Consider the following 72089-nt stretch of genomic DNA (forward strand, 5'->3'; position numbering starts at 1 on the left):
CTCTATAATGAGCAACATGGAGACCAGGAGCAAAACTACTCTGGCCACGGTAGGACCCGTCGCGGCTGGACCCGCCCAAGGTAAAATTGACAGTTACTTTGCCAAGGCGGGATCTCTTTTGATCGAAGATATCACAGTCCTAGAGAGACGTATCTCCCAGGAAATCGAGTGGGTCAGGAGATCATCTATGGGTATACTAGCGTTAGCTAAGACTCCTGAGGGAAGGTTGGATGAAAACGGATCACCGGCTGGGGCGTGTGGGGGTGACCAGTTACCCGCCAACCTGGACCTCTTAGAGGATACCTTAAGTGACCTGGAAGATATGAGCCTATTGAACCTCCCACTGACCCAAATAACACAACCCCCAAACTTATTTAGGGAGGAAGCCCCGCTGGTACTGTATACCCCTGACACAGTAGATTCACCAAGTAGAGCAAGGGGAGCAAGGGAAGGGGCTATACGAAAAAGGAAGAAGGGAGGACCATGCAATAAAGAGAGGAAGCCCAAAACACCGATATTAGGTACCATACAAGATAAGGGTGGGCCTGACAACACTAGAGTGGGGACTCCTGTACAAGACAGAACAGAGCTTGCTCCACCTGTTAATGTTCCCACTGAACCTCCACCCCACATAATGGATGACACCCTGGAGTCAGTTGGAGAGGATATCACATTTGCAGATATAGGTACACTGCTTAGATCCCTGCTTAGTCCCATAGAAGCTCGCCTGATTAGGATAGAAGCAAGGCTGACCAACATTGAGAAATCCACTACCCAGTTTGTGGATAGCTGGAAAGTCGAGAAGAACGGTCCAATAGCAAGCGCGGATCCAAAGACTAAAAAGGGCCTGGACCCCCAGACCCTGATCAAGAAAAAGGGTATAGAAACCGCCAAACTCATGAACCCTAATCCCAAGCAAAAACCCACTATTCAGCAGGCGGCTAGTGCAAAAACAAGTAATCCCCCCTCACGCCCACAGTCATTGGCAACATCCTCTGATATAGTACATTCACAGCCAACAGCCACTCCACTTCCTAACCCTTTACAAATCAACTCCCAACACCCAAACACCACACTACACAAACCACAAAAAACTGTAACAGTCAATCTACCACCAGAGGCAGGAACATACACTGTAATTCTGGCCGGGGTACCGGAACTAAAACCAGCAGCCATCGAAACAGGGGCATCGTTAAAAAACAAGGTTATAAACTGGCTATCTACATACAGGCCGCTTCCTAGAGGCATGACTAGTGACATTCTTATGGCGAGAAGAGTCTCTTGGGTGGGGAAGAGGCCCAAAACAATCAGTGGCGACTGCATACTGGTCAGTTTTAAAGAACCAGGAACAGTCTCCTATATCTGTGGTTGGATTCCGGGTGACGAGGGGAACAACATCCAGCCGCTCCCTCTCTCATTCTTTTATCCATCAAACACGCATACAGCTAATGACCAGAGATGGGGCTCCCCCCAGGAGTTACTGGGGAATTGGGAGTACAATCAAGGAGGGAGGAGGGACCCATACCACCAGAGACGAATGGTACCGGGGCACGCTATGAGACATGGCGAGGCAGAGGGCTGGGAAACGGTCATTAGGAGGGGGGTGGGATGGGGTGGACGAGAGCGAGAAGCACCCTGGCCCCCTAGATATTACCAGCCCCCTCATTTCCCAACTTTCAACAGGTTTGATTGCCTTGAAATGGTGGATTGACAGTTTGAGTCCAAAGGCAGGGCATACTCCCATGGGTAAGTTACTCCCAATATTACAGAGGGCGGAGGGGACAATTTGCCCGTTATACTATGTAACACTAACCAAGGGAAAGTGCATGTCATCCGTACAAAGCTAGGAGACCCCCAATATAGAGTAATAACGGCACCCGAATCACCGGATGACCACAGGGGCCAAGGGCCCACACAGGGGGTATCCCTAAAACTCCATAATAACCCACTGATAAATCCAGGTACACTTGAGAGCACCCAGCATGACACCCAATTAAGAGAGTATCACACTCTAAATTTGCTGTCATGGAATGTAGCCGGATTGGCTAACAAAATAGACTCCCAATCGTGGGCTGCCCTAACTGATTCCAAAAGTGTATGCCTGTTTCAAGAGACCTGGCAAGGGAGGAGCACACTTTTCGGGGCTTTGAGGTATTTGCGATACCGGCAAAATGGGGAGGCAGGGGTCGCCCATCGGGAGGACTCGCAATCTGGGTGGCATCTCACTTGGATTGCCTAGCCACACGTCAAGCTGTGGACTCAGAAGACATACTGGCCGTCCTTTTGGAATGGCCCAGATCGCTCAAACTACTCATAATAAATATTTATTCTAGACCAGTCCCTATATCTCATGTTTCAAAGACCATAGAAGAACTGTCGTCTTTCCTGGATGCTATTACTGGGGGTACGCCCTATGTGGTGGGGGGTGATTTTAATTCGCACTTCGAGCCACTACCAGGCCTACTTGATGGACCCTCCCTAGAGGAGGATTCAAGTTGGCAGGTTCCTCCCTCAGAGGCCCCCCCGCCGAGAGCATGGACACCACTAGCCGTGCAGATAAATACACTTACCCTTACCCACGGCTTGCAATGGCCGCGTCAAATCTGACATCCCGAGCAAATGCACATATAATAAAACAGGGAGATAATCAAGATTAGACTATCTCCTTGTACAGCTATCTGCCTGGAAACGGGTGATAGACTTCAGAGTGATAGACAGAGAAGACAGTGACCATAACGCCCTGGAACTGGAATATGTCATCCCAGGAATCGAGGACAGGGTACAGGACGATCAGAGGGTCACGGCAGGACATCTCCTAGAAAATAATAGAAGGAGAATAAGATGGGAGAAGCTGTCTGCTAGGGACGACAAGATAGCGATCCTCTATGCTAGGATTATACCGATTTTGGAAGAGGCATTTGCCTCGTGGGGGCCATCGAGTACCCCGGAAAACAGAGACCACCTCTGGAGTATACACGAACACTTAATTAAAACTCTAGAGGTGGATCTTTTTAGCAGTGGACCTTCTAGGACCAGGGGAAGATACAAAGAAACCTGGTTTAATACTGCATGCCGCAACTCCAAACGTGACCTTGTGCTTACAATTAAAGCGGGGGGAACTGGGGAGGAGATTCGTGCCAGAAGGCGGGCGTACAAGACACTCATGGCAAATGCCAAGGTGGAATGGGATCTCCAATACTGGGAGAAGCTCTCTGAGTCATTAGCAACTAGGGATTCCCGCAAATTTTGGCGTGTGGTCAACCACGCTTCCGAAAACCTTCCGTCAGCAATTGAACCAAACATTGCCCCGAGTGTATGGCAAAACCACTACCAGTCCCTACACGCTCCGGAGCCCGAATCCTTGGAATCCCCACTCCAAATCCCACAAAGTAACCAGGTCCCGGAGCCCTTTACTGAAAAAGAGGTAAGGCCAGTGATTGCAGGGTTATCCTCCGGTAAGGCCCCGGGGCTGGACGGGGTCCCAGGAGATTTATTTAAACAGGAACCAGGTATCTGGGCCCCTTACCTTCTGTTGTTATTCAATGCAGTCCTTGAGGGGATGGAATTACCTGATACTTGGCTGGGGGCGGAGGTGGTCCCGATATTTAAAAAGGGATCTCCCCTGCTTACTATCGCCCAATAAGTCTAATTGATGTATCACAGAAGTTATTTGGCAGGCTAATACTCAATAGGCTACAGACCTGGTTGGACGAGACAGATACCCTGAGTCCACTCCAAGCAGGATTTAGAAGAGGAGTTTCCACAGTCGACCAATTATTTCGACTAAATATCATCTACTGGAAGACAGCACTGATCGAGGGCGGCACTTTGTATGCGGTCTTTGTGGACCTGGTGCCGAGGGCAAAACTGTGGGAGGTAATGGCCGAGTTGGGCGTCCCGGTAGACATCCTTGAAATTCTAATCAGACTCCACAAAGAAAATTATGCACGAGTCAGGTGTGGGAAAGGTGGTAAGCTGACTGATAGGTTCCTCGTTCGTAGAGGGGTGAGGCAGGGTTGTGTGCTAGCCCCGACCCTGTTTTGCCTCTTCGTCAACGGGGTGATAGAACACCTGAGGAGGATTGGTAACATCGATGCACCAAAATTGAACGGCAGCAGGGTGCCCGCAATCATGTTTGCGGATGACACCCTGCTGCTGTCCAAATCACCAATGGGGCTACAGCGGGTGCTGGATGGATTTCTAGGTTTTTGCACAGAAAGGGGGCTTGAAATCAATTCTGCAAAGACTAAATTCATGATTCTCAATCCAAAGGCCAGCAATCCCCCAAACCCCCGCCTGGGCTCAGCTTGTTTGGAAAGGGTGCACACAATAGAATACCTTGGGATAACTCTAAACCAAAAATTAACATGGTCGACCCACATAACAAAAGCTACTATGAAACTATCACAGAGGGCGGGAGGCATTACGAGAATTGCTAGTAAATCCCCACTCCGCCCGTTGGCACCTGCCATTCACATTTACAAAGCCCAGGCTCGGGGGGGAATTACCTACGGAGCTGAGCTGTGGGGCCACACTTTGACACACACCATTCAAAGCATAGAAAACAAATTCATTAGACAATTGGTGGCTCTCCCCCAAGTACTCCACTTCTCCCATTGAGACTAGACCGGGGTTTGAGACCTATTACGGAAGAACTGGGCCTCAAACCTCTGATCTACTGGCGCCGCCTTTGGAGCAGCCAGGACCTCATCATCTATAGATCGGAGCTGCAGGAATTTCTCACGCTACCCAATGCCACCAAAATCCCTTGGCTAAAGTATATAAGGAGAATGTGCGAGACTCTTGGAGTGCCTGACCTATGGTCGGATCCCGAAAGCGCGTGCACGAGGATGCCCAGAAAAACACTCTCTAGTCTGTTTTACAATTACATGCTTCAAAAAACACTGGATACCACCCGGGAGGGGTCCTTAACAGATCGCTTCATTAAAATCAAAGACTCGTATAGCCATGAATGTGTCCTGGATGGCATGACTCCGGTGCTCACAAGGAAGCTCTTCCTGCAATGGAGGTATGGGTCTCTCCCTCTAAGGTCATTTACAAAGGCTTGGGTAGGTGGATCGGAAACAGGGGCGTGTCCGGCATGTGCCTATAAATTGGAGAATGACTTACACGTGGTTCTGTTCTGTGGAGCCTATACTAGAATTAGGAGACATTGGTTGGTCCCTCATCTAAAAAACTTGGGCTTTAGAACATATGCTCCGGCTTACAGAGTATTAAAGTCGGATTTATCTCCACCAACAGTGTTTGCTATGGCAAAATTCCTGACTGCAATGTGGTTGGCACGCACTCGAACAATCAAGGGCACCACAACATCGTGAATACCTTTTCTTCCTCCCTTGCATTTGGGCTCATTCATTTAAGACTTGTAGTGTATCAGTACATTATTTACTGTTTTTATTGGGTTTTTTACCGGAATTTTAATAATTATTGTATTCTGTGTATATCTTTTATGATCTTTTTATGATCGAAATAAAGATTTGAAATTGTTTAAAAAAAAAAAAAAGGTGATGCAGTCCGAGGTCTAAGTACTAACATTTTTGTTTCATTGAGACCTTGCAGTTTATTTACAAACGCATGTTGGAGTACGGGAAGTAGTATTACAGGAGTACTCTTTTACATACTCTTACATGCCTACATTGGCCCGAAACTCCAAAGTAAGCACATCCCTTTCTATTTGCACTAATTGCATATGACTAGACCCCGAATAGTCCCATTTTATTCCAATTATATATTTTCTTTGGGATAATTCCAACTCCAAATTGCCATCGTGAATAGGCCCTATAGTGCCACGAAGACAATTGGCGCATGTGAACTACTTCGTGACACCTCTGCTCTTGGCCTGGCTCCTCAGTACTATGTGGCCTCTGGTCTGCTACTATCACGTCCTGCATATTTTCAGATCCCACCCACGCCATGGTAATAATATGCCGCGTTTTCTTCTGGTTGAGGGTCTGAGCGACAAGTACATCGATAGAGCCAGAATCATTGTCCTGCAGGCATGTGCGCGCGAGCGCTATCTGATTGGGCTTCAGATAGAGACGAACATTTCAGAATATCTGTTTCAAATGATTAGTCTCGAGAGGATATGACAATTGTAGTGGAAAGCAGCAGGGTTGTATAGCTAAGGCACGTGAGAGAAAAGAGATAAAGGACTCCCTTCTGGGACAGCCCGTTCATTCTTTCTCGCTATCGGGCTCCGCAGGCTGTATTGAGTCACGAAGATAGTTATCGAATCAGGCTACAGATGAAATCCAAGTTACCATGGTCACTATATCTTTGATTGATATTCATTTTTTTTTAGTGAAGTGGGGTCAACATTTTCGCGACTGGTATTCTTTGGTGGAATGTGTGTGTGGGCTCTACTGTTCTTTTTCGAATTCAGTGGGCATTTAACGCACACACACAGGCCGACACAAACTTTCGGCTAGGCCCTGAGCTAGCGCGAGTCACGCAGAAATTAATTTGTGCCGGTGGGTGCAGGTGCTGGGCACCGGTACTCGTTAAGGAAGACCATGACGTCTTTTGTTCATCAAAGCAAAAAGTAGAAAGGCAGAACATGGAGGAAGAAACATTAAAAACGTCAAAAAAGGAGGTCAGCAAACAGAACCTGCAAGTCAAAACAGACTGAGTTAAAAGAGTAGGGTGGTGGAAGAAATAGACATGAATTGTACTCGGTACTAACAACAGACAAACTATTGACAATGGTCTTTGAGGTACTGGGGCTTGTGCTATGAGTTCTAACTGGTAACATTTTCCTCACCATGGATAAAATCTGACATTTTCCCTTGGTTCGAAGGTTCTTTTGGTTCTTATCACTTCACCACACTGCTGTAAAACCAGCCACCCGTTGTGAGTTGTTGGCACCTCTCTGGGCCTTCGCTTGTCAATATTGCAGAGTTTTTATTAGTTTATTCTGGATGAGGGAGGCTCACGGAAAGTGGCATCTCGGCCACTGGTTCTGACTTGGTGCCCAGCTGTGTCACAGTAACCGCCAAAGCAGAGAGCTTTAGAGAAGGAATCCTCGCAGGATTAGTTGAGAACGCCGAGTAATAATTAGAAGAGTCAGGTTAACAAAACACTAGATAAAGAGGCAAAGGATCTTCTCTCCATACAAATGTCTGCCCCGTCTGGGAAGGACGCTTATTGTCCATGCAGGCCTTCCAGAGTTTATATCCGTGCACGGGTCAGAAACATCATGTAGCCCCCTCGGGGGTGCTTTATCCGAGAGAGAGTCTCAACCAGGGCATCGTCAGCGCTAATGCAATGAAGGAAAATGGCGCCCCTGCAATTGGTGAGGCAGACAGTAAAACACAATCTCGATTTTGGGGGACTCTCATGCATGTGTGTCCCAGTACAGCTAAGCCTCTGGCACTATTGATGGCTACATACTTGGTTCTAGTTTTTAAAAATGGGGAAAGGAGAAAAGTAGGCAGCACCGGCACCCTGTATCATCTAGTGCTGGGCCATGTTAACTGCCATTTCGTTAATGAACAGTGCAGACTTGACTGCAATCTATTTAACAAATGAAGGTGCACCAGAAAAGAAGTCCATATCCAATAAATTATTCCAAAGCATTCTTTTCTACTTATATATATGTTAAAGTCCAGCCAACGTGTTTCGTTCCATTAAATAGAGGAATTTTATCAGGGCTCCCAAGTGGTGTTGTGAAGGAATCGTATGCATGCTTTTTTATGCATGTAAAACTGCTGAGTGTTACTGTTAGATCACTATTTGTTCTTCAGATTTGCCATCATATTTTGATTGCATATCTTTGATGCCTTTTTGTCTACTTTGAAAGTCATGTGCTACAGCCTGTCTAGATACCACATAACAGTATTGTCTTTTTTCTGTTATCCCACATTGTATGTCACAGATAGATATTTAAACCTGGTTCTGTATTGTGATGTTTTATTTTGTATTCTTTACACATACATTTCTGCTAGAAAATACATAATCAATGCAAGACTATGACCATGAACGGGGGGAAAAATGTAGCTTGGACATGAATTTGCCTTAAATAAATGAAAAGACAAGAGGCGTTTGGCAAAACGGGAACAAGTTGGTTTAATTAAACGCTTCGGCCGGGAGAGTCTTGACAGAGTGCGTCTGCTCTAAGTCTCTCAGTGCACAAAGTTTTGGCCCTGGTTATATGCAGTTCATGAGGTACAATAAAGACATTTCTATATTCCCAAAAAATCATCTCAGTCATAAATCAACAAGTGTGGGCATCTGATGGATGTCGAAGACAGCGAAGATAGCAAAAGATCGAAAGATGATGCATCGCGAACACTTTACTACATTGACCAGAGTCCTTAGGGGCGACACCGCCAGTGTGTGAGTAGTGTGCGACCCCACCCCCATTTGTAACTTTAAAGCTCCCGTGAGCAGTGGGCTGATGAGCCTGGGATCCCGCACCTACGCGCCTGAGTGGTACTATACCTGGCAGATATTGGCAGCCATCGGCAACCCCAGTACACAGCCTATCCCTGCTGACGAGGGGTGATACCCCGAAACACGTGTCCAGGGATGGCGAAGACAGCGAAGATAGCAGAAGATCGAAAGATGATGCATCGCGAACACTTTACTACATTGACCAGAGTCCTTAGGGGCGACACCGCCTGTGTGTGTGAGTAGTGTGTGACCCCACCCCCATTTGTAACTTTAAAGCTCCCGTGAGCAGTGGGCTGACGAGCCTGGGATCCCGCACCTACGCGCCTGAGTGGTACTATACCTGGCAGATATTGGCAGCCATCAGCAACCCCAGTACACGGCCTATCCCTGCTGACGAGGGGTGATACCCCGAAACACGTGTCCAGGGATGGCGAAGACAGCGAAGATAGCAGAAGATCGAAAGATGATGCATCGAGAACACTTTACTACAGTGACCAGAGTCCTTAGGGGCGGCACCGCCAGTGTGTGAGTAGTGTGCGACCCCACCCCCATTTGTAACTTTAAAGCTCCCGTGAGCAGTGGGCTGACGAGCCTGGGATCCCGCACCTACGCGCCTGAGTGGTACTATAGCTGGCAGATATTGGCAGCCATCGGCAACCCCAGTACACAGCCTATCCCTGCTGACGAGGGGTGATACCCCGAAACACGTGTCCAGGGATGGCGAAGACAGCGAAGATAGCAGAAGATCGAAAGATGATGCATCGCGAACACTTTACTACATTGACCAGAGGCCTTAGGGGCGACACCGCCGGTGTGTGAGTAGTGTGCGACCCCACCCCCATTTGTAACTTTAAAGCTCCCGTGAGCAGTGGGCTGACGAGCCTGGGATCCCGCACCTACGCGCCTGAGTGGTACTATACCTGGCAGATATTGGCAGCCATCGGCAACCCCAGTACACGGCCTATCCCTGCTGATGAGGGGTGATACCCCGAAACACGTGTCCAGGGATGGCAAAGACAGCGAAGATAGCACAAGATCGAAAGATGATGCATCGCGAACACTTTACTACATTGACCAGAGTCCTTAGGGGCGACACCACCGGTGTGTGAGTAGTGTGCGACCCCACCCCCATTTGTAACTTTAAAGCTCCCGTGAGCAGTGGGCTGACGAGCCTGGGAACCCGCACCTACGCGCCTGAGTGGTACTATACCTGGCAGATATTGGCAGCCATCGGCAACCCCAGTACACGGCCTATCCCTGCTGACGAGGGGTGATACCCCGAAACACGTGTCCAGGGATGGCGAAGACAGCGAAGATAGCAGAAGATCGAAAGATGATGCATCGCGAACACTTTACTACATTGACCAGAGTCCTTAGGGGCGACACCGCCGGTGTGTGAGTAGTGTGCGACCCCACCCCCATTTGTAACTTTAAAGCTCCCGTGAGCAGTAGGCTGACAAGCCTGGGATCCCGCACCTACGCGCCTGAGTGGTACTATACCTCGGCAACCCCAGTACACGGCCTATCCCTGCTGACGAGGTGTGATACCCCGAAACACGTGTCCAGGGATGGCGAAGATAGCAGAAGATCGAAAGATGATGCATCGCGAACACTTTACTACATTGACCAGAGTCCTTAGGGGCGACACCGCCGGTGTGTGAGTAGTGTGCGACCCCACCCCCATTGGTTATTAACATTTAACTTAATACCCACCACTGCACACTTACAACTGCTCTTTGTCAGATCAAGCTGCATTCAACTTTACACTGCCCTAGAAAAAGAAACATTGATTCATACTTGGATCAAGTAGTTTCCATCATATTTCGAGCACCAAAATGACCAGGTCAAAATGTTCTTCAAAATATGTGTCCCTACCCATTAAATATTGATTCTCGAAACTCTGGCGATCCAATAAGCCCATGATACTCCTCTCCACCTACAACTACACAAAGGCTCAGAGGAATATCCTAAAATAAGCCTTGATTGTTGGGCATCTTAGAGTTGATGTAGCATACCAAACTATGCCTCAAAGTGTTCTAGATGGCTATCTTGCACATGGGTGTCCCATGTGTCCGCCTCCTTTCTGTTCTGCTGGCTATCATCAGTGGTTCATACTTCCGCAAACTACTCAAAAAATGTGCATCCTTTGAATAACATTCAACTCTTGGCTAAACTTAGAAGCACAAGACAACAAAGTCTCTGGAACTGATTTCTACCATATTCGAGAACTTCAGGTACCCTTCCTATTCTAGCCCTAACCAGCAGGATCGCACTACTCCTTGCAGTCATATTGACATGCTTAGACTACTGCAACAGCATCTGCATGGTATTCCCAGCCATGACCATCAGACATCCTTAGATTGTGTAATTCCTCAGATCAGATTGCCTGTCATGGCCCTGCACTAACTGTAAATCAAAGAAAAATTAATTTGCAAGATGTTATATATTGTCAATTTGTCACTTCATGGAATAGGTGTGGACTACCTCACCAAGGTAATCACCCTGATCAAACACCAGACGTCCACATCCCTGATTGAACTAACCATCCACAGTTAGATACAAAGGGGTCAGCTCTACATTCTTCCACATTTACGACGAAGACCATCTGTGAGCGGCTTGGGTGATTTCAATCCTTTTGCAAAACCTTGATCCTACTGCAATTGGAAATGCAGGTTGTATTGCACCTCTGTGTTAATGGGTGCGATATAGTCTGCCTCCTCTTTTAAAAAAAGGAAAAATGCTCGGCAATTACCAGGACATGCGGATGTTGGTGCCATAAATTCGAAAATCCACCTTATTGCCCATTATTGTGGAAAATCTTGCAACAGGTGCTCTTTTTCTCACCCGTGAATTCCTACCCTTGCAGGCAGCGCTTGATTTCATTGGTTGTGATAAATGTCACTCCCTCTGGTGCCACTCACAATGAGGACCTACACACTCCATCTGCATCTCAAATTCGGAGAAACAAACTTGCTGAGGTTTCACCGAGGACGGAGAATGTCTCTGTTCCTCGCTTATGACCTGCAGCTTACCAGAATGGTCCAAAGAAGAGACACCAACTGATTGGTCACATTACCTCCACCTACCACCTCATCTAAAAGCTTGGATATCAGCGATAGGAGTGCTATATAGAATGCCAAAAAAAATGCATAACAATAAATGCAAAAAATGTCAGACCAGAATTCCCTCTGCAAAACAACAACACACAATCGGGAAGTTCAACAGTGTAGACACAGGGTCACCAAACATCGATCCAAAAAAATTTAAAAAAATGTTTTGGAAACTAAATAGGCCACTGCTTTGCAGAAGACAAGGCAGAAACTGAGACAGGAACCCAATTTGGCAAAAAGATGACCTGCCAGCAGAAGAAACCATGCCCTGTGGAACACACACCTTTGTGACCGCGATGTGCCCGTCTGCAGGATGTTTCTTTTTCTTAGATGGCAGAACACTACACACTGTTATTGCCTTTGTTGCCAGACCTACTTAACCATGAAGCTCTAGTGACAGAGGCGTTGCCAAACCAGCATATGAATGAAGGGGAGAAACAGACAAAGTGTGTAATCTACGCAGATGCTGCTAAACAATGATAGGCCTGTTCCTCCCCTAAAATGCACCATTCTGTCTGGCGAGTACTTCCTGAGCACTAGATTTTGTTCCCGTGGGTTTAGGAAGGCTGTGGTAAGAGAAGACTGCGTTTTAAATTGTTCCTTGTTGCAGACAATGTCGACTTTGTTTCCCGTCTGGTTCTTACACAGATTTCATCTTCAGCAGAATTATAGTTGTTGGCAAAGCCACTGTAGTTTTTGAGTTGTAACATTTCCTATTTGTGGGCATGTTGTAATTTCTGCCACGTTTGGCGTTGTGCTTGACATCTTGCTGGCATTGTTTTTACTGTTATTGTATCGTTTTCGAAAAAGAAACCATTTACAACATTCTCATTCAAAGTCAACCAGTGTTCTTAATTTAAAATCCCATCGTGAAAGAAAATCCTTTCCTCATATTACTGTGACTTCTAAACAGTCCCCACGGTGCTAGATTTGTAAAACAAAAACAAAAAGCTATAAAAATAAGTGCAGTGTCCCAAAGTTTTCCATTGGAGTCTACCACTGACTCTGCAGACTACTGAGGTTTCCGAATACCATGGCAGTCTAGTCTTGACTCTTTCTTCCATCATCCTAAACTTCCTGTCTCTTTATCGCACCCGTAATTATTCCTTGCCTTCTCCCCAATGGTGCAGCAAGGGTGCAGGGGGCCTACTACAGGAAACTGCCCCCTGACCTTTGATTGGATACTGAAATAGAGAAATAATCAGAGTTCAGTGGGTCCCTAAGAACCCTTGTCCCTGTGCCCCTGCACCTACTGCACCACTGATAGCTACCCCAACTTCTCCTTGTTATGTTATGTTAGTAGTAGGAATTTGTTATAGTGCTTATCCTCCTGAAGGGGCATCTCGGCACTGAGATAGCAGAGAACCAGGAGCTGCAAATTAAAACAGCCAGGTTTAAGCTGTTTCTTGAAGCCAGGAAAATCCGTGCAAGCCCTATTGGCCACTGTTTTGTTTTTCCCTGTGCCACAGTTTTCGTATCTCTATCGCCATCCTTCTTTTTAACCTTTTCAGACTTTCTCTAAAACCACTAGATGAACAATAAGACCCCATCCCCAAAATTTTATTTTGGTGTCAGCGGCAACCATGGATACAAACTTAGCACAGAGTTCACCACTATTAAATATCTTGCATTTGAGGTGGATGAAGTCATTAGTATCAGCTTAATTTAGGTAGAGCAAATCATTGGATGGACTTGCATCCAATAGTCTTCTTAAGTGCCGCCCACTTTACTTTTCTATACAACAAACACTTCCCTATTATCCATTCTCTATGATAAATTCTATGCAAATGACATTTCTGATTTCTCTGGTTTGTTGCTAATCTAATCTTAGGAAGTTTTACCAAACCTTAAACACACATTTCCGTACATCCTATATCACAAGGGCGTTGTTTTTTTCACGACATAGAGTAGACATCAGAGCACTGCAAGGCGTGGTTTAACTTGTGAGTTAGTGATCACCTCAGACAGTTACGTTTCTGAATATTGGCAAACTGCTCTCTGGCTCGTTCCCACCCTGGAAATGGATGGAGGTGATCTTCTGAAAAGGACTGGAGTTACCTCTTTTCCAGGGTGTTAGAGAAATGGAACTCACCCAGACTTCTTAAAGAGGCACGAGTCTGTCCATGAGATAAAAAATGTGCAAGTGCCCATAGGCACTGGCTTCCCCAAGTGAAATTGTACTTTACTTAAGATATTTGGACACAAGACTAAATAGTCTACCTCTCCAGGCGCAGAAATTATAGGAATCCCTTCCGGGTTGGAAATATCACCGGAAGTAAGGTGGGGGATCCTTCATGGTTACCAAGTACACCATATTAGAATGTACCGATTGCCATTCTTTAGCTTATGTGCCATTTTCTCTGTTATTTAGAGACTACTTGAAACTGACCTCAGTTATCGTATTTCAACAAAATACATCCGATGCACATGTATACATAATATAGTCAGCATGTATTTACTATTGAGTGACAGCATGAAGGAGCATTACTTCACCACGAATATAATTAATAGAATTATTAAATAAACTCAGGATTATAAAATCAAATGGGTTGATTGCATGCCCGCACCTTGCCAACCACAGGATTACTCATATAATGGAGTCTCGAATACCAACTGTACTTGTACATCTTATAACGATAACATAAACAACAGGGGGCCTTTTTTTGTTCTTTGTTTCCCCCATTGATAAATTGATACACAAAGGGGAAAAGCACATACAACACCAGTTTCACATGGATTTCCACACAGTAATATTCACTATTTTATTATTCACACAAGTCACCGATGTCACTTTGTCAATAATTTGAAAGATAAAGTTTCCTTACTACCATTGCATACATGAAAAAGTACTTGTTTATATATTCTCTGAGCCCTGAAGAAGTCGCGTGTAATCACCTGTAACAGCGACGAAACACGTGTTGGCTAAGAAGGCTTAAGATGGTGGTGGTTTTTCCCTACCTTATGCACTGTGCTAGATTACCTGCCATAACTGATTTGTACTTGTGATAGGCCTTAGAGCGTCATTTTGCCTATTGCTGACCACCGACTGTATACCTGATGGACAGATATAGAAGCTTGCAAATACAGACAGCTAGTGAAGTTTGCAAAGACAGACAGATTTAGATAGATAGATTTGCAAAGAGAAAATAAGTGTTGCAAAGAAAGATAAAGAGAGATAGGGTTGCTATACTAGATATAGATGGATAGGGTTGCTAAGGTCAATATATAAATAGGTTACCTAGGATAGACAAATAGGGTTGCAAAGACACATCGTTCAAATTTACAAGGAGTTAACTCTGCCTAGCTTCGATTTTTTTGACGTTACGGTGACTTTTTTTATTGCCAAATTTAGACGTTTCAACAAACTCCAGTTAGCTAAATTTTTTCAGCGTTACCGTGAATATTTCACAGCGCCACTTTGTTTAGAGTGACTCACTAAAAATGAGATGCAAGGAAGGCGTTCACGTGAAATAATTCCAGCAAAACAACAACACGATGTTTACAAGGATTTCCTTGTACATCGCAAAAAACATAAAAACTGCCACTAAGTTACATTGGAGGCAGTCAGAGGCAGTTTCTTACAGCTAATAATTACCTGGTCTTAAAAATGATGCTAATGCACTTTTATATTAGGGGCCTTCTTTATGAGGTTTTGGCAAAGGGCAGCGCTGCAAGGAATCTTGCAGCGCAGCCATGCGTCAAAAGAAAAGGGCTGGGATGCTCAGATATGCCATAAGATATGGTGCATTCCTGCCCTTTTCCCCCACACTGGGACACAATGGGCTGCCTTGCGCCAACACAGGCACCCTAGCATTATGGTGCAAGGATGCCTGCGTTGCGGGGCTGATCAAGTTTTTTGCAGGAATCAATCAATTTAGCAGGGTTTATATAGTGTGGCTACCCACCCGTGAGAGTCTCCAGGTGCTGGGGGTGGGGGGGGCTGCTGATCAATCAGGATATGGAGGTTTCAGTCTAACAGGCATCTTGAGGTCCTTCCTGAATTGGGTCAACGACGTGGATTGCCTGAGGTGGATGGGAAGGTTGGTCCAGGTATTGGCGGTGAGGTAGAAGAAGGATCTTCCTCCGGTTCTGGTCTTGTGGATCCGTGGGACTGAGGCCAGGGTGAGTTGGGCGGGGCGGAGTTGTCTGGCGGGTGTGTGAAAAGTGAGCCGGTGGTTCTGATCTACTGGTTCTACGTCATGGAGAGCCTTGTAGTCGTGTGCGAGGAGCTTGAAGGTGATTCTCGTGTTGATTGGGAGCCAGTGGAGTTGTCAGAGGTGTTGTGTTATGTGGCTGTAGGGTGGGGGATGTCGAGAACCAGTCTGGCTGCGGCGTTTTGGACATTCTGTATTTTCCTGAGCTGTTTCTGAGTGACGCCGAAGTAGAGTGTGTTGCCATAGTTGAGTCTGCTGGGGATGAGTACATGATACATCTTAATTTATTTCGAAGCAGGCGGAGCATGTGGAAGTAGGATGAGGATACTGCATTGATTTGGTTGCTCAATATGAGCTTGGAGTCCAGTATGATGTAGAGGTTGCATGCGTAGACCATTAGGGTGGAATGTGTTAAAAGTGCTATTTAAAAGAAGGGAACCCCTACAAAACAATGTACTTGCTGTACGTAGCGATAATAAACCTTTTTTTATGAAAAACGACAACTAGCAAGCTATTTTTTAGCCAAAAATCTAGGTGTACATACATAGTAGCCATGATAAATTATAGTCTGAAGCATATGGATGACCATATTCCTTTTTTGAGAAAAATATATTTTTGATTTATTTTTATCTTTTATAAAAAAAATCGATCAATCATATAGATAAACATTTTTTTGTTCCAAACATAGGCCCTTATTAGGATAGCGGTTTTTCCGCATCCTCCGGGCCTGCGGAAGAGTCCGCCGGACCGGAGGATGCGGAAAAACTGCTGCGGAGCCTTCACAGACCCCCGGCCAGATTAGGATGGCTGGGGGGTCAGGAAGACCGTCCGCAGCTTTTCCGCCGCGGTCGCTTTCCGACCGCGGCGGAAAAGCTCTAACATGTCTGGCGGTGTCTATCAGACACCGCCAGGCATATTAGGATGTCAGCATTTCTATGCCTTTCCACGGCGGCATTTCCGCCGTGAAAAGGCATATGGACTTTTGTTTGGGGGCCCGGTTGCGGGCCCCCAGGGGTGAAGGGGGGTGGGGGGTGCACATGGGGGGTACCTATGGTACCCCCCTGCATTTGCGTGCACGAAGCGGCAGACACCTCGAGGTGCCTGCCGCTTTGTGCATGCAAATGCACTGCTTTCATTTTTAACATTGCGGCGGGTGCTGCTTGAAGCAGCACCCGCCGCAATGTTAAAAATACAGGATGTGACCGCCAGGGTGGCGGTCACATCCTAATTGCACAGGAGGGACCGCCGCTGCCCCTGCGGACGGTCCCTCCTACTCTGGGGTGGCGGACGGACGCAGGTCTGTCCGCCATCCTAATCGACCCCTTAGTCCGCAATCATTAAATAATATTGTATATATTTGTCAACAACAATTCATACACAACACCATTATCAATTGATTCTTTCCATAATCTTGTGCAATAATTCACAATTGATTAAAATAAGGCACGTAGAAGATGTTCTCTTGATGAGGGCAAGCAGTAGATGAGAACACTACGCGCGTTTCGGCACTACTGCCTTCATCAGGGGACCGTCCATTGCCAACAAACTACAAATTAAAAATATAAAACAATAACATGGGGTTACTATCTATTATTCTGTACAAACACCTAGACTATTTATTCTACAATATTACTTCAATGTATTGAAAAGATATTTAATTAAATTCACGGCATATACATTCATTATAGTTGATATCATTAATCAAAAATATGTAATTTATTATTCAATAATTCACTTATTTTATAAAAACATATGTGTGCAATGAACAACTCCTGCAGTTCATACATTATTACATTTGACCTAACAAATAAACATGCCTAAATAATAATCTATGTACATTAGCAAAAAAACATTAAAGCAGCATGATATTAAATCAAAAAGCTTATGATAGAATATACAAAGTGGATAAAGCACGGGGCAGGGTGAGGAGGGGGGAAGGGCGGAAGGGCGGGGGGAAAAGGGGGAAGGGGACGGGAGGAAAGGGGGAGGGAAAGGAAAGGGAAACCAATATATATATTTTGCAAAAGATCTAACATATCCAGTGGGTAGAGGGGATTGGCTGATGGCACGTGACGTCACAGCTCTCTACACGAGCATAAAACATATGGACGGTTTGTCAGCTGTCAAACATTACCTGTCCCGACGTTCTGAACTGTTCAGGGACCATAACGACATGCTATTACAAATGTTGGAATTCTGCTTGTACAACAATGTTTTTATGTATAACAACCTCCTGTACCGGCAACTGCAGGGTGTGGCAATAGGGGCCAGTTTCTCCCCTAGCTTCGCGTGTTTGCACATGGAAGCATGGGAGGACCTGGTCCTCAAAACCACACATAAAGAGGTCTTTGAAACCAATGTGATTGGATGGTTTCGATTGATGATTTATTTGTTATCTGGAGAGGTAGTGAATCACAAGCCAACAAAATCATCAGTGATATCAACATGAACAATCTAAACCTAGCATTTACAGCCACACTCAGCCAAGAATCTGTCACCTTTTTAGACACTGAGGTGTATGTCAAAGAAGGCAAACTTGAGACTAAACTCTACCGCAAGAGCACAGCTGGCAATAGTATCCTGCATGCCAGCAGTGCCCATCCATCCCATTTGATTGCCAGTATCCCGTATGGGGAGATGTTGTGCTTGAGGAGGATTTGCAGCAACTCTTCTGATTTAGAGGCAGCCCAACTAGCCAGTAAAACAAGATTTTTACAGCGAGGATATTCTGAAAAATTAATTGAGACAGTTAGATCTATGGGACTTAACAGACAGGATCTTCTAGCCAATTATGGCCAGGACATCAACCCCATGGAGAGTATGATGAACAAGGAAGGAGAATCTAAGATCAGTGAAAGTAAGACCTTTAGAATTATCACTGGTTACAGCAAACAACATAAGGCAATTTTTAATATAATCAATAAAAATTGGCCTATTGTGATTAATGATCCTGTAATTGGGCCAACTCTATCTAGCAGAGCATCCCTAACATTCAGCAGGGCACCCTCCCTCAGAGACCAGCTGGTTGATACCTGCCCTGAAACTTTGGAGAGAACGACCTGTCTGCACAACAATAGCGGCTTCTTCAGGTGTAAAACCTGTAAATCCTGCACACACGGGATTAACAAAAAGACATTCAGGGACGGCTTCAGTGGGCGAGAGCACCCAATCACCCAGGTCTTGACATGTAAAACGGAATTTGCCATATACGTCTTAGAATGCCCCTGTTCCTTGAGGTATGTTGGGAGTACTAAATTAGCGGTACATAAACGCATACTCCAACATTTAAGAGCAATTACCAATCAGGGTAATACTTACCCGGTGGATCGGCACTTCCGCGAGCAACATCACAGCGATAACACTAGCTTAAAATATTTTGTCATAGACTCCATCAAAGCCAGTAGATGGGGTGGTGATAGGGAGACCAAACTGCGGAAACTGGAGACCCGGTACATTTTATTATTAGATACCTTGGTACCAGGGGGCCTTAATACAACTGAGGACATGTACACGTGTCTACCATAATAACAGGGGACCTAGGTTAGTTAAAATGGCAATTTTGACTTCTAACCAGTTGGTCTTGCACACAATGTACCAGTAATGAATTGACATAGCATAATGACTTTTTTTACATATACCATCGGTCTAGGATGAATTAGTAAACTGATAAATGTATATATTCTTTCGCAAGGTTATCGTGCAACTGTAACTTTCAATGATTTTTTTATATAATCAATGTAGAACATGATTTTAATATCAGAGTACTTTATATTTGGACACCCTTTTTTGACAATTAACTTTATATAATGTTTTCACTATTGTTACATGGACACAGGAAAGTTTCATGACAAAGCCATACATAGTATATGCATCTATTCTTTTTCCAGGTTGTGAGAGGATCTGGAAGAGTAGGGATTTTAGCACTCTGGGAACATCAATTTGTTTATATTTGATATATGCCTGATGCAATATATTGACCCCTGCACTGTTATACTAGGTCTCCGTTGTGCTATTTCAATGGGGACTCATATGGATCCGCATGATATATAGTGTATGTTTACGCATTGCGAGTTTTGCACATATAGATAAATTGTACTAATGGCGATTTTGCACTTCATGCGATTTTGCACATCAATATATGCATTTGCACTTTATCTGAACAAGCACAATACTTAATTGTGGTTATTGGTTTACATTGCATATTTGCACTTCATAGCGTATTTTGCACATTATGCGTTGATCCTTCAGTGTGACAGTTTTAGCTGAATAAGCCGTATTTATCTAAGTAGTTGTTTACTATTGGTGTCAAAACAACATGAATATTGTATAATTGGGCATATTATGAATGTCTCAGAACACAAATGTTTATTCATATGTTGAAATTTTGTAGCCATAATTATTTTAACAACCCAGTGGATTTACTGATTCCACAGCATGTGGTGTAGGTATTTTACCGATATTACAAATACTAATTACCAGTGCTTTTAATTCAACGCTACTATTTTTTCATTGTTAAATCCATTAGCCTGTATTTTACGGTCAAATGGGAGCATATAGTGAAGCTTTCTTCCATGATTATGTGTAATCACGTGGTGTTAATTTGATTGGTCACTTGCACTTTAAAAATGAGCTTTTGCATTATGGACGTTGTCATGTGAGCAAGGCTCTACGGAGCCGAAACATCATGCGATTTACTCTGCCTAAATAAATAATTCAGCACTTAACTGGTCCGTGTCCGTGAGTTGTTTGGAAGCTACCTGAATCCAGATTGCGGTAAATCAGGATATATATATATATATATATATATATATATATATATATATATATATATATATATATATATATATATATATATATATATATATATATATATATATATATATATATATATATATGTATACACATATATATATTCACTGAAAAAACCATAGGTTATAGACCATATATAGTTAGGAATTAGCATTTAAAAAACCTTATTTTACTCACACAAAACCATTGAAATTCCATATATAGTTAGTTGCACTAACTATATATTGCGCACCCGCAATCCACTGCTGATGATGTCACATATTACATCATTCATGACATGGTCAGTGACATCACTGATGACAACATCCAGTGACTATGTTTCTGTAAAGTTAAAATATGTCTTACATATTGAAGAATGAGTGGATGTATAAGTGTCTGGACGAAGGATTTAGTAGGTGCATGACTGAATGTATGAGTGAGTGATTAAATGTGTCTCACTGAGTGCATGGGTTAGTGACTAAACTGTCTTAATTTGTGCATCATTATGTCTGTTGTTCTGTAAACTGCTGCATGTGTTGATCAGTAGCTATATGAGTAACTATATGGGTTATTGATTGATTGCCCAAGTATTTGCATGGGAGACTGAGTGTGTGTGTGGCTGGATGGGAGGTGTGTGACTCTGTACAGATCAATGTGTACTTGTATCAATGATTGTATAAGAGAGTAAGTATGTGTTAGTATATGGTTGAAAACGTAAGGTGCTCTATGTTTAACTGTATAGAGTAGAAAATGGAAGTGTGATTGATTCTTTACAGGACTGACTAGGTGTGTGAGTAACTCCATGGATGAGTGGCAGAGTGTGAGTGTCTGTATAGGTGTATGAGTGCATATGATTGTGTTGTAAACATGAGTGATTGTATGTATGAATGATTGTATGGGTGAATGAGTGAATGTGTGTGTAGACGTAGGAATCAGTGAGTACGTATGTAGTAACTAGTATTGGTGTGTCAATGGTTTCAAAAATTATACTCTGTTTTTAACACTGGGTGAAACAGAGGTTATATTAAAATGTGAGGAGATGCATTGTATTGTCACATGAATGATATCATCAGTGATGTGGTCATTGATGTCAAATGAGATGTCATCAGTGATGTCATTTGAGATGTCATCAGTGATGTCATCAGTGATGTCACTGACCATGTCATGAATGATGTAATATGTGACATCATCAGCAGTGGATTGCGGGTGCGCAATATATAGTTAGTGCAACTAACTATATATGGAATTTCAATGGTTTTGTGTGAGTAAAATAAGGTTTTTTAAATGCTAATTCCTAACTATATATGGTCTATAACCTATGGTTTTTTCAGTGAATTTTCAAGGTTTTGTAAATGCTAATTCCTAACTATATATGGTCTATAACCTATGGTTTTTTCAGTGAATTTCAATGGTTTTTTAATAGCAAATATCATAAGCTGTCGAATGTCAAGTACGTGGTAAGAATTTTTTTTTTCGTGTTTATGCACACTGATCTGCTTTGATTGCTGCCCCCCACCCCTCATTTCTATTAGGAGTACTCTCTCTTTGCAGATAGTGAAGGGTAGTTAACGCAGCCCTTTCCCCCTTTGTAATCCGTCGTGCCTGCTTCTCTCTCCATTTGATTGATTGTTCTCTTTGGTTCATTCTCTATTTACAAACAAGCACAGAGTCGCAATACTCTGTTTAGTCTTTGCAGATAGCGAAAAATCGTGTAAAAAAACAAAAGGAATCGAGCAAAATCAGTAGGCCACTAATGGGATCTCTTTTTGACCTCGCTAAAATAGAAACATTAGGAACAACCTGTTGAAAATAGCAATGCGTATGTACATAAGCGGCGTTCATTTGTGTTCACAGTACCCCTTGTTGATTGTTTCAATCGAGCATTGAATTGTTCGATGTTAATTCTCTTAAGGATCTTCTCTACCTGCAAACGAGGAAGAATAGGAATATTCTCTCTCCCTTTGCAGATAGTGAAGGGTAGGTAACGCAAGCCTTTAACACGTCGTACCTATTTCATTCCTCATTGATTGATTGATTGTCCGAACATTGACTGTTTGGGAATTAGTTCTTTTTGGAGGTATTCCCTGTTTGCAAATAAACGTAGGAAAATCTTTGCAAGTAGTGAAAGGGTACGTAATGCGGACCTTTCTCCCCCGTTGTAATCTGTCATGCCTATCTACTCCCCACTGATTGATGCACCTGTTTCACCCGGACCATTTACTAGACATACGTCATCTGGCCCGACCAGAGAGCACCCCTAGTGAAAAGGACATATGCAATAATAACGAAGTGATCACTGTATCCTGTTAACAGAAACTTTAGCATGAAACAACCTGGAAAGAAAAGAATAGGAAAACGAAAATCAGTAGGCCACTGATGAACATGAACTTTTATTAAACAACGAACAAAGAAACGATAACATAACGTAATGATAAAACCTATTAATGTCCTAGAAACAAGAAAACGTTAAAATATGCCAGTGGTGAGAGACCAGAAAAACAGTAAGAGAAACCAAATCACCCCTCGCTGTCCCACCGCCTGCCACGCCAAAAAAATCGATAGACTAGGGAAAATGCAAGTCAGTAGAACATCCGCCCCCACTCTGGAAACTTCCAAGGTGGGGCAGGGTTCCGGCTACGCCCAGCCGGGAGCAGCCCATATAAGGCAGGTCCTGCTGCCACGCCTCGGCCAGGAGATCCTAACGTAGGGTGTAGCCGGAGGAGAGGCCGAGACCAACGGGACCCGGCCAGGGGATTGCCTTTACAACGCTGAACAGTTGCAGGGGGGGGGAATGTCTCCTCGACCCTCCCCTCTCTCTCCCAGTCCGGCCGCGGTGGCCCTTGAGAGTTGCAGGTAGTCCCGCCACATGCTCTTCCGGTCCGGCCACCAACGGTCGGGGGGCCGAGGCCGACGGAATCCGGCTGCAGCCGATAAACCAAGAAACCCGTTCATGGGGCCAGAGCCAGGGGCGTCCGGCCGACATCCACCGGAAGCCCGGCCCGAAGACGGACGGGACACTTCTTTCTTTTATAATGGCTGCGACAACACTGGGGGGGGATGTCTTGCACATGCCTCCGACCCCCCCCTCGTCCTCATCGCCTGGTCCGGCCATAACAAATCTCAAGCGAGACGCCGTGGGGTGCACTGGGAGGGAGAGACGGTGCGAACAGGCCTCTCCCGCCTCCCCAGTGGAGGCTTCCCAGCTGCACCCTCAGCGGTCCAGGCGCCCGGAAAAGAGTTCTTCCACTGTGGCCATGCTGCAACGTCTCGCCCGGCAGGGTGGAGCCCGTCCGCTCATTTGACCCCGCGATCGCCAGTAGCTACCGAACTCTCAAAATGGCGGTCGACCTGGCAAGAGCGGGCCCAGCATAAAGAAATGGCCCGGTCACTGGTTGACTCCACCACCGTAGTCCTCCACAACCTTGAAGATTCTAGAGGAGCCGCGGGAGTCTCCCACCCCCGATGGGGAATGACTGCCATGATCACCCGTGGAGTGACGAAACTGTATCCGCGGGACGTCGGCGCCAGCCTCACTTTGAATTACTAGAATCCTGCAGACCTCACTTCCGGTGAAAGCACAGTGTGACCCGGTAGGAAAAATTGTTGCACCCCCTCCCCTTTTTGACTGATAGTTCAAACCACCGATCCTTTCCTTTGCCCTTTTAACGGAACTTTGGACTGCCTCCCCCTCTTTTACATTTTCTAGAGAAAACAAAACATTAACCACTACATTAGCATAGCAGTTGACACCAGAACTGTTTTCAAATTGAAAACCAACAACATCTTCAACAGAATCCTTTTTGTTTCTGCTGTGACCCTGCTCCAGCACAGGCATTGTCCCCAGCAGTAATTCTGCAATGCCGGTAAGAATAGCTGTGGTGCCTACTGGACTCACTCACCCCCGCGGCGCCCCACGCCGTTATTTGCTGGGCGGCAACTTGCTAGACATCACCTTCGTGACATCCAGATTTCAGCGCGTTCTGCTGCCTTGGAACTATTCGCACAACAGACCGCTACTGACAAGAATATTTCATTATTGGTGCTGTCAATTTCAATAAATCTATTGGATAATTCAAAAGAAATTGCCACGGTCTCTTCGTTGTTTAAATGTTTTTACTGTTTTTGTTTTGTTGTATATATTTATATGTTATTAAAGTTTTATATTCCTACTACTTTGTTGGAGTGCTATATATTTTTTATGTGACACATAATTGTAAAAACTTTGATGTACAAAGAGTCATTCCTGGAATCTTCCGCTTCAGGCTCGGTCCCCTCCCCAATCACAATACAGGATAGTTTTCAGATAGTAGGAACACGTGTGGTGTGACGGATCTCATCGGGTGTGGGCCTTGATCTACTATAACTCCTTTGAAGAGGGGTGATTCTTTACAGCTGGGGCCATAAACTACATCTGCAGGGCTAGCTGATAGCCTGGACAATCGGACACAGAGGAAGAGGAGTGTCACAGGGTGCGGTAGTGAATAGGGCGAAAGGGAGGTGTCGGGCGGGCACAGTGTGATTCTCAGGGAAGAGCAGCGCAGATGGGGGGAGGTTTATTGCCCATGCATAAGACAGAGAGCGGGGGTGACCAGTGCCTGGGGAAGATGCTTGCGAGGGTGAGGAGCCATGCTACGAATCGACAGCGTGCAGAGAGTGGGTCTGGTCAAGACATCTAAAATGGCTGCCGTGCACGACAAAAGTGTGGCATTTCAAAAAAGGCAAGATGGCGCAGACAATGTTTTTCAACACTTCCTCATTTCCTTCGAATCGAACGTTAACAGACGTTGGGGCATATTACCAAAGTTAAGCGATATTTATCGCTAACGATGCTTACCAACCAATTTTTTACCACTAAGCATCGTCAGAAATTATCGAAGATAAACCTTACTATTATCAAGGTTTATCGCAAATGCGATAATAAACGGCCGCAATGCATGAATATCGCTAAAAACTCAGCGATATTCATGCATTACCGAGCTAATACTCTTAGCCATGTTATCCACCTCCCATTGGATAACATGGCTAAGAACTGCTCAGGGCAGGTGTTACTTTTTGGAGATATTCGCGCTTAGCGCGAATATCTCCTAAAGTTGGTAATAGGAGATAGATATCTTGCATGTTGTAATGCAAGTTATTGTGGTATATGGAACTCATACCATAATCTCTCAGGAAAGCAGAAACTGATCCTTTTGGGACCGCCTAAAAAGGCCTAGGGGGTGAGGAGTACTCTACTTTGCCCCCTTTTCACGTTCCGAACTATTTTATTTTACTCTCTTCTGTAATTACACAAAATACCAGCGATAAGATGCATCGGAGACACACAGTGAGAGAAAGGAGGCCGGAGATGAAGAAGACATGTCAAATACACATTGGAGATAATATAGTGGCAGAAGGGAAGTAAATATGAGTAAACTTACCATGTAACATAAAAATGTTGCACTCTATACTATAAGTCTCATTTTATACTACAATCACTTCGCTACAACCTCATAAATTAAAAATAAAAATAAATAATGTCTCAAACAATTTTTGATTTCTAAATATAAATTTATTCTTCAGAATTTTCTAAATTTGAAACAACTAGTAACATGTCCTCATCAGTAATTTCCTCTTCAATCATCTCATCTGGAATCTCCTCATTAAAAGTCTGCAATGATGATTCTTGTAACTCTATGGTCTCCAAACACTCGATAAATTCGCCATCAAGAGATTGATCAAAAAAATCATTCAAGTCATCTCCTCCTTCTGACAATATTTCATTATTGGTGCTGTCCATTTCAATCAATGTAGTGGAATCATTCAAGTCATCTCCTCGTGACAATATTTCATTATTGGTGCTCTCAATTTCAATCAATGTAGTGGAATCATTCAAGTCATCTCCTCCTTGTGACAATATTTCATTATTGGTCCTGTCCATTTCAATCAATCTAATGGAATCATACAAGCCATCTCCTCCTTGTGACAATATTTCATTACTGGTGCTCTCAATTTCAATCAATGTAGTGGAATCATTCAAGTCATCTCCTTGTGACAATATTTCATTCTTGGTGCTGTCCATTTCAATCAATCTAATGGAATCATACAAGTCATGTCCTCCTTGTGACAATATTTCATTATTGGTGCTCTCAATTTCAATCAATGTAGTGGACAATTCAAAAGAAATTGCCACGGTCTCTTCATTGTGAGCCATTTTATTTTGAAATTGCTTGCTGTAAATTGCAGAAAAAAATAATCACTTTCATTTATCGTTTTTAGTAATACATAATATAAAACTAACTTCATCAAGTATTTAGTATAACAGAAGGACTGCAAATAAATAACAGAAAACATTTTTCAAATTATCTTCAAGTGTACAACATAGTTCCCCTTACAAATTAACAACTCACCTTTTTAAAAGTAGCAGAAGTGTTAGTACTGTGTAAATCAAACACCAGAAATTCACCACCAAAAATTCCTCACAAATGTACCTCAGACAGTAGTATCACAAAATGGCTGTGGTTTCCTCTCATTTGACATATATACATAACCAATTAACTTTCATCACACACAAATACAAAACCAAAGTAACATTTTAATTGGTTCTAAATTTCAACACTTTCAAATGTGTTTTCCCCATGCAATTTTCCATAGGACATTTACATACGTCTACAGCCTGAATGGCTGAACGGAATTACACCAAACTTGGCAAAATGGTACATCAAACCTAAGAGGTCAGGAAGGATCTACTATGCCCCCTTATGGTCATTTCCCCCTTCGCTTTGGCCTCCTCTTGTCTCTCAATCCTACCGAGAGACAAGATGGCGGCCGCTACGGACTGTTTGGAATGTTGACAGACGCCGGAGAACCAATCAGCTTCGCAAAGCTCCGTAACGCGAAAAGTACGCGAAGCGGAGCGCTGTTACAGATATATATCTTTTTTTGAACGTTAATTTCTCAAAATCCACTGGAGCACATATATTGAGACCTAGCAAAGGCACATCGGGCTACCAGTCCCTAATATTTTACCAAGTTTCGTGCAAATCCATTCAGCCGTTCGATTATTATTATTATTATTTTTTTTTGCCCCGCGGGGCCCTTTTAAAACCTCCACATCAAACCTAGGGGGTCAGCGAGGATCTACTATTCCCCCTTATGGTCATTTGCCCCTTCGCTTTCGCCTCCTCTTGTCTCTCGATCCTACCGAGAGACAAGATGGCGGCCGCTACGGACTGTTTGGAATGTTGACAGACGCCGGAGAACCAATCAGCTTCGCTTCACAAAGCTCCGTTGCGCGAAAAGTACGCGTCCTGGGACGCTGCCCGGTCCGCTGTTACAGATATATATCTTTTTTTAAACGTTAATTTCTCAAAATCCACTGGAGCACATATATTGAGACCTACAAAAGGCACATCGGGCTACCAGTCCCTACAATTTTGCCAAGTTTCGTGCAAATCCATTCAGCCGTTCGGGCTAAAAGTGAGGCCAACCGCCCTATGGAAAACTCAATGTTAAAAACACGTTTTGGGACCCCCCTTTTTTCTCGGCCCCCCCTTGACGAACCCCCCCCAAATTTTCAAGGGCTGCTCAGAAACAAAATGTGCCATTTTCCTGAAAATTTCAGCCAATTCCGTCCACAAACGCCAAAGTTATTAGACATAGAATTTTCAAAAAACCCATAGAGAAAAAATCCTAACTATATATACCTACTGGCGACCGCCAGTAGGTAATATATATGTATACATATATATATATGTATACATATATATATATATATGTATATATATATATATATATATATATATATTACCTACTGGCGGTCGCCAGTAGGTATATATAGTTAGGATTTTTTCTCTATGGGATTTTTGAAAATTCTATGTCTAATAACTTTGGCGTTTGTGGACGGAATTGGCTGAAATTTTCAGGAAAATGGAACATTTTGTTTCTGAGGAGCCACTGAAAATTTGGGGGGGTTTGTCAAGGGGGGGCTGAGAAAAAAGGGGGGTCCCAAAACGTGTTTTTAACATTGAGTTTTCCATAGGGCGGTTGGCAGAGCAATCTTCGGAGAAGAACCAGACTTTGTCATTCACTCGGATGCGAGACTGGAGGGTTGGGGCGCGACCTGCGGCGACTCCTCGACCGGGGGACATTGGACCCCATAGCAGAAGGATCTACATATCAACTGCCTGGAACTTCTGGCGGGATCCTTTGCTATCCAGAGTTTTACCAAGGATCTGATGAAATGCTCGGTCATGCTTCGCATGGACAACGTATCCGCTGTGAGATACGTGAACAAAATGGGCGGCCCTCATTCCAAGGGCCTCTCAGACCTAGCCAAGAACTTTTGGGCCAACTGCCTCAACAAGGGTATTTCGGTCGTTGCCGAACATATTCCGGGGTTGAACAATGGGGTAGCAGACTGGTTCTCCAGGAACTATGTAGATTCGAGCAACTGGAGACTAGACAGGAACATTTTTCTTGCGATTCAATCTCGGTGGGGTCCCTTCGGAATAGACCTTTTTGCGGACCGCCTCAATACTCAGTTGCCCAAATTTTTCAGCTGGAGACCGGACCCTCTGGCCTTGGGAATAGACGCCTTTTTTCAGAACTGGCTTGGTCTGAGACCCTATGCATTCCCACCTTTTGCCATGCTTCATCGCCTCCTCATTCAAGTCCGGAGGAACAAAGAATCCATAGTAGTAATAACTCCTCTCTGGAGTTCCCAAGCGTGGCTCCCCATCCTGCTGGAAATGAGTGTGGATTTTCCAATCCTCATCCCCGTTTTCGAAGACCTACTGGTAGGACCTCATGGAGAATGCCATCCACTTCTTCTTCAGGGCATCCTGTGTCTGATGGCCTGAAAGATTTCAGGAGACAGTGGCATATCCCTGGACTTTCGGAAGGCGCTTTCAGGCTCATGTCAGAATCATGGGCCGCCGTTACCAGAAAAGCCTATAGATTGGCTTGGCACAAATGGGTTTGCTGGTGCCTTCGAGGGGTTACGATCCCGTTTCAGCTGATATAGTTCAAGTACTTAATTTCTTAACTGAAATCTTCGCTTCGGTCTGGCTTATCGGATCGTTAACGTTTATAGATCGGCTATTGCTGCAGGTCACTGCTTGCTAATTGGTTCTTCAGTAGGCCAGAATCTTCTGACCAAAAAACTTATGAGGAGAATGCGCGTTTTGAATCCTCCTCTACCAAAATACTCCGCCCTCTGGGACGTGAGAGATGTCCTCAGACTACTTTCCCCTTGGGGCGACAACTCCTCTCTCTCTTTAAAGAAATTGTCTTTTAAATTAACTGTTTTACTGTGCCTTGTCTCCTTCAGACGTACTTCAGATGTTAAGGCCTTAGATGTCTCTAATAGAGCTTTTCAACCTGAGGGTGTTTGCTTTTTCATTAAAAGACAGACTAAAACTATGTCAACCTCTGTTTTCTATCCCTTTTTCCCTCAAAATGAGATCTTGTGTGTAGTACGATGCCTTTTGGAATACGAGAAAAGGACCTTAAGTCTAAGGGGTTCTGTAGATCAATTAATCATTTCCCACAGGTTCCCTCATAGAGCTGTTTCCTCTCCCACCTTGGCTAGATGGGTTAAAGATGTCATGAAAGAAGCTGGAATTGATATTTCAATTTTCGGAGCTCACTCCCTTAGAGGTGCTTCAGCTTCAAAAGCTTTTATTTTGGGTGGCGGCCTTCAGGATATCCTTAGGGCTGCAGATTGGTCGAATGAATGTATCTTCAACAGATGTTACTTTAAACCTGTTTCAAATGTCATTGATAATGTTTTGAACACACTTTGAACTTGCATAATATTGGCCTCCGTTCATGCCATAAAATTTAGATTTTTCACAGCCTGCTGGGCAGAAAATCTGGATTTTATTAAGGACACGGAGGCTAAGATTATCCCACCTCTTTTTATTCCCACCCTGGGAATGTTTATTACCTTTTTGCTCTTCTTCTTTTTCAGATTAATTTCTTCAAAAGAAGACGCGGATAAATTCTTTATGGTTTTACGTTGGATTCAGAGTCTTCTAAGTTATTCCTGAAGTTATCTTGTTCGCTTACAAAGAAGGAAGTCTACTGTGTGTTCACGGACTATATCCTCTCTATTGGAATGTTCATTCAAGTTCTAGATCTCTCATTGTTGCTGCTGTGAGCTACGCAATAAAGGAGATTTGCATAATCTTAGCCTCCGTGTCCTTAATAAAATCCAGATTTTCTGCCCAGCAGGCTGTGAAAAATCTAAATTTTCCATAGGGCGGTTGGCCTCACTTTTAGCCCGAACGGCTGAATGGATTTGCACGAAACTTGGCAAAATTGTAGGGACTGGTAGCCCGATGTGCCTTTGCTAGGTCTCAATATATGTGCTGCAGTGGATTTTGAGAAATTAACGTTCAAAAAAAGATATATATCTGTAACAGCGGACCGGGCAGCGCTCCAGTTCGCGTACTTTTCGCGTTACGGAGCTTTGTGAAGCGAAGCTGATTGGTTCTCCGGCGTCTGTAAACATTCCAAACAGTCCGTAGCGGCCGCCATCTTGTCTCTCGGTAGGATCGAGAGACAAGAGGAGGCCAAAGCGAAGGGGCAAATGACCATAAGGGGGCTTAGTAGATCCTCCCTGACCCCCTAGGTTTGATGTGGAGGTTTTAAAAGGGCCCCGCGGGGCAAAAAAAAAAATAATAATAATAATCGAACGGCTGAATGGATTTGCACGAAACTTGGCAAAATATTAGGAACTGGTAGCCCGATGTGCCTTTGCTAGGTCTCAATATATGTGCTCCAGTGGATTTTGAGAAATTAACGTTCAAAAAAAGATATATATCTGTAACAGCGCTCCGCTTCGCGTACTTTTCGCGTTACGGAGCTTTGCGAAGCTGATTGGTTCTCCGGCGTCTGTAAACATTCCAAACAGTCCGTAGCGGCCGCCATCTTGTCTCTCGGTAGGATCGAGAGACAAGAGGAGGCCAAAGCGAAGGGGCAAATGACCATAAGGGGGCATAGTAGATCCTCCCTGACCTCTTAGGTTTGATGTACCATTTTGCCAAGTTTGGTGTAATTTCGTTCAGCCATTCAGGCTGTAGACGTATCTAAATGTCCTATGGAAAATTGCATGGGGAAAACACATTTGAAAGTGTTGAAATTTAGAACCAATTAAAATGTTACTTTGGTTTTGTATTTGTGTGTGATGAAAGTTAATTGGTTATGTATATATCTAAAATGAGAGGAAACCACAGCTATTTTGTGATACTACTGTCTGAGGTATATTTGTGAGGAATTTTTGGTGCTCAATTTCTGGTGTTTGATTTACACAGTACTAACACTTCTCCTACTTTTAAAAAGGTGAGTTGTTAATTTGTAAGGGGAACTATGTTGTACACTTTAAGATAATTTGAAAAATGTTTTCTGTTATTTATTTACAGTCCTTCTGTTATACTAAATACTTGATAAAGTTAGTTTTATATTATGTATTACTAAAAACGATAAATGAAAGTGATTATTTTTTTCTGCAATTTACAGCAAGCAATTTCAAAATAAAATGGCTCACAATGAAGAGACCGTGGCAATTTCTTTTGAATTATCCACTACATTTATTGAAATTGACAGCACCAATAATGAAATATTCTCACAAGGAGGAGATGACTTGATTGATTTTTTTGATCAATCTCTTGATGGCGAATTTATCGAATGTTTGGAGACCATAGAGTTACAAGAATCATCATTGCAGACTTTTCATGAGGAGATTCCTGATGAGATGATTGAAGAGGAAATTCCTGATGAGGACATGTTACTAGTTCTTTCAAATTTTGAAAATTCAGAAGAATAAATTTATATTTAGAAATCAAAAATTGTTTGAGACATTATTCATTTTTATTTTTAATTTATGAGGTTGTAGCGAAGTGATTGTAGTATAAAATGAGACTTATAGTATAGAGTGCAACATTTTTATGTTACATGGTAAGTTTACTCATATTTACTTTCCTTCTCCCACTATATTATCTCCAATGTGTATTTGACATCTCTTCTTCATCTCCGGCCTCCTTTCTCTCACTGTCTGTGTCTGATGCATCTTATCGCTGCCATTTTGTGTAATTACAGAAGAGAGTAAAATAAAATAGTTCGGAACGTGAAAAGGGGGCAAAGTAGAGTACCCCTCACCCCCTAGGCCTTCTCAGGCGGTCCCAAAAGGATCAGTTTCTGTTTTCCTGAGAGATTATGGTATGAGTTCCATATACCACAATAACTTGCATTACAACATGCAAGATATCTATCTCCTATTACCAACTTTTGGAGATATTCGCGCTAAGCGCGAATATCTCCAAAAACTAACACCTGCCCTGAGCAGTTCTTAGCCATGTTATCCAATGGGAGGTGGATAACATGGCTAAGAGCATTAGCTCGGTAATGCATGAATATCGCTGACTTTTTAGCGATATTCATGCATTGCGGCCGTTTTTTATCGCATTTGCGATAAACCTTGATAATAGCAAGGTTTATCTGCGATAATTTCTGACGATGCTTAGCGGTAAAAAATTCGTTGCTAAGCATCGTTAGCGATAAATATCGCTTAACTTTGGTAATATGCACCAACGTCTGTTAACGTTCGATTCGAAGGAAATGAGGAAGTGTTGAAAAACATTGTCTGCGCCATCTTGCCTTTTTTGAAATGCCACACTTTTGTCGTGCACGGCAGCCATTTTAGATGCCTTGACCAGACCCACTCTCTGCACGCTGTTGATCCGTAGCATGGCTCCCCACCCTCGCAAGCATCTTCCCCAGGCACTGGTCACCCCCGCTCTCTGTCTTATGCATCGGCAATAAACCTCCCCCCATCTGCGCTGCTCTTCCCTGAGAATCACACTCTGTGCCCGCCCGACACCTCCCTTTCGCCCTATTCACTACCGCACCCTCTGACACTCCTCTTCCTCTGTGTCCGATTGTCCAGGCTATCAGCTAGCCCTGCAGATGTAGTTTATGGCCCCAGCTGTAAAGAATCACCCCTCTTCAAAGGAGTTATAGTAGATCAAGGCCCACACCCGATGAGATCCGTCAAACCACACGCGTTCCTACTATCTGAAAACCATCCTGTATTGTGATTGGGGAGGGGACCGAGCCTGAAGCGGAAGATTCCAGGGATGACTCTTTGTACATCAAAGTTTTTACAATTATGTGTCACATTAAAAATATATAGCACTCCAACAAAGTAGTAGGAATATAAAACTTTAATAACTTATAAATATATACAACAAAACAAAAACAGTAAAAACATTTAAACAATGAAGAGACCGTGGCAATTTCTTTTGAATTATCCACTACATTTAATGAAATTGACAGCACCAATAATGAAATATTCTCACAAGGAGGAGATGACTTGAATGATTTTTTTGATCAATGTCTTGATGGCGAATTTATCGAATGTTTGGAGACCATAGAGTTACAAGAATCATCATTGCAGACTTTTCATGAGGAGATTCCTGATGAGATGATTGAAGAGGAAATTCCTGATGAGGACATGTTAGTAGTTCTTTCAAATTATGAAAATTCAGAAGATGTTGCCTGGGTGCCGCACTGATTTGGGTATCCGGCGTGGGGCGTCCCGGGGGGTGGGTTGTCAGTAGCGGTCTGTTGTGCAAATAGTTCCAAGGCAGCAGAACGCGCTGAAATCTGGATGGCACGAAGGTGATGTCTAGTAAGTTGCCGCCCAGCAAATAACGGCGTGGGGCGCCGCGGGGGGGAGGGGGGAGGCAGTCCAAAGTTCCGTTAAAAGGGCAAAGGAAAGGATCGGTGGTTTGAACCATCAGTCAAAAAGGGGAGGGGGTGCAACAATTTTTCCTACCGGGTCACACTGTGCTTTCACCGGAACTGAGGTCTGCAGGTTTCTAGTCATTCAAACTGAGGCTGGCGCCAGCATGGGAGCGCCGACGTCCCGCGGCTACAGTTTTGTCACTCCACGGGCGATCATGGCAGTCATTCCCCATCGGGGGTGTCTGCGGGGGTCGGGGACTCCCGCGGCTCCTCTAGAATCTTCAAGGTCGTGGAGGACTACGGTGGTGGAGTCAACCAGTGACCGGGCCATTTCTTCATGCTGGGCCCGCTCTTGCCAGGTCGACCGCCATTTTGAGAGTTCGGTAGCTACTGGCGATCGCGGGGTCAAATGAGCGGACGGGCTCCACCCTGCCGGGCGAGACGTTGCAGCATCGCCACAGTGGAAGAACCCTTTTCCGGGCGCCTGGAGCGCTGAGGGTGCAGCTGGGAAGCCTCCACCTGGGGAGGCGGGAGAGGCCTGTTCGCACCGTCTCTCACACCCAGTGCACCCCACGGCGTCTCGCTTGACATTTGTTATGGCCGGACCAGGCGATGAGGACGAGGGGGGGGGGGGTCGGAGGCATGTGCAAGACATCCCCCCCCCAGTGTTGTCGCAGCCATTATAAAAGAAAGAAGAAATGTCCCGTTCGTCTTTGGGCCGGACCTCCGGTGGATGGCGGCCGGACGCCCTTTGCTCTGGCCCCATGAACGGGTTCCTTGGCTCATCCGGTGGGGCAGGCCTTGGCGTGTGGTGCCTCTCCTGGGCCTTTCGTGCAGTGGCCTCTCCACTCCCAGGCCCTCCATGGATGCTGGCCCAGACTGGGAGAGAGAGGGTCTAACCTGCAATTCTCCAAGGTTACCGCCACCGCGGCCGGATCCCGTCGGCCTCGGCCTCTGGTTGATGGTGGCCGGACTGGGAGAGGGGAGGGTCGAGGACACAGACATTCCCCCCTTGCAACTCTCCAGGGTTGTCGTAGCAATCCCCCTGACCGGGTCCCGCTGGCCTCGGCCTCTCCTCCGGCTACACCCTACGTGATGATCTCCTGGCCGATGGTTGGCAGCAGGACCCGCCTTATATGTGTTGCTTCCGGCTGGGCGTAGCCGGAAACCTGTTTCTCAAACAAAGGATATTGAGGCAAATGTGGCGCATACTCTCTTCTTAACCTATTGTATTCCTTAACACAATCTAGATCCGCTCAAATGTTTGTGACATCACACTCAATCAAGTACAATCCCGATAAAGTTTCCAGAATGGGGCGGATGTCTGCTGACTTGTATCTTTCCCAGTTTGCCGTTATTTGGGCATGGCAGGCGGTGGGATAGACACGTTTTGGGGCAGTGAGGGGCGATGAAGCCTCGTTGCCTTGTGGCCGTTGCAATGTCACACTTGGTTTCTCTTACTGTTTTCAGGTTTCTTATTACGGGCTTACTTCTAACGTTTCTTGTTTCTAGGACAATAATAGGTTTTATCATTACGTATTGTTATCGTTTCTTTGTTTGTTATTTAATAAAAAGTTCATCAGTGGCCTACTGATTTTCGTTTTCCTATTCCTTTCTTTCCAGGTTGTTTCATGCTAAAGTTTCTGTTAACAGGATACAGTGATCACTTCGTTATTATTGCATATGTCCTTTTCACTAGGGGTGCTCTCTGGTTGGGCCAGATGACCTATCTCTAGTAAATGGTCCGGGTGAAACAGGTGCATCAATCAGTGGGGAGTAGATAGGCATGACAGATTACAACGGGGGACAAAGGTCCGCATTACCTACCCTTTCACTACTTGCAAAGATTTTCCTACGTTTATTTCCAAACAGGGAATACCTCCAAAAAGAACCAATTCCCAAACAGTCAATGTTCGGGCAAACAATCAATCAATGAGGAACGAAATAGGCACGACGTGTTAAAGGTTTGCGTTACCTACCTTTCACTATCTGCAAAGGGAGAGAGAATATTCCTATTCTTCCTCGTTTGCAGGCAGAGAAGATCCTTAAGAGAACCAACTTCGAACAATTCAATGCTCAATTCAAACAATCAACAAGGGGTACTGTGAACACAAATGAACGCCGCTTATGTACATACACATTGCTATTTTCAACAGGTTGTTCCTAATGTTTCTATTTTAGCCAGGTCAAAAAGAGATCCCATTAGTGGCCTACTGATTTTGCTCGATTCCTTTTGTTTTTTTACACAATTTTTCGCTATCTGCAAAGACTAAACAGAGTATTGCGACTCTGTGCTTGTTTGTAAATAGAGAATGAACCAAAGAGAACAATCAATGAAATGGAGAGAGAAGCAGGCACGACGGATTACAACGGGGGCAAAGGCCTGCGTTAACTACCCTTCACTATCTGCAAAGAGAGAGTACTCCTAATAGAAATGAGGGGGGGGGGGGCAGCATTCAAAGCAGATCAGTGTGCATAAACACGAAAATGTTTTTACTTACCATGTACTTGACATTCGACAGCTTATGATATTTGCTATTAAAAAACCATTGAAATTCACTGAAAAAACCATAGGTTATAGACCATATATAGTTAGGAATTAGCATTTACAAAACCTTGAAAATTCACTGAAAAAACCATAGGTTATAGACCATATATAGTTAGGAATTAGCATTTAAAAAACCTTATTTTACTCACACAAAACCATTGAAATTCCATATATAGTTAGTTGCACTAACTATATATCGCGCACCCGCAATCCACTGCTGATCATGTCACATATTACATCATTCATGACATGGTCAGTGACATCACTGATGACATCACTGATGACATCTCAAATGACATCACTGATGACATCATCTAGTGTCTGTGTGTTTTTGTAAAGTTTAAATATGTTTTACATATTGAAGAATGAGTGGATGTATGGAAGACTGAGTGTGTGTGTGGCTGGCTGGGAGGTGTGTGACTGTGCATATCAATGTGTACTTGTATCAGTGATTGTATAAAAGAGTAAGTATGTGTTAGTATATGTGTGAAAAGTATGGTGTTCTGTGTTTAACTGTATAGATGAGGAAATCGAAGTGTGATTGATTCTTCACAGGACTGACTAGGTGTATGAGTGCATATGATAGTGTTGTAATAATGAGTGACTGTATGTATGAGTGATTGTATGGGTGAATGAGTGAATGTGTGTGTAGACATAGGAATCAGTGAGTGCGTATGTAGTAACTGGTATTGGTGTGTCATGATGTCATCAGTGATGTCATTTGAGATGTCATCAGTGATGTCATTTGAGATGTCATCAGTGATGTCATCAGTGATGTCACTGAAGTATGGTGTTCTGTGTTTAACTGTATAGATGAGGAAATGGAAGTGTGATTGATTCTTTACAGGACTGACTAGGTGTGTGAGTAACTCCATGGATGAGTGGCAGTGTGTGAGTGTCTGCATAGGTGTATGAGTGCATATGATAGTGTTGTAATAATGAGTGACTGTATGTATGAGTGATTGTATGGGTGAATGAGTGAATGTGTGTGTAGACGTAGGAATCAGTGAGTGCGTATGTAGTAACTGGTATTGGTGTGTCATGATGTCATCAGTGATGTCATTCATTTGAGATGTCATCAGTGATGTCATCAGTGATGTCATTTGAGATGTCATCAGTGATGTCATCAGTGATGTCACTGACCATGTCATGAATGATGTAATATGTGACATGATCAGCAGTGGATTGCGGGTGCGCGATATATAGTTAGTGCAACTAACTATATATGGAATTTCAATGGTTTTGTGTGAGTAAAATAAGGTTTTTTAAATGCTAATTCCTAACTATATATGGTCTATAACCTATGGTTTTTTCAGTGAATTTTCAAGGTTTTGTAAATGCTAATTCCTAACTATATATGGTCTATAACCTATGGTTTTTTCAGTGAATATATATATATATATATATATATATATATATATGCAAATGGACCATATTTCTTTATTGGAATCCTATTTTTGTGGCTTTATTTGGTAGTTATTTTGGAGATAAGCCACATTATGGCCTTGATGACAGTGTACCTTAATGTGGGATCCTGATTTATTGTCATATATATAGAGCCTTCTATTTTCTTCCACATTTATTTAAGGCTCCTACCGGTAACAAATGTTATATATATGTTCAAAGAGAGATTACATTTCAACAAGCAATATATAGTAATCCTCTAGTTTTATTTTGAGGCAAAGCACCGTTGAATAGATATAAACCAATTATATGTGACACTGACATACTTGGGAATCAATTGCAATGATCCTGCGAGTAGCGATATGTATAGGTCCTTGAGGGAGGAATACATTTCAAACATCGATATCCTTAAGACCTCTAATTCTGTATTGAGGAAAGGAGGTGTTTATTAGTTGTTAGCTTGATTTAGTTAAGACGTATATACTGCGTATAGCACTTGGAGAAACCTGTAGGTCTATCTAAGGGTTTTACCTTATACTTGTTAGTGTGGATGGCATTCAATTTAGGTTCTGAGTCTGGTCAGGGTTCTTACTTCAATGTAGAACGGCATGTAGTAAATCTAAAATTGAGAATAATATTTACGATATTTATACCGACCAAAACCGCCATTAGAGTGTAAACTATATTTCACATTATTTTACAACCAATGAAGATAGGTGTAGGTATAAGTTGCTTACTTATGATCATTGGCAAGGATGCGTCTGTATATAGAATCAAGTTTCCATGTTGGTTTACAAAGGCACGGTAGTTATCATCAAACACCGGGAAAATCTGATTACGCTGAAAGTAGAGTTAAAAGGTTTCAGCGTTATTATTAAATACACTTAAGTTTAAGTTCCAGAAAATCCAAAGATTCCCTCGCATATCGCGGTTACCTTTATGTGTTCAAGTGGATTTCATCTAAACTGGCAGCAGTTTGTTCTATCTTCCTAGGTCGCCATCATGCAACGGACCTACTGTTTGGTGATATTTAAAGGCCAAACTTTTCCCGCCTTATGTTCCCAATGTAAATACCGCACCGGTAATACATTTTTTCAAGTAAAACAGTCGCCATTTTGAAGTGGACCACTATCCACTTTAATGAAGTAGCTTGCTATAGTAGTTTGTATGAAAAAATCTAAATATACTAAGTGAATATATGGCATTGGATTTTAAATCGATATATATCATTATATGGCCTATTACAGTGTAAATGTTTTGTTTATCTCCATAAATCCTACATAAACTAGCATTATTTTTATTTAATATAATTCAGAAGGAATTTGCCATAATTTAGGTTTTGTATGAGTGTTAATATGGATAATGTACCAAATCATTGTTTTTAGGTACAAATACTCTAGACAATAACGGGATATGTTTGGCATAAATGATGCCGTGCAAGTTACTTTTCACGTCATGGGCATAAATGACAGACAATCAAATAAGAGCACTGGCTGACATCTTTGAATGGTTACTCAAAGTAGAAAGTATAAAAACGTGTCGTTCTAGATAATATGCAATTTTTACATATTTTGAACCTAGATACAGGGTAGCTAACTAATGTGTACATAGATGATAGACGCTCAACATCAGAGTACCATATGACATTTTAGAGTGAAGAGTATAATGAGATGTCGTTCTTAACAGTGTATCATATTTACATATTTTATAACCATGTTTACCAAATAGTAAACTCATATGAGCAAATTATTGTATACATGGTTCCTAAGGCTCCGCAATCCATATCTGATATTCAGTGGAAGGATCCGTTATTGTGGATCATAGTTGAAAATTGAAATATTTGTTACAATTTACATGCTAAAGATATTGAACATAGATATCAGCCGTTATCTAAATCTGAGGAATTATTATGTTTAAGAGGTAACATCCGCTACTCCAAAAAGGACACAACTTATTTCTAAATATTTCGAATCTATTAATCTTAAAGTATTGGCGAATACATATTGGCAACAGCCAATTTGTAATTAAGAATAACGATTCACAATATTTTGTTTGCAATATAAATGTCTTAATAATTGCATTTTCCTAAGGAATGTTCAAATGTAACCCCTTATTTATAGTATCGAATACAAAAATAAAAAAAACTCACATTTCTTCCTAATGGTATCCGAACATTGTCCCTCTTTCACTAAGATTCGTTTGATAATTAACCAATGTATATCATCCAGAGTGTGGTTATTTTCTAAGAAATTAGATACCATAGGTAAAGCTAACTTTTTATTCCAGATGGCAGACCTGTGTTCTGTTAATCTTACATTAAGAGTACGTGATGTTTCCCCCACATATCCTTTGTTACATGGACACAACAGCAGATATATAATATTTTTTGTTTTGCAATTAGTCATTACTTTTGATACAATTTATTGTCCATTAAGGTTGACTATGTTTGATTCTATTGCGAGAGGGCACACTTTGCAACCACCACATTTATAGATGCCCTCAACTGGTAGCATACTATCTACACTTCTCTCTGTAGGCTTGTGTAGTGTTGGCATGCGAGGCCTGACAATTAAATCCTTTAAGTTTTTGTTTTTGCAAAGGGCAAACATAGGCTTCTGCAATACATCAGTAAATGTTCTATTCATATTAGGTAGATGCCAATTAGAGCAGATTATATTTGGCAAATGTTTTCGTTCATTACAGAATGTCGTGTGGCAAAGACTAATTTAGCATCCTGCTTAGTTTTTGTATCTTTTAGTATGTGTTGCCGATCATAAAATCTTGCCCGTTTATATGATTGTCTGACTAATCCATGTGGGTACCCTCTATTCAAAAATTTGTTTGTCATTTCTGTGGCCCTCATGTCGAAATCTTCTAATTTTGTACAATTTCGTCTAAGACGTAAAAATTGTCCAAAAGGGATACTGTCTTTTTGTGTAGTGGGATGGAAACTTTTATAATGCAAAACTTAATTTCGTGCAGTTGGCTTTGTAAACAGATCAACTAACAGTTGACCATGTTCATGTTTGATAATGATGTCAAGAAATTCAATTTTCATATTGTCTGACTTAGATGTAAACTTCAGGTTTTGGTCGCATAAATTTAACCACAGTAAAAACTCATCCAAAATATCAATATTATCATCCCATATGAACACAATGTTGTCTATATATCGCGACCATTGAAGTATAGACTCAAAAAGGGGCCACTTCATTAAATACGAATTGTTGTTTTAAAGTATGCTACATAGATATTTGCTATTGTAGCGGCGCAAGATGCGCCCATACTTACTCCCTTCACCTGTGTATATAGCTCACCATGAAATTCAAATATATTATCTTCGAGGATAATATGTAGACAATCAGTGATAAAATTGGCATTGCAATCAATGTTCATTAGGTTTATGAACCGAAGTATCGCTACAATAGCACCATCACATGGTATGTTGCTATATAAGCTTTCCACATCCAACTAACCATTGTCTATTGAAGTTAAATGATGTACCTTCCAGTAGGTTGATTATATCGCGTGTGTCTTGTACATATCCTGGTATTTTTTAGCCTATATGGTACACTCAAGATTCATAAGGATCAATTAGATCCCCCTTTTAGACCAATAGTAACCACAATAGGGTCGGTAACCGAAGCAATATCCAAATACTTGGATGTAATCCTTCGTCCTCGTGTCCAAAAAGACCAGGATATGTACAAGACACACACCATATACTCAACCTACTGGAAGGTACATCATTTAATTTCAATAGACAATGGTTAGTTACCTTGGAAAGCTTATATAGCAACACACCATGTGATGGTGCAATTGTAGCAGTACTTTGGTTCATAGAACTTATGAACACTGATTGCAATGCCAATTTTATCACTGATAGGCTACATATTATCCTCGAAGATAATATATTTGAATTTCATGGTGAGCTATATAAACAGGTGAAAGGAGTAAGTATGGGCGCATCTTGCACCCCTTCAATAGCAAATATCTATGTAGCATAACTTTGAACAACAATTTGTATTTAATGAAGTGGCCCCTTTTTATGAGTCTATACTTCATTGGTCGCGATATATAGAGGACATTGTGTTCATATGGGATGATGATATTGATATTTTGGATGAGTTTTTACTGTGGTTAAATCTATGCGACCAAAACCTGAAGTTTACATCTAAGTCAGACAAAATGAAAATTAAATTTCTTGACATCATTATCAAACATGAACATGGTCAACTGTTAGTTGATCTGTATACAAAGCCAACTGCACGAAATACACTTTTGCATTATAAAAGTTTCCATCCCACTACACAAAAAGATAGTATCTCTTTTGGACAATTTTTACGTCTTAGACCAAATTGTACAAAATTAGAAGATTTCAACAGTAGGGCCACAGAAATGACAAACACATTTTTGAATAGAGGGTACCCACATAGATTAGCCAGACAATCATATAAACGGGCCAGATTTTATGATCAGCAACACATACTAAAAGATACAAAAACCAAGCAGGATGCTAAATTAGTCTTTGTTACACGACATTCTGTAATGAACGAAAAAAATTGCCAAATATTCTGCTCTAATTGGCATTGACTTAATACAAATAGAGCCTCTACTGATGTATTGCAGAAGCCTATGTTTGGTTATTACAAAAACAAAAACTTAAAGGACTTAACTGTCAGGTCACGCATGCCAACACAACACAATCCTACACAGAGAAGTGTAGATAGTATGCTACCAGTTGAGGGCAACTATAAATGCGGTGGTTGCAAAGTGTGTCCTCTCGCAATAGAATCAAACATAGTCAACCTTAATGGACAACAAATTGTATCAAAAGGAATGACTAATTGCAAAACAGAAAATATATTATATCTGCTGGTATGTCCGTTTAACGAAGGATATGTGGGGGAAACATCACGTACCCTTAATGTAAGATTAACAGAACACAGGTCAGCCATCCAGACTAAAAGTTAGCTTCACCTATGGTATCTCATTTCTTAGAAAATAACCACACTCCCGATGATATACGTTGGTTTATTATTGAAAGAATCTTAGTGAAAGAAATACAATATTCGTATACCATTACGAAGAAACGTAACCTTTTTGGGATTTTTGTATTAGATACTGTAAATAAGGGGTTAAATCTGGACATTCCTTGGGAAAATGCAATTATTAAGACATTTATATTGCAAACAAAATATTTTGAATCGTTATTCTTAATTACATATTGGCTGTTGCCAATATGTATTCACCAATACTTTAAGATTAATAGATTCAAAATATTTAGAAATAAGTTGTGTCCTTTTTGGAGTAACGGGTGTTATCTCTTGAACATAATTCCTGCTCAGATTTAGATAACGGCTGTTATCTATATTCAATATCTTTAGCATGTAAACTGTAACAGATATTTCAATTTTCAACTATGATCCACAATAACTGATCCTTCTACTGAATATCAGATATGGATTGCAGAGCCTTATGAACCATGTACACAATAAATTGCTCATATGAGTTTACTATTTGGTAAACATGGTTATAAAATATATAAATATGAAACACTGTTAAGAACAACATCTCATTATACTCTTCACTCTAAAATGTAATATATTGCTCTGATGTGGAGTGTCAATCATCTATGTTCACATTAGTTAGGTACCCTATATCTAGGTTCAAAATATGTAAACATGGCATATTATCTAGAACGACACGTTTTTATACTTTCTACTTCGAGTAACCATTCATAGATGTCAGCCGGTGCTCCTATTTGATTGTCCGTCATTTATGCCCATGACACGAGAAGTAGCTAGCACGACATCATTTATGACAAACATATCCCGTTATTGGCCAGAGTATTTGTAACTAAAAACAATTATTTGGTACATTATCCATATTAACACTCATATAAAACCTAAATTATGGCAAATTCCTTCTGAATTATAATAAATAAAAATAATGCTAGTTTATGTAGGATTTATGGAGATAAACAAAACATTTACACTGTAATTGACCATATAATTATATCTATCGATTTAAAATCCAATGCCATATATTCATTTAGTATAATTCGATTTGTTTATGCAAACTGCTATAGCGAGCTACTTCCTTAAAGTGGAAAGCGGTCCACTTCAAAATGGCGACTGCTTTTCTTGAAAAAAGTGTATTACCAGAGCGGTATTTACATTGGGAACAAAAGGCGGGAACATTTTGGTCTTTAAATAGCACCAAACATTAGGTCAGTTGCATGATGGCGACATAGGAAGATAGAACAAACTGCTGCCAGTTTAGATGAAATCCACTTGAACACATAAAGGTAACCGTGATATGCGAGGGAATCTTTGGATTTTCTGCTTCTTAAAGTTTTGTGTATTTAATAATAACGCTGAAACCTTTTAATTCTACTTTCAGCGTCATCAGATTTTCCCAGTGTTTGATGATAACTACCGTGCCTTTGTAAACCAACCTTGAAACTTGATTCTATAGACAGACGTATTCTTGCCAATGATCATAAGTAAGCAACTTATACCTACACCTATCTTCATTGGTTGTAAAAAAATATGAAATATAGTTTAGACTCTAATGGCGGTTTTGGCCCATATCAATATCGTAAATATTATTCTCAATTTTAGAATTACTACATGCTGTTCTGCATTGAAGTAAGAACCCTGACCAGCCTCAGAACCTGAATTGAATACCATCCACACTAACAAGTATAAGGTTAAAACCCTTAGATAGACCTACAGGTTTCTCCAAGTGCTATACACAGTATATATGTCTTAACTAAAACAAGCCAACAACTAATAAACACCTACTTTCCTCAATACAGAATTAGAGGTCTTAAGGATATCGGTGCTTAAAATTTAGGCCTCCCTCAAGGATCTAAACATATCGCTACTTGCAGGATCATTGCAATTGATTACCAAGAAAGTGAGTGTCACATATAATTGATTTATATCTATTCAATGCTTCTTTGCCTCAAAATAAAACTAGAGGATTACTATATATTGTTTGTTGAAATGTAATCTCTCTTTGAACATATATATAAAAATTGTTACCGGTAGGAGCCCTAAATAAATGTGGAAGAAAAAAGAAGGCTCTATATATATGGCAATAAATGAGGATCTCACATTAAGGTACACTGTCATCAAGGCCATAATGTGACTTATCTCCAAAATGTTACTATGGTACTTTTAGTAGTCTAAGATAGGGATCTGTGGCGTAGACCGAAATAACTACCAAGTAAAGCCACAAAAATAGGATTCCATTAAGAAATATGGGCCATTTGTATATATGTGTATATATATATATATATATATATATATATATATATATATAATTGTTTTATCTTTCCTTTCCCTCTCCCCTCTCCTCCCGCCCCCCTTTCCCCCTTTACCCCCCACCCTTACCCCCTCCCCACCCCCCCTTGCTTTATCCACTTTGTATATTCCATCATAAGCTTTTTGATTTAATATCATACTACTTTAATGTTTTTTTTTGCTAATGTACATAGATTATTATTTAGGTATATTTGTGTGTTAGGTCAAAGGTAATAATGTATGAACTGTAGGATTTGTTCATTGCACACATATATGTCTTTATTAAAAAAAAGTGAATTATTGAATAATAAATTACATCTTTTTGATTAATAATATCAACTATAATGAATGTATATGCCGTGAACTTAATTAAATCCCTTTTCAATACATTGAAGTAATATTGTAGAATAAATACTCTAGGTGTTTGTACAGAATAATAGATAGTAACCACATGTTATTGTTTTATATTTTTAATTTGTAGTTTGTTGTTAATAGACGGTCCCTGGTGAAGGCAGTAGTGCCGAAACGCGCGTAGTGTTCTCATCTACCGCTTGCCCTCATCAAGAGAACATCTTCTACGTGCCTTATTTTAATCAATTGTTAAGTATTGCACAAGATTAGGAAAAAAAATCAATTGATAATGCTGTTGTTTATGAATTGTTGTTGACAAATATATACAATAATATTTAATAATTGCAGACTATGTTTGGAACAAAAAAATGTTTATCTATATGATTGATCAAAAAAAGATTTATAACAGACAAAAATAAATCACAAATATATTTTTCTAAACAAAGGAATATGGTCATCCATATGTTTCAGACTGTAATTTATCGTGACTACTATGTATGTACACCTAGATATTTGGCTAACTAATAGCTTGCTAGTTGTCGTTTTTCATACAAAAAGGCTTATTATCCCTACGTATAGCAAGTACATTGTTTTGTAGGGGTCCACTTCTTTCAAATAGCACTTTTAACCCTTTCCACCCTAATGGTCCACGCATGCAACCTCTGCATCATACTGGACTCCAAGCTCACATTGAGCCGCCAAATCAACGCAGTATCCTCATCCTACTTCCACATGCTCCGAGTAGGATGTAATCGGTGGATGCCAGAGCCTGGGGTGTGATGAAGTCGAGGATGGCGTGGTGAAGGGTGGGCAGTGGCTGGGGGCCCTGTAGAGGAGAAAGGAGCCCTTCTTGGCACATAAACAATCATTTCCCACAACGCAGACAACCTTGCACTACGGTGCAAGGGTGCCTGCGTTGGTGCTAGGCAAATGAAATCAGCACCAGCGCAGGGGAAAATGCAAGGCTGCATCATATTGTTGTAAATGCGGCGCATCCATGGTGTCGCAAGGATGGCGCAATAAAAAGTGTTGCATCAATGCATTCTGGTGTTTTTATTTGATTTTTGTCCTTACAGCTCTATTTGCCACTAGATGCTGAATGTGACGTTGGGCTGACTAGAGTGAACTTCATTACCGCTATTTGGTTCCTACCACTTTTTTGTAGGCGCGGGCGGAGAGCTCAGCTCCGCCCGCAGAGTGTGCAGAGATATGCCTACTCCGTGTTTTCGCGGAGAATGAGGAGTAGGCAAATATCTGCACACTCTGCAGCAGAGCGGAGTTGACTAGCCCCTGCCTCCATCTCCAATTAAGAATGAATTAAAAATACATTTAAAGTTTTAAAAAAAAGACTTACCTTGACTGCGGCGTCCCCGGGCTGCCGTCCACCTCTTCCTCAAGTCTCAGGGTGGTCTGAGCACGCGCGTGCGCCAACGCAAGCGCATTCCTCGTGCGCATTCCTTGTGGGCAGGCCAGCATTGTTTTGGTCTACAGATAAAGGAATCATAATAATGATAGGCAGAGCAGAATCTGTAAGCGAACCAATTTCAGAGAAACAAATCCAATATTGTCACGGAAGCAAACATATGCAAAGGGTTGTTGAGTAAATGGGAAGACAACTTAAGAAAATGTATCCATAATGAAGGATGGCATTGGTTCTATGTGGTCCTACCTCAGACACATAGCAAGGGAATCTGTGTGTCCTCCCTTATTCATATAATGCATTGTACAGCTTTGATACCCAATGCTAATTATTGTCTAGCGTCCATAGTTATGTCAATGAGGTGGCTTATGAGGTAAGGACAGGAAATGCAGTTTTTACCACCAACTGGAGCCGGAAATACATACAGATGTCAATAGGGCTAGCAATAACTTTGCTAAATTATTCTTCAAGAATAAAAATAATTATTCACAAATAAATGGTCAAGCACCCTCATCCCTCTCTTCACCAACGAGGCTAGGACCAGCTTTTGTAAAGTTGGTGGGAGTAGGGGATTCTCTATCACGTGCCTCGAGGCCCAGAGCATACAACAGATGTTATGCATCTCAAGGGCTGGTCTGGACAACTTAGGTAATAGGATACTATCCATTAAGCTTGATTCAACTTGGTCTTTTTCCTGCACAGTATGGGACCAGCATACAACCAGTTTATGCGAATAAACAGCATAATGGGTTTGCAAAACCAGAAAGTATGTATAAAAGTCAGGTACTTCAAAACTGCCCCCTTCTAAAGGTTGAATAAGGGGCTCCCTCCTAAATCTAGGCTGCTTACCCATCCACTACAGCCTGGTCCACAAAGACAGAATACAATGAAAGGATGAGGCATTCAGTGAATTCGGAATATTAAAACAAACATTGACAAGGCCAATTTGCCTTGCCTACATGATACTCATTGGCTTTGGTGGAGTGGAGTGGCATGGAGTGGAGTGGAGCGGTATGGAGTGGTGTGGTGTGGAGTGGGGTGGTTTAGAGTGGCACTGTGTGGTGTGGATTGGAGTGCCACTGTGTGGTGTACAGTGGCATAATGTGACATTGAGTGGAGTGGTATTGTGTAGCATTGAGTAGCATTGTGTGACATGGTTTGGATTAGAATTATGTGGCATGGGTGGCATTCTGTGGCTTGGTGTGGAGTGGAGTGACACTGTGCAGTGTGGAGTGGAATTATGTGGCGTGGAGTGGTTTTGTGAGGTGTGGAGTGACATGTGGTGTGGAGTGGCATTGTGTAGAACGGAGTAGAGTGATATTATGTGGCATGGAGTGGATTGTCATTGTGTGGAGTGGAGTGGAGTGGAGTAGAGTAGAGTGGAGTGGAGTGCCATTATGTGGAGTGGAGTGCATTTGATGGTTGGAGTGCCACTCAGGAGTGACCAGGAGGCATGGAAGACAAAGGCCCATCGATGTCGGAAGATGCAGAAGAGTTGACGGTGACCTTGGCACTGTAGCTGTGCGAAACAGGCAACACTGTGGAAAACCAGGAGCCGTTCACGAGCTGTCCCACATCGGATGTCAAAAGCCAGGGGGTCGGTGACTGGCGGGAGCACCAACAAGCCTTGGCAGCGGCAACAAATGTGGCAGATGAAAAAGGTGCAGTGTCGGGACCAGCAAGGTCCAAGGGACTCACCCAATGCAGGTGAGGCAGAGTAGACCTCGAGCAAACAGGGGAGTCAATAACAAGAGGACCTCAAGCAGCTCACCAATAATGCAGGCCCATGGTGCAGAGGATGCAGTGAGGATGAAGATCTTGGTAGCAAGAAATGCTGGAGACTGGAGCTTCCTGGAGCCTGAAGATTCTGGAGAAGAGAGTCAACAAGCCTTGGCAATATCAAGTCGATGCGGTGCACAGGGGTACTGCTCCAGTGATTCCGATGAGGGATACTGACTTCCAACCTGCTGAGAAGACAGTGCAGTTCTTGAGGGAGTTGCTGAACCACCATCTGTGTTGCAGGACCTTTCGGAGTCTGTGGGAGCTCAGGAAAAGCAGACCGTTCAGCTTCGTTGAAGTACCTGCAGATGCATGGGAGTGACTTCTTCACTCCAAGGGAGATTCCTTTGGGTGTCTTGGATGTCCACAGGCCTGAAGAATAATCTATATGGAGCACAGGCACAGATGACGCAGAAGACTGGCAGGACAATGAGACCAGGAGCAGAAGGAGTCTTCCAGGTACAAGCTCGGTTCCCAAAGCGAAGTCCAACAAAGTCCACAGTGCCCAGACGGTTGAAGATGAAGTGGTTTCGGATCTGAATCTTGTAGCCCAACAGATCTACAGAACCACCCACAGGTAAGTCCTTAAGTACCCTAAGGAAAGGTTTGGGATGGTTCAGGGGTCCCACCCAGAGGAGGAGCTGGAAAGTGAGGAGGATACCCCAATCCCTTTGTCCAGTTTCATGCCAGAGCGGGAGCTAACAGCTGCCTGAACTGGTTCCAACTGGATTATGCAAGGAGGTCACCAAAGGTGCCCTTCAAAGCAGTCTTGTGGCACTAGCAAGTGCCACCTCGCTGGCCCAATACATTAAGTCCTGTCTGGAAGGTAGTCACACCTACCTGTGACAGGAAACCTATTGTCCTACCTTCCTCTGCTTGAGCTTAGCTCAGCAGCAGGAGGGCCGAATCATGTCTGTGTTCGGCAGCAGCCATAACTTGCTGTCAGACAGTGGAAGACTGGTACCGGGAAAATGGAGGACTTCCCGGTAGAGCCCCACAGTGAATGGAATCATACCTCCAACACCGATGTTGGAGGTATGATTTCAACATGTTTGATACCAATCATGCCAGGATTCGTTACAGCCAGTTTAGAGTTGGCCATCGCATAATGGCGCATGGCCACTCCATTTATCATAATGGCTGAGGCACTTACAACGCCTGGAGAAAGGAATCTAGTGTGTGTAGGGGAGTCCCACTCATGCAGGCAGCCGCGGGCCGTGGAGGGTGTTACGGTGGGGCAGGGAGGCGGGGAGGGCGAGGGGCAGGGTGGAGAGGGCTAAAAACCGGCACATGGATAATTACAGGTAAGTAAACAATTTAATTAATAAAACGAATTTCGTAGCACGCACTGCATCGCATTTTGCGATGCAGTGCGCGCTAGGAAATTCGTTTTATTATTTAAATTGTTTACTTACCTGTAATTATCCATGTGCCGGTTTTTAGCCCTCTCCACCCTGCCCCTCCCTCTCCCCGCCTCCCTGCCCCACCGTAACTCCCTCCACGGCCCGCGGCTGCATGCAGGATCACCCACACAATTATAAGCAAGCACCCTGCCTTCAGGATTGAAAGACCTGCCTTATGGGTGACCGATAGGTTTTAAGTGTAGTGAAATAAAATTAAATGAAATGAAAAAGACATTTGTACAGCGCACGTACACCAGCGGTTTCTTGGCACTTTGGGACTAACTGAGACTAACAGCAGAGCATGAGGATTTTAATCAAAGGCCTGTGCAAACAGCCACGTCTTCTGGGCTCTCCAGAAAACTGGATAGGAGGAAATGTGACGTAAGTCGGGCGGAAAGGAGTTCCACAGGCGAGGGGCTTGTGATGCAAATCTGAGGCCCCCATGCCTTTTGCGCTTGATCGTGCAGGTGGAGAGAAGATTGAGTCCAGCCGACCGAAGCGTTCGAGAGGGGGCATATCGATGGAGCAGAGCACCTATAAAGGAGGGACCTTGATTAGCGAGGGCTAGGTACGTGGTGCAGCCAACTTTAAAGAGACTGCGCTGGACTACTGGTAGCCAATGCAGGCTTTTCAGTAGCGGTTTCACAGAGCAGGACTTAGGTTGACGAAAGATCAGTCTGGCGGCCTGGTTTTGGGCGAGTTGGAGTTGGTGGGATTGGTAGAGGGGAATCCCGATGTAGAGGGAATTCGCATAATCAATGCGGGACACTACTAAGCCCAGTACGATGTGGACCAGGGCATCGTGGGTGAGAAATCTGCTGATCTTCCTGATGCGGCGCAGGTGGAAAAAGCAAGCCGACATCACAGATTTAATTTGGTGTTTCATGGACAGATCATTACTGATAGTTACTCCAAGACTCTTGACCGAGCTCGCCGGACAGGGGGCTCCGCCCAGCGTGGGCGGCCAGAAGCTGGGATTCCATGGATTATTTGGGGGACCAGTGAGCACCAGCTCAGTCTTGTCTGGGTTGAGTTTCAACTGGTTAGCATTCATCCAGCTGCAGATGAACAACATTGTGCTCTGAAAATTTTCTATAGAGGATGGGGAGGAGTCAATGTTGAATATGAGTTGCATGTCATCTGCATAATTGAAAATGACCACTGGTTTCTCCCTATGTTTGGCAATCAGCGGGAGGATGTAGAGAATAAATAGCAGGGGGAAAGGGAAGAGCCCTGGGGGACTCCACAAGTAAGGTCCTTCGCCTCGGAAATGAAAGAACGAAGACGAACTACTTGCTTGCGATCTTGGAGGAATGAGGTAAGCTACCTGAGCGGGGTGCCCCTGTGCCGGCATTCTCGATCCGCTGAATGAGGATGGAATAATCAACGGTATCGAATGCCGCCGACAAATCAAGGAGCACCAGGGCCTGGGAGATGTTCTGATCCGCTCCCTTCCTGAGTTCATCATGAACTGCTACCATGACCGACTCAGTAGAGTGCTGAGGTCTGAATCCAGCCTGGTGCTGATCAAGGCACCCAGAGTTTTCGATGAAGGAGCCCAGGCAGCTGGCGACATGAGCCTCCAGCAGCTTGCCCAGGAAAGGAAGTAGGGATATCGGCCGGAAGTTACTGAGGGTGGCAGGGTCCGCCCCTGGTTTTTTCAGTATGGGTGTGACAATGGCTGATTTAAAAGAGCTGCCAACAATAATTCCGAATTATTTGATGTTAAGAGCTAACGGGCTGGAGAAGGAATATAAGTTTTACCATCAGGCACCACCGCTGTTAGACGAACTTAAAGCTAATGCTGGGGCCAGAACGTAGGGTGTGCAAAGCCTTCCACTTACCCTGGGTCAGGGAGTTGTTAAGCAGGGCGAGGGGAGCCTCAGGGAGGTCAAGAAAAACTTTCCGAGCAACATGGGCTGGGCAGCTGTCGGAAGGCGAGCCAGAGCGGACTCTACAGAGGAGCGGGGGAAGTGTGTCAGTGGTGATTGGGGGGAAATTCAACAGTGAAAAAGGATTGATTGGGGGGCTGCCTATGTCGAGTCCCGGGTCAGGGCTCGGGATACTCGCTTTGATAAGGTCAATCTTCTCAACAAAGTAGTTGTTGAGGGTTTCACAAAGAGTCTGGGAGAGCAGGGGGGGCATCGTGATCCGGTCAGGTTTTGCTAGCTCGTTGACGATCGTGAAAATCTCCCTCGATTTATTTGAGGAGTTAAGAACTTTCTGCGAGAAGTATTCTGTTTTGGCACCAAGAATGGCGGCCTTGTATTCTTTCAATGCCGTCAAGAAGATCAACTTCAGGGCAGTAGCGAGCCCTCCACTTGCGCTCTGTTTGGTGTAGTGCAAGTTTCATATTGGAAAGATCACTAGAGAACCAACGCTGGGCGTCATGGGGGCGTTTAGTCCTGAGTTTCCTTAAAGGGGCAAAAGTGTCCCGAGCCAGTTGTGAACTTTCTCTGCCTGAGTGTTGACAGGTAGAGGAAGACCATCCTCCCCAATCATATGAGGGGTCATGGTGGCAAGCGAGAGACAGAGTAGAGGGAGGTCGACTCGGCCCCAATTATGAGTTGGTGGATGGTTACAGGGCCGTGTTGTCACAATAGAGGACATAGGGACCGTAAAAGAGATGGAAAAAAGGTCCGACCAAGCGCATGGGGAGATCTGGACATCAAAGATGTCTTGATTCAATGACCAAATTTGGTCAAGGGTGTGACCCTTAACATGGGTAGGACGGTAAATGAACTGAGAGAAGTTGAGACGACTAACAGGTCAGTGAACTCCCTAGAGTGGGCACTTTTGTGCAGGGTATTGGGCCAGAAGTTAAAGTACCCGATTACAAGGATGCCGGCATGGTTAATTGCTAGCTCAGCCATCATGCTGCCAAAGTGGTGTAAGAAGTTGGGCGACTGACCAGGGGGACGATAGAATAGGGCAAACGTAAGGGGGAGGGTTTCCAGCTCTAGTTTGAAAAGGACATAGTCAGCTGAAGGTATTGGGAGCATAGTGAGCGACTTGGATTTGAGAGAGTGGGAGATGATGGCTGCCACCCCCCCTCCAATTTTACCCTGGAGGCGGTTTGCCTGAAGGACGTAGTATCCGTCAGGGACTGCTGCCAATATATCCGGCGAGGACTCTGCCGTGAGCCAAGTCTCCGATAGTAAAAGTATGTCCGGCCTGACTGTGTCGAGGAGGTAGAATATCTCCACCTGGTGTTTGACCAGTGATCTCGTGTTAAGGTACCAGATGGACCGGCAGTCCCGTCCGATATAAGATATAAGAAAATGTATAGCTGTCGTAAGTTGTGCTAACACCAGCTTATACAGACTGCAATGGCAGCCCTGTAGTCGCAATTTGAGTGGTTTCCCGTGGGTGGCATAATACACGCTTCACCCCATGGGGGACCCCTGGTGTACCCATGCCCTGGGTACCTTAGTACCATATACTAGGGACTTACAAGGGTACACCAGTGCCAATCTGGGGGGTACCTAAGTATTCACCATGGTCCAATTTAGGGAGGAAATAAAGAAACTGGCGTTCTGATTAGCAGGATCCCAATCAGAGTAGTCAGAACACAGAATGCCACCAGAAAAAAGTAGGGGTAACCATGAAAGCAGATCCTACTTTCCTACAAGTACAATCCAAAAAACTCTGCGAAGTGATGCAGGCGGAGTTCTCTTTCTCAAGCGTCTCGCCAACAATAAGTTGGCGAGTGCTTGCTTGAAAAAATAACGCACTAGAGCATCTCCTGTTGAGATTTCTCAGTGCGGGCGGTTGCAGCAGGTCACGACCACTCGTGTTGAGAAATCTGCCATTCGTGTTGAGGAAGCTGCCACTCGAGTAGACTGTCTACTCGAGCGGCAGAAATCCGCAAGCTCCTGGTGCTAAAAATCAGTATGAGCAGCGCGACTTAACAGACTGCAGAGTAAAACTCTGCAAACTCCATCCAAGCTTAGAGTAGAATTGTGTAGCTTTGTGTGGAGTGGCATTGTGTGGCGTGGAGTGGATTAGATTAGACTAGAGTGGCATTGTTTGGTGTGGAATGCAGTAGAGTGGAATTATGTGGCATGGAGTGGAATGGAGTGGCATGGAGTGGCATGGAGTGGAGTTGAACTGTGTGGAATTATGTTGCATTGTTGGAGTGGAATTGGTTGGAGTAGAAGTGGAGTGGACGGGAACTGAGTGGAGTGGAGTTGAATTGTGTGGAGTGCAATTGTGTGGACTGGAGTGGCATTGTGTGATGTGGAGTGGAGTGGAATTGTGTGCCTTGGAGTGGAATTGTGTGGAGTGGAGTGGGATGGAGTGAAGTGGGGTGAGATTAAGTGGCACGGAGTGGTGTGACAGTGTGTGCCGTGGACTGGAATTGTGTAGAGTGGAGTTGGATTGTGTGGAGTGGAGTGGAGTGGAGTTCAAAACCCAGGGAAGCTAAATCTATAACAGAGGCAGTGGCATAGGGTACTTGATAATTACGTAGTAAACATTGACTTGGAGAGATATGAGCTTGAGAGAAAATTTTCTTTACTATATAGATAATTGTGCACAGAAATTCAGAAAGCATTAAGGGCCATATGTATCAACCTAATTTTTTGTCGCAAACGCTGTGATTCACAAAAAACAGCGTTTGCGATAAAAAATTCGCTATTTCCTATGTATGAGGCACAATCGCATCGCAAAAGTAGAAATCGCAAATATAGAGATTCCTTAGGTTGAGAGAACCAGAAGTCTGTGAATTCCCTAGCGATTTCTTATTTTACGATTTTCTCAGTTTGCGAAATTCGCAAACGGAATATCACAAATTAAGAAATCGCTATGCAATGTATGAAAAAAATCTCAAATAGCGATTTCACGAAATTCGCAAATTAGAGAATCGCAATTACCACCAAGTATGAGCAGATGGTAACCAGGTGCAAACTATTTAAGGAGTCCCACAATGCAACACATTTTTCCACTATGGATGGGCTGTATGTAATAGCCAGGAGGCAGTGACTCAGAGCTGCTGCACAGAGGAGGAGACGCCGGGAGAGGATATTCTGTGATCGCATTACCCTGTTCCAGCGGACTGAGGAGGACATCCATACACACTACAGGCTGGATGAAGAGAGCATCCTTGATTTAATTGAGGAACTCAAACCTATTCTTGAACACCCCATATGCAGGACACACACCATCCCCACCCACATACAGGTCCTATGCTCACTGCACCTCTTGGCATCAGGTAGGTTCCAGGGGGTGATAGCCTCTGCAGGAGGGGTGTCACAGAGTGCATTGTCGCGCTTTTTCCACGCGTTCCTAGATGCCATGGTACAGAGGCTGCATCACCACATCCATTTCCCAAGCACCCCACAGGCACTAGACCAGACCAAGCAGGAGTTCTATCAAATAGCACAATTCCCCCACATCATTGGATGATAGATGGGACATATGTCGCCATATCCCCCACTCCCAGGATAAGTATGTGTTCAGGAATCGCAACTCCTACCATTCCCTGAACATACAGGTGGTGTGTGACGCCAAACACATCATCACTGACATTGTCGCAGTTTTTGTCGGGGCGTGGCTAAGCAAGCCACGATGGCGGTTGTGTCCCGCTGAGGCTCCGCGATATGGGCGGCATCCTACCCGGTTCCCGAGGTCGCCTAGAGCCACACACGCCGGAATCTGTGATCGGAACTTACCCGGCACCCGGAGCGATCCTGCAGTCCCTGGCAATCTGCAATTCAGCTGCGAAAAAGAGGATCAATCCACCGGAGACGCACACCGGGACTCAAGATGGCGCCTGCGACCCCCTGACTCCGCGCCTGCAGCCTCACTTGGGCATCAAGAGCCCCATACCTAATAACTGCCGTCTCTACGACGATCGCGAGGACAGTGGAGGCCCGCTACCAAGAGACCTTCCTGCGCCGGACCAGTCTTGTCTGCTGATACTAGGTCCCGATTAGGCGCGAACCTGCCATTTTGACCGAGCCGAGCAGCCGCCTTCCCGAGTCTCGACCCAGGTGATCCACACCGCTGCACCGCAATATAAGGGAGCACCTGCTCGCAGACGCCTAGACCTGGGGGCACGCAAACGCTCATCGTGCCACCAACATCCTCCCGGGGACTCTGCAAATTCGGCCCGCCTGACCCCAAGATGGCACCTGTGGAGCGCCGCGAGTGAAGAGGCAGACGCTGTAGACCCCAGGAAGCGCTCACAAAACTACTGACTACAGGTGAGCCGAGCTCCCCAATATCCCATCTGCAGCGCTTCCCTGGTCGGGGGCCCGGCGAGGCCTCACTATTGAACTGTATACCCCCTCCTCTGACTGCAACAGTAACTTCCTGACCTTAACATGGAGGAGTAATAGCTCTCCCTGCTTCATATATCGGACCAACCTCACCACTGGGACACAGAGCCAGGGCCCCTGCTCTGTCTACAATCTGCACATTCCCTGGTGGTCTTGTTCCCCCCCACTCAGGGCACACTGCTTCGGAGGACCTGGGTGCTGCGGCAAACTTACTCTGAACAGCACACTGACGACCCGAGCAGCAAAATAGACTGGCGTGCACCGAACTGCCCCTCGCTCCCATTTACCTGGGCAAGACACCCGCTGAGCGACACACTCCTCACTGCCTTTAACGCCGCGCAGTATGCCCCGTGATTGTCGCCATGGGGAAACCGAAGGTGCCAGAGCCACCCACGGTGCCGGAAACTGCTCCGGAAAATATGCCCCACACGCGGGCATGGTCGCAAACTAATGCGTCGCAGGCTGACCCATCTGTGTCGGCCAAATTGGACCAAGTGCTAGCGGCCATCGAATTATCCCGGCTGTCCATGGAGGAGCGGCTCGGCACCCTGGCGACCGACATCAGCCTAATCCACGACGGCCACCGAAAGCTTGCGGATAAAGTAAAAGACTGAGAGAAAACACTAGCCGACCTACAACCCATGGTTAAAACGCATCAAACCACGCTACAGGAGGTCCTTCACCGCATGGCTGTCATAGAAGAGCGTGCAGACGATTTGGAAGGACGGTCGAGACGCTGTAACATACGCGTGCTGGGTCTGCCGGAGGGAATTGAAGGTTCGAACCCCCTGGACTATATGGAGACCTGGATAACATCTTTTACCCCGGCTACGGACCGAACATTCTTCTCCATTGAACGCGCCCACAGGGTTCTGGCCCGGAGACCGCTGCCAGGATTTGCCCCGAGACCAATGCTTGCTATGTTCTTACACTTCCGCGACCTGTACGCGGTGCTCCGAGCGGCCCGAGTGGCAGGTCCCCTGCAAGTGGAGAACAAGCAGATAATGATTTTCCCGGACTAATCACGCGCTGTTCAACAACAGAGGTCTTCCTTCCTCGATATCAAGAGGCAACTCCGCACGAACAATGTACAATACTCCTTGCTGTATCCAGCTTGCCTCAAGGTCCTACAGAAGGGTTCCGCCATCTTCTTCGCCAAAGCAGAGGAGGCACAGGACTGGGCGGACCAGCACTGCCCATTGCAGTCAGGGGCAGAGACCCAGCGCAACTCAAACCCCAAGCCACCACGATCCAGAAGACGAGATCCGAAGCGACCCCATAATGGTGCCACCAGAAGGTCCGGGTCCTCTCCCCAAGAGTCTCCAGATTTGACACAAATAGTGCGGGAACGCCGGGAAGCGCTGCAGGCAGTGATAGATCTGCAAACGTCGCCCCTCACACAGGATGTCGACCAACCCCCACACATATTCACATCGGAGGAGGGAAACGACAGCGACGGCACATTGTCCGGCGTGGGCTCCATCACACAGCCCCTGGTCACCCCACAAATGGCCGATGCTATCCTAGATGGACAACTGGGTGCCTCTTTGATATGAACAGACCACACAGACACTGTCACGGGCGCCAGGTTCACACTGGACTCCCCTAGCTTTGCGCGTGCGCTCTCATTTCAATGTGTTGGCTCTAATGCGACATTCACTGATCGTCCAAAGGCCCGATCCACGCGCAGTCTCACGTGCACACATACTGCCACCCCCGCAGATTCTTGTCACACCTTTCCCGTGGCGGGGAATTAGTTTGGATATGGCGCCACCAGCGACATGTCCTATGTATTGGGACTTTTTCCCGGCCCCAGTTCCGTCAGTTCTAACCCTGGTTCAGTTTAGTCCCACCCCCCTCATAGCATGGTACGAGTCAGGGCGCATGCAACACATTAGACAGCACTATGGCAGGTCATACCGGTGCTTCCTCCAACGGGAGGGCTACTGGGTCGGGGATCTCGCCAACTACATGCCCCCCTGAGGGCCGTAACAATGATGTGGGATAATGGAAACACAACAGTCGGACAATAATGTCCTTACACTCAATGTCGACACACACAGAGAAAGCGCTACACTGTATACTCATACATAAAATGCCAAAACGCCAGGATCGCAGTCCTCCAGGAAACCCACCTCACTGGCACTGAAGTGGGCAAACTGCAGGCTAAATGGCATGGCACAGAATGTGCCACGACTTATTCAGCATACGCACGCGGCGCCCTCATCTGGGTCAGGCCAGGAACTCCCTTCCTGGAACTCAGGCGGGTAGTGGACAAAGAAGGCAGATACGCTTTACTAGAGGGGCTCCTAGATGGCCAAGCAGTCCTCTTAGGCAGCATTTACGCCCCCAACCTGGAACAGGACAAATTTTGGGACCGTCTCACCGGGGTCCAGGCACAATTCACCGCTGTCATCTGTCCCCTGGATTTCAGGAGGGGATTATAATTGTACACTTGACATTGCCATGGACCGTTAACACCCTCCACCCCTGCGCTCCCCTGCTCCCAAGCAAACGGAGAGGTTTTGGACCTGGACCTCACACTGGGCTCTCACAGATGTATGGCGACTCCATCACCCATACACCCGAATATATTCATTTCACTGCATCCCACATAACTTACGGGTACATCTGGATAGATTCCTCTGCTCCGCGCCGATCCTCCCCAAGATTTTATCCACGGATTATATGGGCAGGATCATCTCGGACCATGATGCTCATATACTACGACTAAACAGGCGACCCCCACACCCCCCGGTCCCCACTTGGCAACTGCCCCGAGATTGCCTAACTGACCAGGTCTTTAAGCATGACCAAACACAAAGCATACAAGACTTCTTCACCCACAATGCAGGCACGGCTACATCAGTGTTAGTGGAATGGGACACGTTCAAAGTAGTGGCCCGTGGAGAATGTATTGAGCGGTAAACAGTCAAAATATCGACTCTAAAATATCGACTGGACATAATATCGAGTTTTAAATATAGACTGGACAAAATATCGACAGGACAGAATATAGATATCAAAAATATCGATTTTAAGGTAAGTAATTTAATATCGATTGTTAAAAATATAGACAGTTAAAATATCGAAGTATATAATATAGGTTATTAAAAATATCGAACTTTTAATACTATCTAAAAAAAATTAGTGTTTTTTTATGTTATTATATGTGTGAAAAGTGTGTAATTATGTTCTAATTTATTTTAATTAATGAAATTTGTGTTTTTTAATTTTGGCGTAATTTAATTCTGTAGCGGGTTGTGGGTTTATAGGGGAATAGGGTGGGAAGTAATTTAATTATAATTAATTAAATATGTAAATTGATTTATTGGTATATATTTTTAATTAATTGTTAATTAATTTATATTTGGTAAATAATCAAATTTTAATTTGCAATTAATTGATTAATTGTTAATTATGTTAAATTTACTAATTTGTTATCTGTAGCGGGTTGTGGGTTTATAGGGGAATAGGGTGGGAAGAAATTTATTTATAATTATTAAATATGTAAAAAAAAATATTGGTATTTTTTTTATTAATTGTTAATTAATGTATATTTGGTAATTAATTACATTTTAATTGGCAATTAATTTTAATTAATTAATAGCTACTTATGTTAATTTTACTAATTTATTTTGTGTAGGGGGTTGCGGTTTATAGGGGAATTGGGTGGGAAGTAAATTATTTATAATTAATTAAATAAATCAATTTATTTAATTTTATTTAATTAGAAATAATTGTTAATTCATTTTTAAATGTTAAATTATTAATTGTTAATTTGTAATAAATTTGAATTCATAGGTAAATAATTGTAATAATTAATAAAAAATTTTTATTTTTAATTGATTAATTAATAAAATATATTAAATTGGTAATTACTTTTAATTAATATTTTATAGATATTAATTTATATTTATTGAATTAATATATGAAGTATTTAATTTCCCTACTATTGCACTCTCTGGAGTGGGAATACTAATTTTTACCACTATGCTATCCAACGCTTTCCCTACTGTTGCACCCACTGGAGTGGGAATAGTAATTTTAACCCCTATGCTATCCAACGCTTTCCCTACTGTTGCACTCACTGGAGTGGGAATAGTAATTTTAACCCCTATGCTATCCAACACTTTCCCTACTATTGCACTCACTGGTGTGGGAATAGTAATTTTTACCCCTACGCTATCCAACGCTTTCCCTACCGTTGCACCCACTGGAGTGGGAATAGTAATTTTAACCCCTACGCTATCCAACGCTTTCCCTACTGTTGAACTCTTTGGAGTTGGAATAGTAATTTTACCCCTACGCTATCCACCGCTTTCCCTACTGTTGCACTCACTGGTGTGGGAATAGTAATTTTTACCCCTACGCTATCCAACGCTTTCCCTACTGTTGCACCCACTGGAGTGGGAATAGTAATTTTAACCCCTACGCTATCCAACGCTTTCCCTACTGTTGCACTCTTTGGAGTTGGAATAGTAATTTTACCCCTACGCTATCCAACGCTTTCCCTACTGTTGCACTCTTTGGAGTTGGAATAGTTATTTTTACCCCTACGCTATCCAACGCTTTCCCTACTGTTGCACCCACTGGAGTGGGAATAGTAATTTTTACCCCTACGCTATCCAACGTTTTCCCTACTGTTGCACCCACTGGAGTGGGAATAGTAATTTTTACCCCTACGCTATCCAACACTTTTTCTACTGTTGCACCCACTGGAGTGGGAATAGTAATTTTAACCCCTACGCTATCCAACGCTTTCCCTACTGTTGCACTCTCTGGAGTGGGAATAGTATTTTTTACACTTCTGCTATCGTACGGTAATAATATTGGATATTATTTAATTATATTATGTTACTATATATATATGTTTGAACAAATATGATTGTAAAAAAAATTATAACTCTAATTAATTATTTAATTATTATGTTATGTTATGATGAATTTATTGAGCGCACTGTCACCGTGAGTTTCCTGGCGCTAACGGACTTGGAAAAGGAAGGGAGGAAACAGAAAAGATGAGAGAAATTAGTGGGGGGGAGGGAAGAGTAGTGTTTTTAATGATTTCCTGAAGGAGAGAAGGGAGCAAGAAGACTTGAGTGAAAGTGGGAGGGAGTTCCACAGCTTAGGTGCTAAGCAAGAAAAGCTGCGACCGCCCGATCTAGAGAGATTGAAACGAGGAACAACAAGAAGTTGGAGATGAGTAGACCTAAGAGTGCGAGAAGGACAGTAGGGAGTGATTAAGGACTTAAGGAAGGCAGGGGAGGGACCAGCGAGGGCTTTGAAGACCAGGCAATGAACCTTAAAAGTGATTCTGTCACTGACTGGTAACCAGTGAAGGCGGCGTAGCAGAGGTTGAGCCGACTGCCATTTGGGGATCCTGAGAGCGAGCCGAGCTGCCTGGTTTTGCACGATCTGTAACCTGGCCAGCTGAAATTTGGGAAGACCGTAATAAATTGAGTTGGAAAAGTCCAACCGGGACATCACCAGGGCAATTAGCACTTGCAACAAGGCTTCAGGCGACAAAAGGTGGGCGACTTTCCGTATCCTGTAGAGCTGGAACATACAGGAAGATGTTACTGCGCTCACTTGAGCCTTGAGAGAAAGTCCGGAATCAATCAGGACCCCGAGGCTTTTTACACATCCAGCAGGAGAGGGAGGTGTTCCGAGCTCAACCGGCCAGTACTGAGGGCCCCAAAAAGGGGCACTTCTCCCAGGAAGGAGAAGCTCAGTCTTGCTCGGATTGAGCTTGAGTTGGTTTTGGTTCATCCAATGCTGGATGTGTAACAAGACTGTCTGAAAGTTTTTGGTGGCGTCGGGAGTAGTGAGGGGAAAAATAATCTGTAGATCATCCGCGTAGTTGAACACGGTGATGTCCCACTTACCTAAAGAGTGAAGGAGGGGTTGAAGGTACAAATTAAAAAGAAGGGGAGACAGGGAAGAACCTTGAGGGACCCCACAAGATGATGAGACGCTGGTGGCACGAAAGGGGCCCATGCTAACTGCCTGGGATCTCTCCTCTAAAAAGGATTTGATCCAGGACAGAGCAACCCCGCAGACTCCGGCGGACTCGACACGGTGGATTAAGATGTTATGGTCCACCGTGTCAAATGCCGCCGATAGATCGAGCAAGACTAATGCCTGGGGTTGCCCTCTATCATCGTTGCGTCTAAGGTTGTCCAGCACGGCAAGGATCACAGCCTCCGTGGAATGGGCTGGTCTGAACCCAGCCTGGTTGGGCGCCAGAAAGTTGGTCTCCTCAATAAACTGCGAGAGGCAGGTCGTGACGTGAGCCTCCAGTATTTTGGAGAGAAAGGGCAGGAGGGATATGGGGCGATAATTAGCCAAAGTCGCTGAGTCGGCGCCAGGTTTTTTTAAGAGAGGTAACAGTACGGCCTCCTTAAATGAACTGGGGACTATGCCTGAGGAGAGGGAGGAGTTAAGAAGAGGGAGGATGCAATGTGGGAGGGTTTGGCAGATATCGCGGAGCACAGAGGGAGGGCAGCAGTCCTTGGGGGATCCAGATTTCACGCGAGTGGACAATTTAACAAGAGATTCCAAGTCAAGCGCGGGGAACTGAGGGAAGGTAGAAGTGTTTAAAAGGAGGGGTGCTGCTGTTATTGGGGAAGGAGCGTAAGGAATGGAATTTTTAATGGAAATGATTTTGTCGATGAAAAATGAGTTTAAGGCAGTGCATGACTCTGAGGAAGAGGATGGGCTCGGGAGTGTCCTGGCGTCCGATGTCAGTTCGCCAAGGACTTTAAAGATCTCCTTGGATCTGTTGGGGGCTGTTAGGATTCTATTGGAGATAAAAGCAGTCTTAGCAGAAATGATGGTGGCTTTGTAAGCTTTACGCGCGGCGACGTAAGCTTCCCTGTCGGAGCTGAGATAGTTGCGCCGCCATCTACGTTCCAGTCGGCGCAGCTCCAGATGTTGTAATTTTAAAGTGGGGTTGTACCATTTGTGGGACTTGTTGGGATGTGAACGGGAAAAGCGGGAAAGAGGTGCGCATACGTCGCTAGCCGTCGTGAGCCAATGTGAGACGTTGGCGTCCATGGTGTTGACATCCAGGGAGTCAGAGAGTACAGGCTGAGTCTCAGCAAGAAGAGCGAGGAAAGCGGATGGGTCGATAGACTTCCAATTTCGAGCAACCCCTCCGTGCCGGGAGGGGGCCTGACCAGGCCCTTTATAAGGATAGATGACGCGATCAGTGAGTGATCGGACCAGACGCAGGGGGAGATGGTCAAGTTGGAGAGCGACACCCCCTGTGTCCAGATATGGTCTAAAATGTTGCCCCCATATTGGGGGAAGTGACATGCTGCGTCAAGTTGAGGCTAGAGAGTGCCTCGAACAGTTCGATGGCGTGAGGACCGGCGTCATTATACGTTAATTTAAGTATTCTTAAGTATATTTTAGTAAATATTTTTTATTATTAATTTAATTTAACCCTGTTTTTAATAAAGTCGATATTTTTATAAACTATATTTTTGTAAACGATATTTTGTACTCGATATTTTTGTACTTACCTGTTTGTTGATACAAACTCGATATTCTGTCTGTCGATATTTTGCCTCGATATTTTTGCAAGTCGATATTCTGTCCGTCGATATAATGTCAGTGATCCGTATTAAGCAAATAACCGGGGTTCGATGGACACTAGAGCAGGCACTCATTAAAGCGGAACAGCACCTTGCCAAAACCACTAAACAAGACGACCTCTCCGAGGAACAGGCGACACTCACAGCCGAGGCCAAAACAGCCTACCAAGCGGCCTGTGCTGACCTTCGTAAATATAATTTCAGGACATATGCCACCCGGATGCATAAAGAAAGAGATAAAACGGGCACGATGCTCACCTGGCTAGCGCGGCAGGACACCGACATTAAACCGATCACCGAAATGATCAACCCTGGAGGCTCCCTGGTACGCTCTCAGGACGAGATCCTCTTAGCGTTCCAACACTATAATAAGAAGGTATATAGCACTCCGACCCCACCTTCACAGTCATTAATAGGCCATTTCCTCGATCCCCTAACGCTGCCAACAATCACGGACTCAGATAAGCTTGCACTAGACACAGCGATAGTGCCCGCGGATATCACCCAAGCGCTCTATGCCATATCCCGTAACAAGGCACCATGTCTGGACGGACTCCCATTGGAGTATTACACAGCCTTTTCATCCCTGTTAGTCCCACAGTTAACACTAATGTTTGCGACGGCCCTTGAACAAGGGATTTTACTCAAATCCCTTTGGGAATCTGTAATTGTAACCTTTCTGAAGCCACATCGGGACCCACAACTCATGGAATCGTATCGTCCCATTACACTTCTCTCCGCCGACTGTAGAATTCTTGGAAAAATATTGGCCGATAGATATATAAAAATAATACGCTCCCTGGTTCACCCGGACCAATGCGGGTTTGTCCCTGGCAGAAACACACCCCAGAACATTCGCCGCATCTTTCATGTGCAGGATCAGGTGAAAGACATGCTTTCGACACCCTTACCTGGCAGTATCTATTTTCTGTATTACACCGCATTAACATCGGCCCCGTTCTTTTGGCGTACACACGACTGTTATACACAGGACTTACAACACGGGTCCGATTAGGGTGACACATTTCAAAGGCCTTCGAGGTCCAGAAAGGCACGAGGCAAGGTTGTCCCCTCTCACCCCTCCTTTTCACCCTCGCGGTCGAACCACTGGCTATAAGATTGCGACAGGAGAGCATACAATGGGGCATCCCAATCCGACGTCACTCATAGCGTCTCCATGTACGCTGACGACCTCTTAATGTATATACGGGATATCACAGACGACCTGGCTCCTATATGGATGACGCTCACTGAATTCGCGGACGCCTCCGGACTCAAAGTAAATTGGGACAAATCCATGGTTTACCCATTCCATCCGAATTTACCCCCTCGCGACATATGGATGGGGACTCAGAGGGTGTCCTGGAGCACGGAGGCCCCCCGGTACCTCGGGATCCATCTTCATTATTCCCCTACCGATATTTTTGAGGGCAACCATTGCAGAGCTCTTGCTAGCATTAGGTCAGCAGTCGGATTTTGGAACAGACTCCCGCTGGCCCCAAGTGGCCGAGTGGCTTTGGCTAAAATGATAATGCTTCCCCGGCTCTTATATCACTTCACGAACCTACCGGTGATCCCACCCAAAACCTTTTTTCGCGACCCCAACTCCCTTCTCGGCACGCTCATATGGGGGTCGGGCAGACACAGAATAGCACTGAAGACACTACAATTGTCTACCACTCAGGGAGGCCTAGGAGCTCCATCCTTCGAGTCTTACTTTTTAGCAGCACAACTTCAATGGGTATCTTACTGGATGGTGGGTCGACACACGAATGAGACACACACCACGACAGGCAGGGTTCCCACTCCGAAACTCACCCGTATCCTCCTCCCCGGCACCAGGCCACGGCGGTCATACCCCTTGCAGGTAACGGTGGCGCGCCAATGCATGATGCGAGTTCACCGCATATTGACCGGGACGCCCCCATACTCCCCATTGTTCCCACTGGTTGGCTAGGCTCGAAACATACTATACGGCCAATGTGCTAACAGCATGGACAGCGTGTGGGATCACGGACATGGAGTCCCTCTTCGAAGATGGGCAAATTAGACCATTCCAACGCCTTGTGGACAAGTACGGCCTCCCCCCGGGTCAGTTCCTACAGTATCACCAACTTCTCAAATGCTTTCGCCCCCATCACAACCTCCAAGCCGGGGAACTAAACACACACCCGGTCATACATACAATCTTACACATGGGGGTTGGGCGACATTTAATCACCTGGCTATACAAGGCATTTCGTGAACTTGCAAACGCACACCTAACGACCCTACGTGCCACCTGGGAGGACGAAATTGGTCGTCCACTACATGAGACGGAATGGACCAGAGCCCTTGAATTTCCCAAAAAGGTGTCCATGAATGCCCGATTTAAAAATACACAATTTTATATACTCTACAGGGCATATCTGACACCGGCGTGCTTGCAAAAATTCTACCCCGACACTCAGTTCCTCTGTCCCAGATGCCATTCCCCGGAGGCTGACTTTCTCCACATGTTCTGGAGCTGTCCCACTCTTCGGTCCTTGTGGGAAACTGTCCATGATACCCTAAGAGACCTCACAGGACTCACAACCCTGGACACTTGAGAAGCTAGCGCGCTGGGCATATTCAGGATACAGAAACACCTTAAAGCACACAAGCGTTTCATCTCACTAGCACTATTACTAACCAAAAGGAGTATAGCCATGCACTGGCGGTCCACCACTGGTCCCTCTTTAGCGGCGTGGGTAGGAACAGTATCTAAATGGGCGGCTGCGGAGGTGGATGCATTGCGCGAAGAAGAGGTCAAGGGGATCCGTAAACACCCCATCTCCATGGAGTGGGCCATACTATTACACCGCTTTAAACAATAAACTCGCGGTGAGGAGCCGGATGCCGGTCCATCCAACCCCACTACCCCCCACCCCCCAACGCAGGCACAACTGCAGACCTTGAGCCCCCCCTGACAGCGCACTCGTGCTGTTGACAGATGCACCCCACATCCTGTCGTACCTGACAATTGAACCCCGCTAATAGCCCAATGTAGCCCCTTCCCACGTGGCACTGGTTTGCTGCTGCACAACCCAGCGAGACGTACACCACCCAGACCCATGCCAAATCTCCTATACCCGCACTCTGTACTTCCATGCTCCTCTCCCCAGTTTACGCCCCAGTTTCAAATATTACTGTTGCATAAAGCCTACAGATCCGTTTCACATGTCACCGATGTCATTATGGACTTATATATCTGCAGTATATCTCATTGCTTATATGTCTGAATACCTGATTTGTACTGTTCAAATAACGAAATGCCAATAAAAACAAGTTTAAAAAAAATCACTGACATTGTCGCAAAATACCCAGGCAGCACGCACAGCACTTTCATCTTCCGCCACAGTGGGATACACCGTCGACTCAGAAGTGGGGAGTTTGGTGAGGGATATCTACTAGGTAAATGTATTTGTACAGAGGACACACTAGTTAAGGATAGCAAGTGCAGGACAGTGTTTAACCATATTCCTCCCACCCCACAGGTGACAGTGCTTATGCAGTCCGTGAATTCATACTGACTCCCTACCTGAATCCAGCCAACGCTGGGGATCGGCGTTACATCAGCGCCCACATAGCAACCAGAGGCACCATTGAGTGGACCTTCGGGATACTCAAGAGCAGATTCAGATCCTTACATAAGAATGGAGGGGCACTACAATACAGCACCCAAACTTGTTGCAAGATAGCTGTAGCATGTGCCATGCTGCACAACATCGCCACCAGGGAAGGCACACCGGTGGAGCTCAGTGAATTGGATTCATCAGATGTAATGGGGCCAGCTCCAAGACGCATGCCAGCCGGTGTAGTTGGTGCAGCTGATGGGCGCCAGAGGCGAGATGAGATTACACGTAACTATTCCTAGGTAAGAAATGCTACATATCATTTATGAGACTGTGTTTTATTTCCTGAACTTCAGGATGAATGATGGCACACAGCCTGAGTGCCACACAATGTATCTCCCAATGTCCAGCACATGTTACTGTCACAGTGCAATTCTTTAATCAGGAGCAAGTGTACATGTAAAGTGGTTAGCCTGCACCCATCCAGTGGTCCTAGTCAGTGCAACTCAATTGTGGTGCTGTCAAGACGAAGCCCCTGTTTGGGGTTGCACAGTGCCCTCCTCACTTGTCCCACTATGGCTTCTGTTACGCCCACTACGGCACCTATCCATGGGGGATGGGGGGGCGTGATGCTGTCCCATACTGATTGTGCGTCCTCATCTGTGAGTGTTAGGACTCCTGGCCCAGTAGTCTGAGCTGCCCGCAGCTCATCAACAGCAGATGTGACTTGTACCAGGACCCTTGCTACGTACTGGCTGTTGTGTGCCACCTCAGGCTGCATACAGATGCTGCGCCTTGATAGCACATTTGTAGCTGAGGACAGGCGGTTCACCGCCCGGGTGTACAGATCTAGGCGCTGCATCTCCCTGCGCCTAGCAGCAGGGTCGGCCTTCAGTTCCACATAGTGTGCCTCCAGGGCACCCATCATACCCATGAAGCCTACCCTGATTTGCCTCTGTAGTGATTTTATGTTTTTGGCCTGCGTCATCTCCTGGGTCTGCAGCACTGGTGGATGCACGAGCCCTGCACCAGGTTGGAACTGTTGGGATCGGATCAGCACGTGCACTGCGTTGTGGCTCTGGCTGTGTTGGGACAGGTTGGACATCGACATCGGTGTCCTGGCCCTCGTCCTCCAATGGGGGCAGTGGTGGCACTACATTCCTCCTGCGGCATTTTGGAGGGTTTACTGAGATGTCCTCCTCCTCTGTTTCCTCCTCTTGCCCTGCTGCTTGGGGGTTAGGGGAATCGTCCTGTCTTCCACTGCCTGTTGCCTGTGTTACAGATGGTGCTGAGGACATAAGAGCACACATGAATTTACTGTTCTGACTTGCACTTGTCATGTATTAAATATCACTGTTTGGGATTACATGTGTCTTGTATTTGCCTTTCCTGATGTTCACATGCTATTGGGAACTGGCTGGGTGTAAATGCACCACTACAATGTGCATGTGACTACATCTCCCATAATGCATTGCTGTGTGTGCTTGTGTACCTGCACTGGACTTCTAGTTATGTCCTGCCCTTGGGTCACTCCTGGGTGTGTGGGGGTAGTTGGGGGTATCAGGGGTGTGATGGCATGCTTCTTATCTTTTTCTGGTACTGGGAGGTCAGAGCTGTCCAGGTTGGCCAAGCCCATTACGCTCTCTGGAAGCAGGGTCCCCTCAACTAATTCCTCTAGAGGTGTGGAGTCTGTGGCAGTGGAGGTCCCTCCACCGATTGCCATGGCCTGCTCCAACCTGGCAGTCACCTTCTCCTTGGAGCGCTGGCGTATATCGTACCAGAGCTTTCGTAAGTCTTCCCCGCTTCTGTGTGTGACACCAACACTTTGCGCTGGATTTCAGACCAAATCCGCTGCTTGCTTGTGTCAGGCTCCCGGAGTGATTTTTTCCCAAAGAGGTGCTCATGGCTTATCACCATTTCTTAGATCAGGACCTCCAACTCAGCTTTAGAAAACTTCTGTTTTCTTTTCCTCTGTGTCTCCCCCTGCTGCTGCTGCTGTCTGTCCTGGCTGGCCATGTCTCCAGTTTCTTCCATTGTTTGTAGCACTGCAGAGTTCCCTCCCCACCACTCCTTCTCTCTCACTGTGCTTTAGAAACTCAGGTGCAGCATGGGTAGTCACACTTCCTGGTTTCTGATGTTATCAAGCTGCACCTGAGTTTCAGATTCTCCGATTTGCGAAATTCGCGAAATTGCGATTTTTTAAATAAGGAATCGCTATTTGGGGTGTCGCGATGAAAATAGAGATTTTTACTAAATCACTATTTTTTGTGATTTTTTATATACATACCGTTTTGTGATTCTCAAATTGCGATTCGCGAAAAATCGCAATTTGAGAATCGCAAAAGGGGAGCTTGATACATATGGCCCTTAATCATCTACCTGAGTTCATGGTTACCAGAAATGTTGTTCAGTGTCACAAGTGAGCGTTTTGGTGAGTGAACATGTTGAGAAGGTAAAAGAAGCTGAATAAAAGTCTACAGATGAGTAACATATTGTTGTAGAACATCATAATTTCTACTCTAAGAAGTAGTTATGCGGAGAGACAATCAATACATATGTGGTAGTGCTTCATGTATTGGCCAGTACATGTGCATTTGAAAATAACAGTTTGAAAATAACAGTATTTAAAAGACCAAATAGTGACTAACTGTTATTCAAAAACAGATCAGGTGAGTCTTTTGTGAAGAGACTATCAAGCTAACCAAAGAAAATGAGACATCAGCAGTGTGAAGGGAAGTGATGTCAGGAGTAAATGATCAATGTGAACATGCCAATGAGAGTATTTTATGGAAGTACAATGGTGACCCTGCACTGCATGTGAAAGTGAATGCTGTATGGCAGTGTTTCCTATCCTGTGGTCTGGAGACTCCTGGTGGTCCATATAGCCTACTCAGAAGATCTGTGACAGCTTAGAAAATTAAATAATATTATCACATTAATAAAATGCATATAAATAAAAAAGCAAAATGTAAAACTGAATAATTTTAAACACTCTGTAAATGTGGAGGAACTGGAAATTGGATACTAAAAATGAAGGGGCTGATTACGATGGAGGATTTTCCGCATCCTCCAGGCCGGAAAATCCTCTGCGGACCCACCAAAGACCCACCGCCACATTAGGATGGCTGGTGGGTCCTGGTTTCAGTCCGCCGCTTTTCCGCCGCGGTTGGCTTACAACCGCGGCGGAAAAGGCCTAATATGGTGGCGGTGTCTCTCAGACTCCGCCAGACATATTAGGATGGCTGAGAAAAGATGCTTTACCGCGGAGGCTTCTCCGCCGAGGAAAAGCATGCGGATCTTCACCTCGGGGCCCGTAGCGGGCGAAGGGGGTTGGGGGGTGCACATGGGGGGTACCTATGGTACCCCCTTGCATTTGTATGCAGAAATCGGCAGGCACTGCGCGGTGCCTGCCGCTTTCTGCATACAAATGCAATGTATGCATTTGTAACATTGCGGCGGGTGCAGCTTGAAGCCGCACCCGGCGCAATGTTACAAATAGAGGATGTGACCGCCAGGGTGGCGGCCACATCCTAATTGGACAGGAGGGAACTCCGCATGCCCATGCGGAGGTTCCCTCCTCCTCGGTGATCGCGGACGGACTCAAGTCCGTCCGCGATCATAATGGGCCCCTTAGTTGGTATCCTGATATTGAATTGAGGGACTGCAAGTGCATTAAACAGAATGCAATATGGATGATGGGTTGCTTTAATTGAATTTACAAAAAGCTCCAACCTTCTGATTAAAATTAAGATTTGTTTATATTTGTTTGCAAATTAAATAAAATATGTCTTAGTTTGTGTATTGTTTTGTGGTTGATATCATCAAAATTGTTAAAGTCGGGGTCCCCAGCTTCCATTAATGACTCAGTGGGGGCCCTAGATCCCAACAATTATTCAGTGTTGGTCCCTGGATTCCAGTAATGATTAAGTGGGTCGTCCTCAGAAGTCAAAAGGTTAAGAACCATTGCTGTAAGGAGAGACTATGGTGAGACTTGTGTAGGAGCAGAGACTGAATTAGGAACAATGTCAATTGTTATAGCTGTGGGTCAAGGAACCACTTGGGGGACAATGCGAATTGTCTAGATGTAGAGTAAAAGTGCAACAGCTGTAATATAATTGGTCACCTCATGAGGGTTTAGGAAGCCAATGGGAACCCTATTTAAGTGAGTAATGTAAGTAATGTAGATTAGCTAGAAAGAGACGTTTAG

This window comes from Lissotriton helveticus, chromosome 6 (genome assembly GCF_964261635.1).
Source record: "Lissotriton helveticus chromosome 6, aLisHel1.1, whole genome shotgun sequence".
Classification (NCBI taxonomy): domain Eukaryota; kingdom Metazoa; phylum Chordata; class Amphibia; order Caudata; family Salamandridae; genus Lissotriton; species Lissotriton helveticus.